General features: G+C 35.2%; 3 protein-coding genes and 1 long non-coding RNA gene across 9 annotated transcripts; 2 read left to right on the top strand and 2 right to left on the bottom strand.

Moving 5' to 3' along the window:
- The first annotated feature begins 37,633 nt into the window (after positions 1-37,633).
- On the top strand, positions 37,634-57,113 carry LOC123547575 (invasin IpaB-like). Of its 5 annotated transcripts, none has more exons than XM_045334776.2 (6): positions 37,634-37,787; positions 53,198-53,753; positions 54,071-54,274; positions 54,457-54,551; positions 55,036-55,161; positions 55,955-57,113. In XM_045334776.2, the coding sequence occupies exons 1-6, from the start codon at positions 37,779-37,781 to the stop codon at positions 56,015-56,017; spliced, it is 1,053 nt and encodes a 350-aa protein (XP_045190711.2). In that variant the 5' UTR covers positions 37,634-37,778; the 3' UTR covers positions 56,018-57,113. The 5 variants fall into 5 exon arrangements, with proteins under 5 accessions (XP_045190711.2, XP_045190710.2, XP_045190709.2 ...); XM_045334775.2 differs by lacking the exon at positions 37,634-37,787 and adding an exon at positions 39,695-39,819; XM_045334774.2 differs by lacking the exon at positions 37,634-37,787 and adding an exon at positions 46,019-46,172.
- Positions 40,955-44,458, bottom strand: LOC123547576 (ADP-ribosylation factor 1-like). The gene is made up of 3 exons (XM_045334778.2): positions 44,234-44,458; positions 42,781-43,016; positions 40,955-41,919 (listed from the first exon to the last, which is right to left on the bottom strand). Exons 1-3 carry the CDS (start codon positions 44,282-44,284, stop codon positions 41,526-41,528), a joined length of 681 nt encoding a protein of 226 aa, XP_045190713.1. The 5' UTR covers positions 44,285-44,458; the 3' UTR covers positions 40,955-41,525.
- Positions 57,114-57,509: 396 nt separating the features above from the next.
- On the bottom strand, positions 57,510-60,560 carry LOC128559607 (uncharacterized). Its single transcript, XR_008372496.1, has 3 exons — positions 60,442-60,560; positions 58,816-58,956; positions 57,510-58,033 (listed from the first exon to the last, which is right to left on the bottom strand). It is a non-coding gene; the product is annotated as an uncharacterized LOC128559607 (long non-coding RNA).
- A 2,828-nt stretch (positions 60,561-63,388) lies between these two features.
- Positions 63,389-70,216, top strand: LOC123547574 (uncharacterized). 2 transcript variants are annotated; one of them, XM_053551836.1, is made up of 7 exons: positions 63,389-63,525; positions 63,819-63,913; positions 65,813-66,380; positions 66,887-67,102; positions 68,420-68,514; positions 69,226-69,351; positions 69,917-70,216. In XM_053551836.1, exons 2-7 carry the CDS (start codon positions 63,854-63,856, stop codon positions 69,977-69,979), a joined length of 1,128 nt encoding a protein of 375 aa, XP_053407811.1. In that variant the 5' UTR covers positions 63,389-63,525; positions 63,819-63,853; the 3' UTR covers positions 69,980-70,216. The 2 variants fall into 2 exon arrangements, with proteins under 2 accessions (XP_053407811.1, XP_045190708.2); XM_045334773.2 differs by having other exon boundaries at positions 63,507-63,639.
- Positions 70,217-72,089: the final 1,873 nt, after the last annotated feature.

The raw sequence follows: 72,089 nt of genomic DNA, 5'->3' as shown, positions 1-72,089 counted from the left end.
GACCAAAATATGCGGCCCCAAAGGGGAACTACCTTTATTTTATTTCAATCAAATATATCTGTAACAATTTCAAAAAATGATAATTCATTACCTTAACCAATTATAACCATTGACATAAAATTTATTCAATATACATAACTCCGGAAAATAATATGAGGTCCTTAAAAAGGAAATTGTTAAAAATCACATTTTAAGGGCAAATTAATTTATTTCAATCGTTAAAATATCATATTACTGAACTAAACTTAAGTAAAGAAACAGATTTCATGGATATTATGTATAAAATGTGAGAAAAAGTAAATAATATTCACATGTTTAGGTCCACCTATATATCTATTATTTATTAGGGCAACAGATTTATATAAAAAAGAGGCCCTTCATTGGATCATTTTAGTATGTACATTATACAATTATTGACTTTTTCATAGGTTCATTTCAGGATTTATCAACCCAAAAAAAAGTTATATTCACCGAGCCGAAGGCGAGGAGAATATAACTTTTTGAGGGTTGATAAATCCTGATATCAACCTATGAAAAAGTCAATAATTGTTTTATTACATGAATAGATGTATAGTCAGTCTTGTTATTACAATTGTATTCTCATTTAATTGGACGATTGAAATTGGAAATATTGCCATCTATTTTTAGACTATATCAGATTGATATTGTTTTTCCAAGCACCTACTTCGATCTATTTTTATTATCGTACTATTTATAACCCAAGATAAGTTGATATGATATTTACTCATTACTTTTCGAACGGTTTCAGCCAGTCAGAGAAACAACAGTATACAGTCATGTAATAAAACAATATAATTATGACATAATCATGTTTTCAAATTTAATGACTCATCAAAAGACCCATAAAATAAAAAACTGATAATTACACCCATTCAATAGATATCTAAGAATTGTAACAAGTTTCCCAGTACTCCTCTAATACATTTGTTTGACAAATTTATATTTCTTATACATGAATGTGTTATTACACAGAAGTGCACATAGTAATGAAAGTCAAGTGTCTTTACCGGTCAATCCAGATTCAACATAATTAAGCAATGCAAGAGCCACAGTTAAGGTATACAGACACTAAATTGAAATCTGGCGTGGAAAAAAATCATGGTAGTCGCAAAATGGCGCATTCAAAGAGTCCTCCTTCTTTGCTCTGTCTTTGCTTTTTTCCTTCCTTTTTACATTTATTTTTTGCTGAAAATATCATAACTTGTAAGCTTGTGAACTTGCATAACAGATCAATCCATGATAGGAAGCATTTTTGCAATAATATGATGGCATGACAGATTTGTTATGGAAATGTAGGTCATACAATTTGGGGTATCATTTTAGTTGATATTGTAGTTGGTTTGTTTGACTGAAGTACATGACCCCTAATTTTCTTTTGATGTTTTTTTCAGCACTGACAATATTCTTTAAGAAAATGTAAAAATGTAAGCTACATACATTTAAAATGGGTCCTGCTCTGTGCTGAAGCTATTAGAAGTTGTCAATTCTATCTAGAATAAAGAAGGTCAGCTATTAAGTATGTTCATACCTTAATGTCTCTACCTAAATATGGCTTCATATATAAATATTAGAAATGTGAACATCAGGTAATTTACATGTTTTCATGCTGTCTATTTCCTTAAGGAACTAGAATTTTATCTGGCACCATTTACTGTCTTAAAGCTTGATACCTTTGTTTATAACATGACCATGTATTGTCCCAAAAGTTTGAAGTCACAACATGTGGTGCACTAACTGGTATGCTACATGGTACACATTTGTTTGCCGCAGATGCATAAAAACAAAACCTAGTTGTTAGCTGTAGCTTCATTTGGCCGTTCCAAACAGTTCTGGTACATGCTGACTAATTCCGTAGTAAGCAGTCTTTTTGCATAAAAACAAGGACAAAATTCTAACAGGAAAAGACACATCAAAGAACGTAGAAGTGAAGCTAACATTCTTTATAATGCATTATCTGGTTGTGATACTGTCTCAATACGTTTGCAAGGCAAAGGATATCTTTACTTATGGTTAGGCCGTGTTAAAAGATTCAAAAAGCGCACATGACAACTGGAAGGATAGGTTGTTCTATCATGCAAAGAAATATAAAAATGAAGCCAGATAATATATTTTCTTAAGCAATTAGACGTATTGAAAGCAACACCCTGAGAGATGTTCATGTATGTAGCAAAAAAACATTGTATCAAGCAGGTTGTAGACAGGAATTTATAGCATACACTGACATTGCTAATCCTGTCAACTGGAAATGGTCAAGAAAACTGGTACTTGGCTTTAATTATGTAATACACTTCATAATTTTTCCTTTCTTACATTGTATCTCTTATTAGATTAGCATGGACCCCATTGGAAATAAGCTTTTAGCTTAATGGGTTATCCATAGATCTTTAGCTTTCTCTAAAGTATAACACCTTGGCTTAGAATTTTCTGTTTTATTAAAAGTATGCATCTTACCCTAGTCTTAAATATAGATTTGTTTTTATAACTATGGAAAGAAATTGTTTTTTTATATGCTGTGATATTTATATTTATTGCCATGTGTTGTGTTTTATGCTACTGATCTCAAATGTCAATAAATAAATAAAATAAATAAAAATTAGCTGCTATAATTTGGAGGAAACTCATCAATGTAAGTACAAGAATACATACAAAGGCAGATATAAATGTATCAAGCCAATCCTGTATACTCAGACATTTTGAAGACATGTGTGCTAGAGAGTGAAATACTGGCAAATCTATTACAGTTTTAGTTAGATATAGAAAGGATTGTTAGGCCTAAAATTAAAAGTTGTTTGTTTAGGGTATCTTGTTTGTTACTTTTCTTTCAACTTTTGTAAGTTCACGAAAAAATGCTTGGGACATTATCCTAAACAGGTAGCTATTCTAGGACTTATAATTGCGCTACTGAGAGGTTTTCCTAACACAGTATTGGATAAAGAGCACATATCAGCTACGATTATAACTAGGACGGCCTGCAATAGCCATTGTACTCGTGCTGAATGAGCTCCATCAGCTATACCGGAATGAAGAGTATACTCAACTCTGACCCACAAGTACAATGTTCTGAATGATCATTTCTTTATCAGATACATGGTATCATTATATAGGCCGATTTGGAAACTAAGACAGAAAATACATTATTTCGTTATTTGTCAAAAGGCTTAATTAATATGCATGATAACTGTAGCTCAGTATATTTTAAGGAGACAAGTTGTTTATAAACTAATCGATTACTCTTTACCTTCAAAAATTTGCATCTAAATCTATTTGGTATGACTTTCTTTATTTCTGTATCATATTTTCATCTTAAACACTTTTTATATGTAACTATTTGTGTTCTTAGGGTGTCTGCAGTAAATCACTGCACTGTGGAAATGTTTATAGTTATAAGCTCTGTGGAGGGGTTCAGTGAGAGTGACTGTCTAGTGGCAAAGGTGTTGTCAGATCAATAGGAAGGTCGTTGGTTCAAACCGTACAAAGGTTAATCTATCATACAATACCAGTGCTATTTTCAAGAAAGCAGAATTTAGACTGATTCTAAAACTTAAAATCTTAATCTAATTCAAAATTTGTACCATTGAATATAGAATAAATTAGCAATAATAAATACAACAATACTTTAATTCACATTCCATTTTCTTTTGTCGTAAAGAAAGCATTAGGATGATCGTATGCTTTAGCTTGAAGTCATTATTTGTCTTGAAAAACATATATTAAATTATGTTTTGTATAATACGTTTTACACGAATTAAATTAGATATTGAATTTAAAAAAAAACAAAAACATAAATAACCCCTTCTTTAGCAGCTCTTTTGACTGCTTATAAGGAAATCGAACTAACGGTACCCCATGTACAGTAAGTACTGTAAAATCGATTATATGAATTACAGTATGTACATATATGTGAACTTGTTTTATAAAATACCCTTAATGAACCTAAGAATGTAAAAATGTTTAAATAATATTTTGATATAATTTAATACTAAAATTAGTTTTGTTTACCTGAGTGATATAATATTCACACTTAAAAATAAAGTCATCCTGAAAATGAATTTTTTAAACAATTTTCCCCCTTTTAGGGCCTCATCTATGTCATTTGTCATTGTCATATATATTAAATGTGTATAATATGTAACTAAATAAATATTATGTCAGTAGTAGTTACTTATTTAGGTTATAAATTAACCTTTTGGACATTGCTTTCAAAAATATATGATTAAAATAAATAAAATCTAGGTCCCTTTTTGGGGCCTCATTTTAAGCTTATTGAGGTTAGCGAACTGCGTGTCTCCTCCTTTTTTTTGGATTCAGCATACTTCAAAATAGTAACATACAAACTTTGGTGCTTTCTTCACAAAAGGAAATATCTTTTTCCTATAACCTACTCACTATATGGATTCAGCATACTTCAAAATAGTTACATACAAACTTTGGTGCTTTCTTCACAAAAGGAAACATCTTTTTCCTATAACCTACTCACTATATAAAAGAGCTTAAAGTTGTGAGAAATGCTGATATATGACATATGATATTTCCACTCATATTGTACATTTTTGCCCAGGAAATGACAATTTACAGAATGCCTTGTGGAGATTTATCATAGATATATTTGGAGCACAGACTTAAAATTTATTTATAAGAGAAAACCAGCAAATTCAATTGTTTCAATTACTGTCAGCAATGGGACATTACAAAATTGAGACATGTCAGTGTGATATGTTATATCATTGACATATTGTACAAAATGGTCTTACATGTTTAAAATAGGTGTATGGAATACACATGCAAAATTGTTCAAGGCTTACTAAACTCTTATTATATGGTTCCTTTCTATCAGGAATGTAGCCGCATTGTAGTATGGAATCCCTAGCTGTACACAGTGCCTTGACTAAAGCCCTGTATAAAATACTCTGTACTTCTGCCTTGAACTTTTAAGACAACACACCGTTACTGTGGTACAGAGACACGGCTAGATTTTGTTATTGTTATTTCTTACTTGGCAGGCACATATTTGGAAATTATTCTGGATCATCACAGTGATATGATAGACATAATTTTAATTCATGGCTGTTGTGTGTGTGTTTTTTGTTTTGTTTGCTTGTTCGCCTTTTTTTTGTAATCATTTACCACTGATCTATAAAGCTATATCAGTTAGCGCCTGCTTGTCTCGTCTGCCATTATATGAAACCTATCCCAAGTTGATCAAAGGCCTTGAACTGCATGTAAATGCCGTGGAAAAAAAAAAACAACAGATGTTCATGTGGACAGCACGAGGTCTGAAATTAAAAAAAAAGATCCACAAGTGCAGAAACTGGAACAGGCAGTAATTGATGGACGGCATGACATACGTTCCGATTGTGATTCGGTAATACTGGAGTTCTGGAACCATCGCGACGGATTATCAGTTGAGGACAACCTCATTTTTCGGAGTCAGACACTCTTTGTTAATAAATTATTGTAACCCTAGATGCTTACTGAGTTGAACAAAGGGTATCTAGGTGTTACAGAAACGATTGACTGCGCGAAACATAATTTGTTTTGGCCTTGAAATGATGTGTTCAAAACTGCGTCATGAAAACTTGTGTACCAGACCCGTGCTAAAGACGGATTTAAGTTTGATATAAACATTAAATAAAAAGCTCAGTTTTAATACGGGAAAACGGGAACATAATCAAAACTTCGGAGCATTAAATCCTGGATCTAATCCAAAGAGAATCACATATTTTAAACTATGCTTTTGTATTAAATATTGTAAAAAAATTCCTATGCACAACAATATTATCAGATTCGGTTTGATCGGGTATGTTCATAATAGGCAATAAAATGTAAAACGGTCTGTTGCTGGTATTCCGTAATTAACTTATAACATAGATTACTTATTATTGCCCAAATATTTACTTGGTAATAATTGAATGATAATTTAGACAACGTAAATCATTTGCAGCTAGTCATTCATTTTTTAGAAGGCCAACAAATGGAAGTTCAAAATGTACACTATAGTTCTGAAATAAAAAAAAGTCGGCGATCCCACTTTGAACTTGCACTTGCATTAAATGTCCTCTATAATCCTAAGTTAAACCTAACAATTATATTATACACCCAATGCGTGCATGCATCCAATTTGGCGGGCGCCTATCGTAGCCGGAGGAAATGATTTTTTGAGCCAGCAGAGTGTGTTACTTTCCAAACAGCCCTCGTATTAATTATCAGACCGGTATCCACGAACCATATAAAGTATCCACGAACCAATTCTATCATCGTATATAATTAATATATTTTGATATGATTAGTATTATATATCAACGTGATGTTAATGAGATCATTTATAAATAATAATTCAATTAGTATTAAAAGCATCAGTCCAATTTTCTTGTAAAGATATACGATGACATGCATATAAGAGTAGGTGCCAATTTACAATGTCAGGTCAAGCAAATTATATTTGATCATAAAGTAAACGGCAGCCATATGTCAACCTAAATAATTCAGAAATACATTAATTAAAACATTTTACTACTAAAATTGTTCTTCATCATTGGAGCCAATTATCAATCTGTGGGTTACTTAGTCAGTGAACCTTATTGGAATTAGTGGGGTCTGTATTATAAATGTTGGGAAGGTGTGTATGATAAATGCTGGGAAGGTGTGTGTGTGTGGCGGGGGGGGGGGGAATGATGCGATAGCCCCATATATATTATACTGACCCCATATATTCCCATAACAACTAACGAGCCCAATGATTGACTTATTTCATCTGCCACTTTCTGTTAGCCTAGAAAACTGAAACTTCATAAAATATCTCTTGACAAATGACAAGAGCAAGTACATAAAATGACATGACTATTTTATGATACCAATTTAATTTGTTCCAGCAAAAGATGTCAATGAACAAATGAATAAAATAAAGTAAAAAAAAATGTATCCCGTCGAAAGTAAATTACTGAAGATGGCTGTACAGGGAATTGCAGTAATATAGTAAATCAACATCCAATTTAGGAATCAAATTTGTCATCATTTTAATACCAACTCTTTTAACTTACCATACATTACATACACTTTAAAATTCTATGCACACGGAAACATCTTTCAGAAATGAAGGACTTTAAAGTAATAATTGCAATAAACTAGAGCTATCACTGAAGGTGATGAATGTACCCCCCGTACGCACTGAAACAGTATATTGCAATTTGACGCACACAAGACTGCATAATTATGTGGACTGTATATATATAGACTGTATGTATACAGTATAGTAACAAAAAACAAAGTCCCATAACTCCGCAGAATATTTATCTAAACAAATGTAACATGCCCCATGCACAACTACTGTTGTTACTGATCACTTGTAAGAGGTTTCATTAACTTACGTGCAAGGATTCGGAAGATAAGGCGCGCTTAAGATTGCATATGCAGACTGTATGTACATCATACGTTAACAAAAGTCAAAGTGCCGTAACTCTGCAATTGTTTTCTGAAAGAACCTAACATGTTGTTATTGATCACTTGTTTGAAGTTCAAGGGGATGAGGAGGGATGGTGTGCACAAGATTGTGTCTATGTATATAGTAAAGCAACAAAAAGCAAAGTCAGGTAACTCTGCATTTTTTTCTAAAAAAGACCCAAACAAACTAACATGCCCCATACACAACTACTTTTGTTACTGAGCACTTGTATGTAGTTTCATTAAATTGTGTCAAGGGGACGAGGAGAGATGGTGTGCGTAAGGTTGTGTCTATGTATATAGTATAGCAACAAAAAGCAAAGTCCCGTTACTCTGCATTTTTTTCTGAAAAGAAAATCTAACATACCCAATGCAGAGCTACTGTTGTTACTGATAACTTGGATGAAGTTTCATTAAATTGTGCCACAAGATTCTGTCTACGGACGGACAGACGGACAACTTGAAACCAGTATTGCCCCCGTTACAACATTGGTGTCGGGGGGTACAATAAATGCATCAAAATATATCGGTGGGAAGTGAGCAGTTAGCAGTTACAGAAGTTAACTGTTTCATTATTTATTTATTTCGTTGGGTTTAACGTCGCGCCGACACAATTATAGGTCAAATGGCGACTTTCCAGCTTTGATGGTGGAGGAAGACCCCAGGTACCCCTCCATGCATTATTTCGTCACGAGCGGGTACCTGTGCTGGATAGCTTCCTCGTTAACTGTTTCAATTGCTGGCAGTTAGAGCAATTAATTTTGAAAATACAACAATGACCATGGATGACGAAATGAACAAATAATCCCAATAGAATAGTGATAGTGATCATTTAATTTAGTATCAAGAAAGAAAACTTAGGCTATGAGTTTTCAAAAACAATCATGTAATTACCTCCCCTGATATAATTTCGAAGGAAATATAGGTATATTTCTGTTAGTGATAATGTGGGACATATATACATTTAAATAAATCACGAGCAATAACTACTAATAATTAAAAATATCTGTTATATTTCAAACAGGAAGCTATTCATGCGATTTTTCCACACACATTTGACCTTTGGCCTTTGATTTTAGCTTTAACCTACTTTTTATTACATACGTTTATACACGTATAAATGTAATGTAGATATTATGAATTTGCAAAATAGACTGAATAAGATTGACAATACTAAATTAGATAAAAGAAATAATTATATGTTATTACATTTGTATCGAGAAATATGCACGAGTTATGCAGCGGAAATATTGCGCGACTTTAGGAGTGCACTATCATTCCTCGAAAGAACGAAATCAAATAAAATATATGAATGCAAACCAGGCGGGGATTTCAGGTATTTATTTATATCGGTGCTGGCAAACTCCATCTTACAGCCAGGGCTGTAAGATGACTGTTGTGCTGTATATGACGTATTACGTACTAAATTTATGTAGACGATTCATGTAGTAATCTATTGTCAAGCCTGCTTGTGGAAGCAAAGGAAAAGTAGTCCAAATGGCTGTTCGGTGTATGTGCGTAATTACACGCGTGGGTCCGGAATTTTTGTCCGGACAATAATTTTGACATGCATGGCGCAATCTTGTTTATACTTGGCATGAATGTTTACCTCAATAAGACATAGTGTCAAGCGTAAACTTCAAGTTCCTATCTCAAAGGTCAGGATCACACTTGGAGGTCAAACGTCCGAGCCATACTTTTGACATGCATAAAGGAATCTTGTTTAAATTTGGTATGAATTTTATATGCAAACCCTAGGACTCTAAGGTCAAAGTCCCAATTAGGGGTCAAAGGTCATTTCAGAGCTTCTCCAGGCCATAACTTTGATAAGTATGGTGCTATCTTTATTTATTTGGCAATATATTCACCTCCATGAGACGGAGTGTGACGCGCAAACTCAAATGGGTCAAAGGTCATTTCAGAGCTTGCCCGAGCTGTAACTTTGTTTTCATTTGGCATAAATGTTTGCTTCTATGGGACGGAGTGTCAAAGGTCAAGGTAACACTTAGGAGTCAAAGGTCATGTAAAATCTTAGGCCATAACTTTGACATGCATTGATCAACCCTTTTTTATTTGGCAGATCCCTTTTTGTGGACTTACATTTGTTTTATAGAATCACTTTCCTTTGTTTTACTTTAAATACTAGTAGCTTGTTTTGTAACTTTTGTTTTACTATTGGCCAAAGTGAAATACCGAGACCATTTTTTGTGGTACAATAAGGATGATACCTCAAATATTAAGTTGTATTTTGACATATCTGCACTTTATAAAGATTTTTTGTGGACAAATTCTTTTGGACTTATTAACTATTGTAGAATTACTTCCCTTTGTTATTCCTATAAATAGCTTATTTTGCACCTTTTTGTATCATTGGCCATACAGAAAAACCAACACCATTTTTCTGTGGCAAAAGGCCGAAGCATATAAAATTTTGTCCCGTGCATATGTTAACCCCTTCAAATATATTTATCTGTTTCTGTAGAATATCCCAAGCATTGGACGATGTACAGAATCCATGTACCCTTTCAGCCGTCACATATGAAAGTCAAATTTTAAACCGCGGGTTTCATGTCTAGTCAATCTTCTTTTATTTGCTTTTATATTCAATTCTTTGTATCTTTTTTATTACAGGTTTCTTCTTAATGTTTGAACTATTACAGTACTCGTTTTTGCAAGAAACTATAGGTCACTAAATGGAATCAAATGTCTTATCAAGCAACTATTAACGGGGCCTCCGTGGCCGAGTAGTTAAAGCCGCTGACTTCGAATCACTTGCCACTCACCAATATGGTTAAACACCAGATGCAATATTTTCACGAGTGGCATAACGAAGAGGGAAAATTTAAGATATGGTGGTCATGAGTGAATGGTATTTTGATCTTATATGTAAAACAAACAAATTTTCTTTTTATTTCATGTTTTGACTAAATGTACCCATTTTATAGTTTCTTACCAGCGACAAATATATGTGATTTTTTCACTGTGAAAATGACAGATATATTTCTTTCTAATAGTTCGTTAATTCGCTGAAAAAAAACAACATATAATAAACTGTCATAAAACGTTAGACGTTATACCCACGTCCACAGCACACAACTACATTTTCGTAAAAACATTCATGAACTATACCTTCCCAAAGGATTTACGACACTCAGACCTGTTCCTTTTAAGTATTCGAAGGGAAAATTAGCGTATTATTTGTTAGGTAGTCTAGGAGAAATGTCAAACAGACATGTAATGTTTGTTAAAAGCCTCAGTAAAATCGGCGAGGGCTGATAAAAAGGTATTTTTAGACTTTATTACAGTTTCATGTGCAATTGTTATACAGTTACACCATCAATTCGTACTGTGAATTTTTGTATGGAAATTTAGTATAATTGCAACTTAAGCGAATTTCAAAAGGCTTACAGTTCCATAAAACTTTCAAACTAATGGGGAAAATAAGATGACACAGAATCTGAATACTGGCATCGTTAGAATAATGCTTCTTTCAATATTTCACACGTACTTGCAAATTAAAGTCTTGAAGGGAGGTAATAAAAAACAACGGATTCTGGAGCGTTTTCTATTGTCTTAAGTGGCTAAAAACCCTTTGACAAATATATGAGAAAACAAGAGATCAGCATGTTTTATCTTCATAACGAAAAATATGGCAGTCACATAATAAACAAAGGTATTATGATCCTTTGACAATACAAAACGTGATTCAGTTCTTTATTTATATGTTATTAAGTAAGTTTTGGGAGAGTTCCCGTTAAAAATAAAGAATGACAAAGGGTTTCATTTCTCATTCAGCATTAAGTAGTTTCTACAACGGTAATCTATCAAAAGATAATTTTGCATACTTAAAATTTAAATAGACATAGTTTAATTATCTCACGAGTAGGGAACAAACAAGTGGGAACGTGCATGAGAAAAAATTAGCAGAATTGTTCGTATGTTACCGTTACCTATTGAACATCCCTACTATTTAAGGTTTTCTTAAAATATATATGCTAACAGCTTATTAGTTGTTTATTTAGTGACAGTTCAGACAGAAACGTGTAAATTGAAAAAGGTTACATATCAAACAGACGTATTTTGCTCTAACTGCAATTTTATGTAATCATCAACGGTGATATAAGACTTCTTGTTCCGAAGCCTCATGATTCTCTAATAAAATGTTCAGGTAATTTTCAGTCATGTCGTCATATCGTGCTTTAAATTTGAGCAGACAATGACCCTTTGCATCATTCCACGGCTACTAAAACCAAGCTCCACAATAAAAAAAACTGGTGGTAAGGAAATAAGCTATTCACATTTCCGCGGAGAAGCAGTCACTTGATTGTATTTGTAAACACGTAAGTACAATTTATATCTTACAGCATAAATCCCCCCACGTTAACTAAAACGATAACATTTTTGATAATTATAATTTGTCTTCATTAAACGTTTCCATGCAGAAACGTTTTTGTATAACACTACAGTATGCACTTAACTTCTATCATTCACAACTTTTTTGAGTTAAAAGATGCATGAGAACCAAACAATCAAACAATAATATTAACATGCTGTCGTTTAAATTATCGTGCGAGAGTAGTATAGTTGGGCTCATCTGAACCAAGGGCTTAGCCCGGTTGTTAGTTTAGGTGGATAGTCCGTCGTCTGTAATTCATAATCTTACTTAAATAACTTGTAAGATTTAAAAAAGTGGTATAAAGCATCCTAGTATGGACTTTTCCCATGTTTGCTCAAATGGATCCCCGGGACTGTTAAAAGACCTACCACATAATAACTTTAATTTATTACGAATTCACAGTGACTTCCTTGAGACCAAGACTTGTGTCTTTACTGTCTTCAAGTTTTCTTCAGTTGATGCATTTAGTTATGTTTGAACTATAAGTTATTTCAGCAGCGTAAACTATTTCTTTAGCTGCTAAAATCAGTTCGCATATGAACACTGCAACTCCATTACACCTGTATTATCAGTTGATTTTCAGGAGGTTCATGCGGGGAAACAATTAACTATAAACAGATCAAACTGTTCGATTCTCTAAAATAAAAATGTGTTTACCCAACTTCTAGGAGTTGTTGAAAAGATAGAATACATTTTACCTAGACACTCTTTAAGGTTAAATGCACAAATAAATAAACGTGGAACAGAAACTGATACTGACGTAATTTATGACGTCACGTTCTTGTAATTTTACGGCGCCTCTTGAGCTCAAACTAAAGTCAGTGTGTAATGGTATTGTAAGTAACGCTGAACAGCCATACTGGGTAAATGCTGTATGGGCATATAAGATTCTTTCACTGGTTGTAGGTGCAGATGGGATTTTCCGGCCTCGAGGGTAACTGTTTAGGCGGTAACAAGGCTCCAGCCGAGTTACCGCCTAAACAGTTACCCGAGAGCCGGATATTCCCATCTGCACCTATAACCAGTGACAGAATCTTTTTCTTGCATACCGATTTCAAGAAATATAATAAAAATAAAATCAATCGAACGGCTTTCTTTTTAGAACTATTTCTTATAGCAGCCTATTTAAACAAAGCGCGGGAAATCAACATTCGTAACGTAAACAGGAAAGACGTCATGACAGTATATTTCTCGATTCAAATCACGCTATTTTATCAAAAATTCATAACGTTACACTGCAACTGATGAAACAAAACCGGAACTAAACATTGTTATTTGTCTTTGAAACGTCATGACGTCTTTCCTGTTTACGTTACGAATGTTGATTTCCCGCGCTTTGTTTAAATAGGCTGCTATAAGAAATAGTTCTAAAAAGAAAGCCGGATGGCTTTTTCCAGCACCGGTAAAAATACCGGAAATCCCCGTCTGGTATGCAAGAAACGTACGTATTTCACATCTGATTCACTATTTGACGTACGTAAGAAAACATGGGCGTTGTAACCTATCGATACTTCGCCTTGAATTTGTCGAAATGTGAATGCGATATCTGTCTATAGCTTTGGAAGATTTAACGCTATTTGACGGTAAATATTACACATGTATATTGCACAGGACCGATTATTATGTTGAAAACTGATTGATAAAATTTTTGTTTTCCTACCATTAATATTATTTACTTCTATAAAATGTCGTAAGTAACTAAAGAATGAAAAATACAAATGCGGGATGATATATTAACCGCACCATGAGAAAACCAACATAGTGCATTTGCGACCAGCACCCGCGCAGTCTGGTCAGGATCCATGCTGTTCGTTAACGGTTTCTCAAATTGCAATAGACTTTGAAAGCGAACAGAATGGATTCTGACTAGACTGCGCGGAGGCTAGTCTGGATCCATGCTGGCCGCAAATGCACTATGTTGGTTTTCTCAATTATGTTTATTGTGTTTATGTAATTTAACTGTTTTGCCTTTCAGTTCAGGATGATATTACCAATACTGTTCTTGACTACATGCTCACATGCAGCTGTACAACATCCTCACAAAAACCTCCCTGAGGAGGCAGCACGTAGGTTTCTGCACGAGTTGTGTCCTGAAATCAATACGTGTTACGGAAACCAAAACCAAACATCACACAAGACACCCGTGTTTGAAGCGGGAAAGACCTCGTGCTGTACTGGTATATTTAACCCAGTTATTACCCGTCGTTCGGTCAGTATTTATTGTATATCTAACCCCGTTATTACCCGTCGTTCGGTCAGTATTTTACTTCAGTCATAGACAAAGTCTTTAGAAGTTTTTAGTGCACAATATTAGATCATATCTTATTTTGACGCCCGACTGTCCTTAAAACTATTAAAGGTAGTTCTGCACGTTTGGATAAAAAATCAAAGCCTTGAAATGTCTGATGGTTGCGGGTTTTTGGTAGATTTATTTTCTGTTTAAATGCCAGTTTATGAATATACATGAATGAGAAACAAATACAAATTTAATGTGCCTCATATCTAAGATGAACTCTGCCTGACCTAGCTTGTGATGTAACCATGGGCTGGAATACCTTATCATTGATAGATCTTATATAATCTAAATGGTCAATGTGAGTGGACACAGGTTGAATAAGAACTACTTGTTCATTGATAATTCATCCGCATTGTTGATGAATGGGACTATTTTATGTAGCACATGAACATCATTTGGATGTGATTCGGAATAAAATAAAGATGCTATGATTGTCAGAAATACACTTTAACTTTGGTAGCGGGATAAACCCGCAACCAAAAATCACATTGTAGATTGTAGATTGTAAAGTTTGAAACTTCCGACTTGAACCAGAATGGATATAAATCAAGCTTAACTAATAGAAAATATCAAAAAGACGGTGGTGTTGCGATCACATGTAGAAACACGATCAATATGCAATGGGTAACTCATGGCACTGTTCGAAGCTTTGAATATGCTATTTGGAAGCTCGTTTTCAAAAATTTAACGATACACGTAGTGAGTGTGTATAGACCCCCGGCTCTATCGACTTGTAACCAGTTCGTTGCTGATATTTTTTATTTCATCGAAATTTTATACCACATTATGACAATTTACTTATAATGGGAGATTTCAACTTGCATATAGACGATGGCAACAGTTCTATTACAAACTTCAAGGACTCTCTAGTAGCAATGGACCAGGAACAACATGTTGATTTCAGTACTCATACAGGAGGACATAGCTTGGATCTAGTCATAACTGAGTCACTTAATGGTGTTCATATAGAGAAATGCGAGCCTGGATAATTTTTTATCTGATCACTGTGTTGTTAAGGTTCTCTTAGATGTTAAAAAGAGACTATTACTAGTAGGAGCGTGACATTTAGAAACTTAAAAAATTTGAACGAAACAGAATTTTCTAACGACCTAAGTGCAAAAAACGTTGATTCACAGAATATAGACAAGTTTGTGAAAGAGTTTGAAATCGGAAATAAGAGGATGTCCTGAATAAGCACGCTCACCTAAAAGAAAAACTATAATTCAGAGAGCACCCAAACCTTGGTTCAATAAAAATTGCAACATCTAAAGCAACTATAGTTAGAAAGTCTGAGCGTACATGGAGGCGTTATGGTAAAACAGATCAGTTTGAGTCGTATAAACAAGTAAGAAATGAATACAATTTTGAAATCAAACGTCAAAAGAGAAACACACTCAGAGAAAAGATAGAGAACGTTAAAGGTAATTCCAAGACTCTGTATGGATTGGTATCTGAGCTAACTGGTACCAAATCTGAAAACCCACTGCCTTAAGGAGAGTCTAATAATTCATTGGCCGAAAAATTTGCTGATTTTTTCATGGCAAAAACCTTCAAAAATACATCAATCCCTAAGTGAATACCAAAACTTTGAAACTCAAGAAAAGGATATACAAAATTTAAACAAATTTACTGAATTGACTCAAGATGAAGTGAAAAACCTCATCAATGAATTGAATACTACGTCTTCATAGTTAGATATTTTGCCAAAACGTATTCTAAAATCACATGTAGATAAACTTCTCTCTAGTATCACTAAATTGGTGAATCTCTCATTACAACAAGGTGTTTTTCCCTGTGAAGTACAAACAAGCAGTAGTTAGACCTCTGCTAAAACAAACCAGTCTTGAACTAGAGCTTTCCAATCACCGTCCTATGAGTAATTTATCATTTTTATCAAAACTTATTGAGAAAGATGTTCTTTACAGATTAAACAAACATGTAAATGAAAACAGTCTTTTGCCTAAAAACCAGCCTGCATACAGGAAATACCATTCTTGTGAATCTGCGCTACTTCGGTTAGTCAACGATCTTGTAAGTGGTATGGAGAAAAAGGAAGTCACGGCCCTTATTGCGATTGACTTAAGTGCGGTATTTGACACTGTCGACCACGACATTCTTCTAGATGTCCTAAAAGCACAATATGGCGTATGTGATACAGCTCTTCAATGGGTAGACTCCTATTTAAGGCCTCGTACTTGTAAGATTAATCATTCAACAATGTATATTCATCAGACCGCCATCTTGAATGCAGTGTGCCCCAGGGCAGTTGCCTTGGTACTTGGCTGTATCCACCTATGCTGGGAAATCTTTTTGATGTCATTCTAAAATCCCATATCAGTCTAACGGTTTGCAGATGATCAAATAGCAAATAAAAGCATTCGTCCTACATCTGTTTCCGTAGAATCACAAGCGATCAGAGACCTTGAAAGGTGCGGCAGTTATAATCAATGACGGATGAATAGAAACAAACTGAAAATGAACACATCCAAAAATGAAATTTTTTAATGTTTGGTAGCAGACCTCAATTGAACAAATGTTTTTTAAAAAATTCCATTAACATTGCTGGTGATGATTCAAATGTGAAAGCAAAATTAGATATCTCGGTGTAATTCTTGACGAAACCTTGAACATTAAAGATCATGTAAATCGCAAATGTCGTACAGCCATGTTGATTTACCAACGAATTAAGAACATCCGAAAAACATCCGAAAATACTTAACAAAAGCAGCCACTGAAATTTTAGTTTTGTCTCTAGTTATTTCACATCTAGATTATTGCAATGTCATACTGTATGGTGTAGCTAACTGTGAGGTGCGTAAGATGCAACATATTCAAAACATGTGCGCAAAACTTGTTCTTAACAGGAGGAAATTTGACAGTTCTAAACAAGCATTGTACCACTTACATTGGTTGCCGGGGAAAGCAGAATTGGGGGTTTCAAGAAAACTTTCTTTCATTTATAGCTGTCACACTGGCAGAGCACCTCGGTAATTAACAGAATTGCTTACAGAGTATATTTCTAGTAGAAAAGGTTTGAGATCGTCTGAAAATTCTGAATGTCGTTATGTTGTTCCATACAACAAGTGCAAAACATTCAATGATAGAAGTTTCTTTACTATTGGTCCAAAACTTTGGTATGAACTGCCGTTAAAACTACGCAAAAGTAAATCATTTGACACATTCAAAAAATCTAAAGACACTGTATTTCAGAGATTTTACGGCATTGTTTTAAATTTTTGATAACTGTTTATCATGCGAAAACAGCAGGTGATAGTTCTTAAATTTTTGTAAAAGGTTTTACATTTCAACATTTATGTCTCCAAGGTTTGTTTAATAAACGTACTTGTTGGTAAGGCTCTATGGGTAGGGTAGTATGCAGAATTTCTTTCTTAAATAGCATAGATGGTACCATTAACCGCGGGGTTTGAACCTCTATATGCAGCCCTTCTGGGCGTACCAGATGCTTTAAGCTCTGGTATTGGCAATAGGGGTAAAAATGACCTCAAGGGGAGGGGTGCCTTCATGACTGTTTATTACAATACGGCTGCTATTATCATTATTGTCATTATTAATATTGTTATAATAACTTTTAATAAATTGTTCCTTCTTAAGGGAAGGAACACTTATGGTGAACATGTCACACTTGACTGAACAGGTAATGGATACAAGGGTATTATCAAAGGCATCCGAATTCCAGTAGGGCGCCGCCATCTTGGACTCATGCATATTCATTACAAATAGCCTCTTTGTCAATGTGTGTTTACGCATCTTTAAGTCAATCTTTAGTGAAATACAACTACGTAATAACAGACATACAAGAAACAACAATATAGTTTAAATAATATAACTCCTAAATCTAACATGTCGTAATGTAGAATCGAGATTAATTAAATGAATATGCATCATCTAAAAATAGACTCCCGCCCCAAAATATCGTCTGCTATTATTCATCTTGGTTATATTCTTTGCTTCCAAAGGATCTTTTTACAGATTTTATTTTATATCAACTATATTATTTTGACGTTAATTATTACCATCAATACCCATTAGATTGTTGGTGCCGACTTATATATAAGCCCCTTTTCTGTTGGCTTAACTTTTATGCGGTCTATACTCTACGTGTCATTTTTATGCCTCATTGTGTTCGAAAGGGCGGATGGACCGTTATTAAACTTAAACACTGACTGCTTAACTTTTATGGGGTCTATACTCTACATAGCTAAAATGCTATACTATGCCCGAAAGGGCGGATGGACCCTTATAAAACTTAAATAGAAGAAGAAGCTTAACTTGCTTAGCGCAGATCATTTAGGTAGAATCATTTATCTAAAGGTGTTTGATTATTATTATAAGTTAAATAAATGTTTGAGTGAAATAACTTCAAATATTTTTAAAAGATAAGAATGCACGTAAACAAAACACATTTTTCATAATTGTTTTTTTTATTAAACATCTGTAACAGGATGCTAAAAACAGATCCTTTAAGATGAATATTTAATATGCGCTAGAAGGAACATTTTGGTAAGCTAAATCTTGTTATTATTACATGAGTACCTGTAATAGTAACAAATTTATGCTGAAAAATCTCCCATTATCGCATTGCGTCATGCATTGTCACATTATCATAATAAGCCACGGGGCCATTATCGGTAATGGCCCTGGCGTTAAGCGCTGTAATTAACGTCCGTACACAGAATGACGTCATGGCGTTTTCATGGAGGGTAAAACACCGAAAATTTGTCCGTGTTTAATTTTACATCTTGAGCGTACCTCGTGTATTCTCCGTGACAATAACGGGTCTTTAAGTCCCTAAATTATGCAATAAGCCCAGAAGTACAACTATCCAGGTATTTGATTTTATACAGTAAATAGACTATACAAATAGAATCTAATATATAAACTAAAAAACTGAAATTCATTGTGCCAGAAGTTGCAAGTACATGTACCTATAAAAATGACACAAAAACCATTTCTTACTATATTAGAGGTAAACATGTTGTGACAGGAAAGGCCGTACCGGCGACAGTAACCATCAAAAACAAATCAACACCACTTTACAATATTACATTGATTTTAATAAGATGATTATTAACAATGAATAGATAGAAAAGAAAAAAAACGGATTATACGAAAGAAAAAAAAGAAAGTTCAGTGCTCTAGATACAAAAGTTTTATAGTCCATTCTAATCTTACGTGGACACAGGTCTTTAATGTTAATTGTGACTTAAGTAGCACAAACAAAACGATTTCTAGAAATTCAGTCCCTTTAAACGGAATACAGTTGATTCCGTATTGGCTCCGTATTGTGGTATGTTGATTGCCATCCCTGGAGAACTGACTTCAGAGGATACAAAAATCATCGTCGTTGTGTGCGGTTTACGGCACAACCTGGGACGAAGCTCTGCGCTGGGAATATCAACATCCCAGGCGAGTGAAGACAATGAACCTCGGCATTGTACTTCCGTTATTACATCACCAGGGTAAAATCGTCTGGCGGAAGAATCTAAAAGATATAACATATGGTAGCACCATAGCAAACAAATAAGTCAGGCATCAACTGCTCCTTTGGGTACACCATACCTCCTTAGACCTCCCATAAATAATACGTGCTACTTATACAAAATAGTGCTAGCTAAGTTCAGACGTCACGGTGATTAAAGACGTCACTAATTACTGTCCATTATTACAAAGATTACTTTACCGTAAAAGACAAAGTTAAAGTATGAAAAAGATATGAAAAGTATTGATGAAACATATAGATACGACATGATACCTGCAGTCCATTATTTACAACTACAAATTAACAAAATTCATATAATCAAACGTTACTGATAGTTGGCATCCATATAATTATCAAAGCCATACACTAAACCGGACATTGTATGTGTCTGCAATAGACGGTCACACATTCATATTACAAATAATATATAACTGTCCTAGACTTGCCATATAAATTTATACATAACAATACAATGCAGTAATGGCGGTTTCCCTCATAACGAAATGTTTGACCCTACGTTTTTGAAACAATGTGCTTTATAAATATCATGTTACAAATTTCAGTACAAATTTACATCTTATATAATAAACATTTTAATCCTCTTTCCAATATTTACAAAATCTGAAAATTTAATAAATATCCTGACCATACTTAAACTAGCCAAAATCACATGCCGAAAGTAAATGTTCAGAATTCTGTAGATGAACAAAATTTACCAAATAAAAATCGTAATGCAAAAATCAACAAAATCTAACAAATAAATTCTAGCCTCGACGAGCATAAATTTCTAGCAGAAAATAATTCAGACATAATTCGTCTATAAAGTCGTAAGGTGTGGTGCGCAAAGTGCATAGCTAGTCCAGTCTATTTAAAGGATAATGTCCCCTCTAAAAAAACAAATACTAACTCCATGGGATTCACGGCTAAGCAATGGACTCCGACTATTTGTGGTTTCCCACGGGGATTCACGATTAGCCGGGGAATCTAACTACTTTTGGCGCGGATTTTAAATTCATTTGAGGCCCATGAGAGTGGTTTTGGGGATAACACATAATGCACTGAAGTTTATAAAAAATGCAACTTCTTATTACGACACAGAATTTAATGAAAATTTCCCATAGGACATTTAGTTTATGAAATACAAAAAACATGAGAGGTATTTCATTGGCGTGAATCTGAACATTTACCTCAATAAACTCAAAAATTTACAAAAAGAATGATGCAATAACCTGCATTTACACTACAGATAAAATAAGGCCCGTAATGTCGATTTGTGACACACGTCCCCCTTAAAAGAAATTTATAATTTTCCCTAAATAAAACAAATGACATCCCTGAAAATAGCAAACACAACAAAAAAAAATACCACTGTCCTATCTGTACACCATATAATAATAACCACCTGTCTACACTCTACTCAAATACTCACCTACATTTTCTCTACCAGGATGCTCTAATACTGATCCTAATCTGCAATGCCAATGCCCCTCTCATCAGCCTGGGTTGCTAAGTTTCGCTTTATTCAAATAGTGAGCGGCTGATGAATCTGTCCTCTAATACAAAGTCTTTACCGAACAAATACCGGGGAAATTAGCGACTGCCCATACTATCGCTAAAAACACTCCCTTCTCTCTCTATCACTGATTACTTTTGCTCCCTAGTAGCACTTTTCTACTAGCATAACGCTACAGTAATTTCTCTCCATCACTTTCCTGAAGCATACTGAGCTAAAACCTAATCTGAAGCATCTACTCTCAATTAGAAAGCCTGATCTAAAAGCTGTCAACTTCAAAAATAGCGGACCCATTAGCAGCCTCAAAGTCGAAAGCCTTTTCTTGACTTCACCCCACTCTACAAGATTTGGCTGACCCTTTCGTCAATCTGTGAGTGTAACTGCAATGGCTGCAAATTTGTGATAAACTTTCTGTAAGAATCACACTACACCTAAGAATGAAACTATTGCTTCTTGGTTTTCGGTCTTTTCGGCATCCTGTATAGCCTGTACCTACCTTTTTGGGACGGGTTCAGGGTCTGAACATCTCCCTCTCATGTGCCCTAAACATTTCTAACTTCTAAAACTATAAAACACTTAGTCGGTTTTGCTGTGACTTAGGCCTCTCGTAGAGTCTGGTTAACACTCAGTAAGGCTACTACATGTTCTGGCCATGTGATTGTATACACCAGTATCTCATCTATAAGCTATCTGAGTGCCCTAGGTCCGTCAAAACCTTCCGCATCAGATCTACAAAAAGTGGCTGGTGCGTTAACTAATCCAAGGCAGCTTACGGAACTGGAACAAACCTTTCGGGGTTTCAAAAGCAGTCTTGGTTTTGCCTTTTTCAGACAAAGGAACCTGCCAGTAACCTCTTGCTCAAGTCTAGTTTAGAAAAATAATCTATACTTAGATAGCTTTGAAACATGTTCCCCATTTTTGGCATGGTTCAGCATCGCAAACCTCAGTTTGTTGACCTTACGAAATCTTACAGAACCTTACTACTGGTATCTTTTTTGCTTATTAGGACTCTCGGAGGAAAATGGAGCATTGGATGGTTCGATTACTACTCCCAACTCCAACATTTTATCTACTTCCTCTTTCACTACTGGCTCGATTAAAAGAATAGGATAACCCTTTACCTCTATCGGATCTGTATTGACACTGAATATCATGTGCAACTAATTTGTAATTTCAGGAATATCTTTCAGTCACATCTGAGAAATTTTTCTAACAAGTCTACTACTCTCTCTACATGCTACTTGTAACTCTGGATTTTACCATCTACAATCTTGTACGTGCTGTACCCGGCTTATAGGACACAAAACTATATCCTTTTTCTACTCTACTCGAAAACTCGTCACTACTTCATTCGGGATCCATTTGTCATAATCTCTCTGAATCCTCCTCCACAATAGCTGCATCCAACCTTACTTAAAATACCCTTATCGTTAGACTTACTATCATCCGTCCGCATCCCTTCCTTTCACATACTGTTCAGCATGTTTGCATGAAAACGTTTTCAACTTTCCGTCTACTCTATCCTGTAATCTTCTATTTACTACCTCTACTACTACGTAAGACCCTTCCAATGTAACAACATTATTATGTTTCGTATCACATACAAGTACCTTACTACCTGCCTTAACCTTCCTATCCACCTTCCTATTTTAATACTTCTTGTTCAACACTACTTTTGCTAACTCGTTGCTGAGGCTATCTTACACGTATCCTCCAACTTTTCTTGCAAATCCATACCACACTGGTAAGTGGTTTTAACCTCATCTTCTCCGTCTTACCAGCCCCATAACCTCTCTTAGCACAGTGATCTGGTCCACGGATTGTTTTCTCCGTAAAGTAACTCAAAGGGAGAAAATCCCAAACTTTCTCTTTCATTGCGGAACGTCACGGTAATCAAACAACATAGCATTCAAATACTATCCCAATCTCTAGGTCTCTCACTAACATACGCTTCCAACATCTGCTTTAACTAAAACTACCGTTCACTTCTCTACTAAACCGTACACATAGGGTGATCCTGTGTTGTAGTTTACTGCCTTAATGAACAATAACCTACGATAAAACTTCTTAACTTCTGCATAAGTTCTGACGTAAACTGCATCCAACATCGGTAACATCCCTCTGGCATCCTAATCTACTTACATATCTACTAATGCCTCTGCTACTCTCTCGTTTCAATACTAGGTAGGTGCTATGGCTGTGGATTCTAGTAAGCATAATCTCCATCGTCAAAATGTAATCCTGTTTTTCCTATCAGTCATAGGTTCGATCGTACCAACGATATCGACGCAACTCTCTTAACGGAGTATCAATCAAGGCATTTTTCCGAACGGAACTTTACTTACGTCTACCCTTAGCTATAGTACGTTGACAATACTACATTACTGACATTACCACCGTCCTAACCACTGCCATTACTCCTGGCCGAAAATTCGCCTAATACCCAATCACCTATCCTAGTTTTCCTTATAACCTACATGGCCGACAGTAAGAATCATGTGCAACTTTCACATCACATTTCTTAAGACATTAGGTACAATCAACTGTCTACTTTTGTCTAAATTCTGGGCGGTATACTCTCTATCTACAATCTATTAATCTATTTCTTATCTCAAACCTAACGAACTTTACCTCTACAACTGCTTATCGTACCTTCCTCAGCCGTCTTCTATCTACACAAATCTAAAGTGCTATCTTTCTGTTTGCTTTTCTAAGAACTCTCCTCTCTAGATTACATCTAAAATCGGAGACTGAACTTAAGCTTGTACTTCTTCTTAACTTTGTGGCTGCGCCCTAGTCTCCTACTGCTGACGCTAAGCTACTAACTGAGTCTACAGCTCCCTCTACATACCAATTATAACATCATTGGTAGGATTATCTACAACCACGCCTCTACTAGTACCCTTGAAAAAATCACGGACAATCAATATCTATTCTAGCTACATCTCGCCTATGTTCACTCCCATCTATTTACTTACATCTACGGGTTTTCTCTAAAACTGACTTGCGTCTCTAAGTTTTTTGTTTCCCGTTTCATCATCTTCACACATGTACACCTTATCCCGCAGAGCGATTACATCCCTACCATTACAAGTACCCGGTTTTGTAGGACATGTATTACACAAGCAATCCCTAACCCTCTACTTCACTTAGCTCCTAGAAACTATTTCACTCTCTGACCTACTTACCTACTTGACTCCTCTATCTCTATCTCTATTTCTTCCTCTACCTCTACCCTAGATCGGTCACGCTGCCTCTACGCTCTATTCACTTTCCTTACTATTTCTAATTCTCCCCTTTACTCCTTTTCTGTTCTGCTCTACCTCTAACTCTGCTGCTGCTGAGGCACTATGACCCTACCGCCGTACTTTCCACTCTACGTAATATGAGCTAGCCCTATTCGACCACACTTATAACACTTCAGTACACCAAAGGGTTGATAACCTCTCCCTCTATTAGCCAACATTGTACTACCTCAGTATAGTGCCTACATGACGACTACTCGGATAAGTGTCTCTGAGTTTTTTTCAGATGTTATTAGCTCCGGTCCTTATTGGTTCGAGTTCCCGACACTACTTGGGACCTTCCACAGTCTTTGCCACAATCTGCCATCTTCTTGCTACACCTTAGCTTAAAAACTAACTTCTTACTACCAAATTCTGGTATGTTTTCTATGCATACATCGAAAAATTGTCCCTAAGTATAAAATCTATAATCCTTCATAGCGTTTTCTCTACTCTTACTCAGTTCTAAGCAACCATCAATATCTTACTTATTCTGGCTAGAAACACACAAGGTCTCATTATCCCTAGGGCATCTCAGTTGCTAAACTTTTCTTATAGCCCTCTTCAGTGAGTTTTTCGAACTGACTAGCAAAGGCTGCTTTCAAGTTTAATCATAATCCCTTCCTATCTTCCACGGGGGGGGGGGAAAAAAAAGTCTATCAAAAATCCTCTCCTTGCCGTAGTACCCCCTTTAAACGGAACGGTAAATGTAAGTGACCATATCTCTTTATCCCAATCCTGCGCAACAGCGTACTTTTCGTACACATTCAAGTGACGCAGCCTGGAATCAATTTCTCATCAAAGGGAGACATCTAAACCTTTACCTTTTTCTTACTCATCTTGTTCTAAGTCTGTCTTAAACTTATGCTCGGTTTCTAATTTCCTACTCTGCTCTTCCCCTTCTCTTTTTCTAACTTCCTAGCTAACATAACTCTCCTTTTCCATTCAACTTATCCGGTTCTAACTTTCGTCCGTATTCAACTATCTAATCTAACTTACGTTCATACTCTATCTTTTTCCTTCTGCAACTGCCTCTACGCTAATCTTTCCTTCGCAGCTTCTAACTACTCGCGTTCATAATTCTAATTCTATCTTTTTCTTTCTGCCACTACTTCTGCCTTCTAACTCTAATCTATCTTTCTCTGCCTCTCTCTTAATTTCTCTGTCTCTAATCTATCTTCTCGGCCTCTAATCTCCTATTCTTTCCTCATCAACGCTTCCCTAGCCTGCCCTCTCCTACAAATTACGTAACTCCTCTCCTTCATCACCTAACTCTGTCCTAACCTTCGTTAACTCTACTACCACTAGTCCATGTTTGATTTACACTACGTTAACACTATATACCACTACGCACTTACAGCACTATCACAACCGGAGACACTAAATAAACAAAACGTGAGGGAATACTATACTACACTAGTTACACTAAGGCCTCTACATTACCACTGAGCCAAAACAAAATACTATAACTCTACGTATATACTACACAAACGAAACGTCCTCACTAATAATACACTAGTTTGCGCAACAGACTATGTGTAATCAGGTTGCATAGGCACAATCAACAAAGTACAGTGCAGTAGGCCTGTAACAATACCTTAGCCTTATCAATCATCAATCAACTGTCACTGGTGTTAACACTTGAGTGTAACAAATAAACAAAATAATCAACGTGCTTTGATCCAAGATAAGTATATTTTAGAACACAACATTGTCGCATTACAACCTAAGATTAGGTTAAAAGTATATGCAAGAAACAAGCTTTGCTAAACACACAAATAAAATCTGTATCTATTATTGTATACATAACTAATACAAAATGGATCACTGGATACGTAGGGCGACGCACAATTAAGAAGTACGTAGATAACTCCTCCTTGTCAAGGGCGATCACTCTCAGCACAGATATATGGTGGCTTATCCTAGAGTGACACAAAATAAACCCAAAAATAAAATAAAAGGACTAACTCACCCACACTCACCCCAAATCCAAGTGGTCTATACAACTGTCATTAGTCTGTACCTAAAGCTGGTTAAGCTTAATTACTGATCTGTGCCTTTTCTTGTCTGAGGTAAACGTCACGTCTGAAAAATGAATCAAACTATTATATGTGTACCAATAACAAAACAAGAGGAATCTTTACAAATTTTCTGCCGGTTAAATGGGTGTAAATAATGTTCGAATAGCGACATCTGTGTCTGGTCGACCAATCCCACTTCTGACAACCATTGTGACAGGAAAGCCGTACCGCGACAGTAACCATCAAAACAAATCAAACACCCTTTACATATTAAAAATTTATTTACAAAGATGATTATTACATGAATAGAATATGAAAGAAAAAAAAACTGCGATTATAAGAATAAAAAAAGAAAGTTCAGTCTCTCTAGATACAAAAGTTCTTATAGTCCATTCTATCTGACGTGACCAGGTCTTAATGTAATTGTGAACTTGTAAGTCGCACAAACAAACATATTTCTAAATTCAGTCCTTAAACGGATACGTGATTCCGTATTGGCGTCCCTATGGTGGTAGTTGATTGCATCCCAGCTGACTTCAGAGGATAACAAAAATCCTCGTCTTTGCGGTTTACGGCACAACCATGGGACAAAGCCTCTGCGCTGGGAATATCACATCCAGGCGAGTGAAGACAATTAACCTCGGGCATTGTACTTCCGGTTATGACACTCACCAGGTACAATCGCGTCCTGGCGGAAGAAGCTAAATATATAACATATGGTAAGCACCATAGAAAAACAAAACGTCAGCGGCATAAACTGCTCCTTGGGTACAACATACCTCCGGAGACTCCCCCATAAATAATACGTTACTTCTACAAATCTATATGTGCTACTACGTTCAGACGTCACGGTGATTAAATACGTCACTATTACTTCATTATTACAAAGATTATACTTACTTAAAAGACAAAAGGTAAAGTATGAAACAGCTTATTAAAGTTATATGAATAAACATATAGATACGACATGCTAAACTGCAGCATATTTACAACAACTACAAATTCACAAAAGCATATAAATCAAACGTACTGATAGTTGGCATCCATATAATATCAAATTCCATACACAAAACGGACATTGTATGGTGTTGCCATAGACTGTCCACAATTTCATATTAACACTCATATATACATGGTACTAGACTTGCATAACATTTATACATAACAAGACAATGCCGTAAATGGCGTTCCATAATAACGAACTGTTGACATAAGTTTTTGAAACAATGCTTTATAATATCATTTACAAATTTCAGTACAAAATTTTACATCTTATCTAAATGAAACCTTTGTAGATTCCTCTTTCCAAATAATTACAAAAGTCTGAAAAATTTAATAATTATCCGACATACTGAAACTAGCCAAATCACATTCGAAAAAGTAAATGTTACAGAATTCCGGGGGGGGTAAATGAACAACAATTTACCAAAGAAAATGCGTAACGCAAAAATCATACAAAAATCTAACCAATAAATTTCTTACCTCGATCGAGCATAATTTCTAGCAAGAAATAATTCAGACAAGATTCGTCTATAAGTCGTAAGGTGGTGTGCGCAAGGCATATCTAGTCCAGTCTATTTTAAAGGATAATGTCCCGCCAAATACTAAATTTCATGGGATTCACGGCTAAGCCATGGACTCCGATCTATTTGTGTTTCCACGGGATTCACGATATAGCCGGGAATCTAACTACTTTGGCGCGGATTTAAATTGACAATTTGAGGCCCATTATAGTGGTTTTGGGGATAAAACATAAATCACTGAAGTTTATAAAATATCAACTTTCTTATTACTGAACAGAATTTAATGAAATTTACATGGACATTTAAGTTATGAAATACAGAAAAACATGAGAGGTATTTCATGCGTGAAATCTGACATTTACCTCAATAACTCAAAAATTTACAAAAAGATGATGCAATACCTGCATTTACACTACAGATAAAATAAGGCCCGTATGTCAATTTGTGACACATGTAATAAACAGGTAAATACATGGGAGAGCGGTGCCTTTGAGTGATAATGGCACCGCTCTCCCATTTATTAACCTATACTTATTATTATTATGTACAACGCCATTGAATATATCATTGTATAAAAATAGGCGTTTAACCAAATTATTCAGTTTCAGTTTCCCGATTAAACAAAATTTCAGAAAGAGACAATTCAAGAAATAAAAAGTATAGGGTCATGTGGTTGACTTTTTAGTGGACTGATTTGAAAACATGAACCTCACACAAAATGGAATCTTAGTGAAAATCACAGTTTTGATAATATTGTTACAGTAGTGAAAACGCACTTTCCGGTATTAAGGTATACTTGCGTTAGATCCTCTTTGTGTTAAATTCTGTAGTTGTCTGCAGAAATTCCAAAACTGTCAAATATTTAAAAGGAAAGTAAAAGTAAGTTGTAATTTTGTTCTGTTAACTTTATAAACTATTTCTAGTTAAGAAATCAATTGCATTTTTAGGTCTAAAAGAGTCTGGTATAGGAAAACGAGTGTGTAAAACATGTAAGATATTAGGACCAACGGAAAAGTCCGTGGGATCCGCATGAGATCTGGCATATAAATAGAAGCTAGCAGGTGCGCTTTGGCAGAACGTCGGCGGCCTTTTGAAGAGAGCAGATCGAAGAAAAATTAATTAAATAAATTACAAGAATTTATATACGATATTTGGAAATTCCTAGGATTTTGGACCAACTACTAGTAGCTTATAAAGGATACCTCAGAGTAGCGGCGTATGCCCTGAGTTGCAGGTTCCTTTAATACCCCAGAGTAGCGGCGTATGCCCTGAGTTGCAAGTTCCTTGAATACCCCAGAGTAGCAACGTATGCTCTGAGTTGCGGGTTAAGACAAACTTGGTCAAATTGTCAGGGGAGGGCCCCCGATAATGTTGTTATAACTTCTGGCCCAACCCTTTTGTATATTTACATTGATGTATTCATGTATGCTTGTTGTATGTGTGTGTATTAAATATGTATATATATACAATAAAATATGATTAAACTAAAACAAACTGGGTCCGGGTCGTAGGTTTCATACATGCATATATAAGAGTTATAGGCAAGTTTGAAACTAAAGGTACATAGAGTACAGAAGTCAAGGTCTGAGGCAGGGTTAAGACCTATGTCGTAGCATATACTGCATACAAGATATATGGAAGCTATATAGTCTCAGACCAAGTTTAAAGCTTATTTAGAAAGTTCCGAACATAAATATTTTAGTGATTATTAAGGGAAAAGGAAGTTTGTTTGAAACCAGTTAAAACATTGAAATCAGTTGCAAGCTCAGATTAACATCATAACTGTATTTTAATTTGTTCCAACATTTTACAATCATTTTACAATCATTTGTGAACAATCATTCAGCAAGGTAGCTTGAGAAAAATTATATATATACACATTTTAATAAGCTAGATGGCTGGAAATTTATATTGATACCTTGTTGTATTATATCTAGTCTGTTTGAGACGATAATTTAGTACCAGGCTCGGGCGAAACGTTACAATATTTTCGTGCAAAAACGTTCTACAATTTAGTCTCACAGTCGTTAATTAACACTATAATAAAATATTTATGTCCGGATGTTTGTTTTTTGAGATATTTGCCCATGATTAAAGTTATCTGCGTAGTTCAAGTTGACTAATATGTCAAATGTTTTAACAGAGTCTACTTCATCTTTAAAAATAGATATTCTAACTTGGCTGGATTTGACTAAGGCCCAGCAAGATTTTTATAAAAAATATTTCAATGCCCATGTAAGAATGAAAAGAATCAATGTCTTCTTGTGGTTTGTCGTCTTATATACCACGGTTCATCATTCGGATGCCTAGATATTCAACCACTAGGCTATATGCTCTCGCGCTTCAACTCCGGGGCATATGAACTCTACAAACCATTCGAAGGCCTTGATTATTTGTTTAAAACGTTGTCGTTGTAATAAATTTACTCACTGTCATTAATTTATAAAATGACTTTTATTTCTGTATGCCGAGTCTAGACATTATTCTTCGTTATCTAGATAAATGACTTTTACGTCATTACTTTCGGTTATCAGACGTGCAAAACTACTTTAATGCGACACAGCAGTGTTTGGAGTATGGACATTGGGTACAGAAACAACACAAACGGTGCTAAAGTAGTAAATATTCACATTGTCAGAGACCATCAGTTCTTTGAAAGTACAGGGATTTGATAAGCTTGCAACGTTTAAAGTGGTCTGTATCCATGCTGTCCGCTAACGGTTTCTCTAATTGCAATAGGCTTTGAAAGCGAACAGCATGGATCCAGACCAGACTGTGGGGATGCGCAGGCTGGTCTGGATCCATGCTGGTCTCAAATGCTCTATGTTGTTTTTTTCAGTGTGCGGCTGAGATAGTTCTTAAAACGTATGCTAAGAAATATATGTTTCGATTTACGGACGGCAATGTCGTAATGATATTATAATGAAGTGTTCGGAAAATAATTGGTTGCTTGTTACCTGTATTAGAGCTGAAAGAGGACCTCTGTTAGAGGATAACACAGCTAGTGTTAACGGTCACAAATCTGTTGCAAATCATGTAAAAAGACGTGTCCAACCAAAAATGAACGTGAATTTTGTATACACAGGCATTTCGTTGTCACTTTTAGCTTAATGTTTTGACTGGTGTGTCTATTTTAGCCAAAGTGTTTGAAAAAAAATCTCATTTTCATCCGTGTTATATCCAAAAATTAATTAGAGAAACAACCGGAACTGCTGTTTTCCAAGTGACCTTTCATCAAAACCGGATGATATTCATTCGGAGAGTGTTTGCCTGTTCCCGCTTCTTCTAGAACCGAAGGGCGAATATCGCCGTTTTTATCAATCTTACTGGATGATTTCTGATGTTCCAAGGGATGATAATGGTGACAGGCATGATGCAACAACAGCAAAATGCGGGGATGAAAAGGTTGCGCCCTTTGGTACCCTTTTACCAGTGTTTTCAAAAAAGACACAAAAGATATACAAGAACTCGGTGTGCGCTAATGCAGCCAATGTTACAGACGGTAAACCGTGGAATGTTTTGCTTACGTGTAAATACAGGGGTGCTTCTCTACTAAAGAAAGATATTGCCACTTTCATTTCAAACTTGTATGTAACTTCCTTACATGAGCATTGCCAATTACAATTTACATATCCTGGAGATAACGCGGACCTTAAATCAGAAAAAATGCTTTACAGATTTGATAAACACATGTTCTGAAAGAGAGTTCAGTATACCAGAACAACTGCCGCTATCCAGATATCTGATCAGGCAGCTGTGTACCACAAGCGGACTTCTGTCTCCGTACAGAAGGTTTGACATGTATGCGAATGTATTCTGTCATATTTGTAATGACATGACCTTTTCTAAAACATCCTTATGTGATAACTATCACGTAGAAAACCGTGGATCAACTGCTGGCAACCTTGGTCTTCTTCTTGACGGAAGTTTCATGTCAGACGGTTACAAAATGGCACCCAAGCAACAAAGAAGTCCAAAGGCGTGCCTGCAAAAAGACAAGGTAACTTCTATGAAGTTTATTGTTTTTTAATGTTTACAGTTTTAGTTTTCACAACATACTTGCATCTTGTCCATGAATAAAACACCTTATTTTGAAAACAGTGTGCATTATCTCGGGTCTGTATGTTTAGACCACACTGCCTGGGATAGGCTTGCGGATGAGTTCCAGATAGTATCCGTAGAACTCCTAACCGATTTGTAAGTCATTCGGTGTATCCATTCAGAAATCGGGGGCATCCGGTGGCATGGGAGCGACGTTTTGAATATGCTCAAAATTTTGCTTTTGTATCCGTAAAGAATCGGTTATAAATACAGTTCTGAAAAAATATAACAGATCTTAAAAGATCGTAACAGTCCGGAAGACAATCACTGTGGTCAAGCAATACGAGCTATTACGGTTTCTAATAAGGTTAATTACTTAAGGTTCTGTTTCGACTGTATTATTCGTAAAACCTTTTTATTTTCTTACACACCCGGATCGATCCGGGGATGAGAATCCGGAACTCTTCAGCAAGCCAACCCGAGACAATGTGATTCTAGCTTAAAGTATGCAGATTTTCATTTAATAATCAGTTTCTAAAACACAGAATGCACTTTAAACTTCTGCAAGAAAACAAATTGCTCGAATATTAGTTATGACTTATTTGTAATATCTGACTTCTACAAATTACAAGAAAATGGATCACAGCGTGTATTGAAAAATTCTACTTTACCGATTTTATAACAGCCCACCCGCTTAGCTCAATAGGGAGGGCGCAGATCTGTGGACAGCCGGGTTGTGTATTTGATCCCCGGGCGACGTGATGATTGTGTCTGAAATATTTCTTCCTTCGTACCTGATTTTGTGGGTAATTTAGCAAATACTTACGGACGACAGGTTTTTACTGGTAGAGAATCCAGGAACGATGGTTATATTAAATACCGGCCGTTTCATAAATGAGGTACTTTTGAAAAACGGCAATAAACCCCAAACAAACAAAACAATCATTTTAATAATAATTCACCGAATTGATTTTTCATATTTTCTATCATGCTCATCAATAAAAATATGTGATTAACATTAAGCCTGCTGGCGACAAGAGTTTCTGCCTTTGCGACCAGTGTAGACCCAAAACCAGCCGTGCAAGCTGATCATAGTCTCCAATGTTCGCTATTCAGTCAGTAAATTTTCAGTGAACACCCCTCTGAATAATAAATGGTATTTCCCATATTAAATGATGGACCTGTCCATTTTAGAAATTTAGCAGGCTAAGGGTTAAAGGAGTACCTAAATGTCCATGCTGATTTTCAAAACATTATTTTTGACAATCTTTTCGTGATTATTATAGGTCTATCCTTGCAAAACAGCGAGGTTGCCAGTGTTATAAACTGACATTTGCACTGCTTTCGTCGCAGAATTTAGTTTTTCGTTTACGGGAGCAAGGCTTTAATCTAATTAACCAGATAAATAACGTTAAGTCAAGACTTCCGGCTTCCCGAACAAGTAGAACAAAGTTTGGAAATATGTCTGGCTAAATTGCAATATTTAAGTACAAAAAAGTATCATTAAATGAAAAGTGTGTATTTAGTCTAATTGATATTTCATTATCTTCTCCAGGAGCCAGGTCTTTGCCGAAAAGTATACTGTCCATCCGGCCAACTCCGGGACAAAAAGGGCGAATGTGTATTTGCCGCAAAGAAGTGGTATTTGACAAGATTTGAGATGTACATTAAACTGAGCGCCGACACATCATTTGATGTAGATGAAACGTTTAAGAACTCCAAACCTGGTACGGAAGATATTTCTCAACTTATTCATAAATGGCCAAACAACTGGTACATTGAAGCCGTGTCTAAAGAACGCATGCAGGAAAAGATGCACAATGTTTTGTTTGTTAGAATGATACAGTCGTCACCAATAAGAGACACAAAGAAGCAATTAAAAACTATTCAGAAGTTGCTGAAATTTCCATGGACCTTGAAAGCAAGCAACGGGGCTAACATATCCATGTCCGCAGAGTTGTGGTACGTAACAAGAGCTTTGCACAGTAAATCTTTGTCAGCTACAAACATAACTGTACCTTTGTACGATTTCCTTTACCATAACATTTCATTTACTGCCAAGACATTTTTTGCGGTAACAAAGCTTTACTTCTGTGAACAGGTCGAGCTGAATGCGTCGGAATATGAACTGTATGACATTCACGTTCTTCGCAATGAAATTACAGCCCAAGTTTTGTTTATTACAACTATTCTGTCGGCTGACCAGGGTGAAGATGTACCAGCAGAACATGCAAGAGTGTGTTTGAACGATTCTGGATATATGAAAGCAGAAACTCTTTTTGACACTTTCAGTTTGTAATGTTTTTGGCAAATTTCTTCTACATTGTTATGTAATTGTATTGTGGATTTGGGAAAAGAATTCAGGTATCATTGCATTTTTATTAATGAACTAAGTGATATTTACCACAGTTCTATTTTAATTGCCGAGGTCATACGAAGAAAAAATCGGCAATACTCTATTTCATCTATTTCCCGAGGCAGTATTATCTTCATTTACTTTGGCTTTTTAATAAACTCGGCTCAAAGCGATATCACTTTTCAACAGTTCAGTAAACTAGGCCAATATCACAGTTTGTTTGTAGGCGAAAAGACGCCATTGTGATTTTTTTCAGATTATTTTTTCAGCTGTTTACGGTCCACTAGTTGTTGAAAACAGTTTTGGGGGCTATAGGACTGCGCATTTTCCGTCCGTCCATCCGTCATTCTGTGCGTCTATTCGGAAACAATTTCGTGTCGAGTCCATTACTGTCTTTCATCAAGGGATGTTCGTATTACTTAGCATGAATGTTCCTCATAATAAGACGACGTGTCATGTGCAAAACCCGGACTTCATCTCGAAGGCTAACACTTGGAGGTCAAAGTTAGCATGGCATTTAAAGGGTCTGTTTTCAGCACATTCCAGAAATCTGTCATCCATTAAGGGATTACAGCAGGACACTTTTCTTGTCCGGTTCTGGATTCGAATGTCCAATGTCGCTCTGGGTTCGAATGTCCAATGTCGCTCTGGTTTCGAATGTCCAATGTCGTTCTGGTTTCGAATGTCCAATGTCGCTCTGTGTTCGAATGTCCAATGTCGTTCTGGTTTCGAATGTCCAATGTCGCTCTGGATTCGAATGTCCAGTGTCGTTCTGGTTTCGAATGTCCAATTTGCTCTGGGTTCGAATGTCCAATGTCGTTCTGGTTTCGAATGTCCAATGTCGCTCTGGTTTCGAATGTCTAATGTCGCTCTGGTTTCGAATGTCCAATGTCGCTCTGGTTTCGAATGTGCAATGTCGTTTTGGTTTCGAATGTGCAATGTCCCTCTGGGTCCGAATGTCCAATGTCGTTCTGGTTTCGAATGTCCAATGTCGTTCTGGGTTTGAATATCCAAAGTCGTTCCGGATTCGAATGTCCAATGTTGTTTTTGGTTTAAATGTCCAATGTCGTTTCAGGTATTGAATGTTTAATGTCGTTCTGGGTTGGAACGTTCATTGTCGTTTTTGTTTCGAATGTCTATAGTCGAATGTTTATCTTCTCACCAATTTCACGTTATAAATGTCATATGAGCCGCGCCATGTGAAAACCAACATAGTGCGTTTGCGACCAGCATGGATCCAGGCCAGCCTGCGCATCCGCACAGTCTGGTCAGGATCCATAATGTTCGCTTTCAATATCTATTGCAACTAGAGAAACCATTAGCGAACAGCATGGATCCTGACCAGACTGCGCGGATGCGCACGCTGGTCTGGATCCATTCTGGTCGCAAAACGCACTATGTTGGTTTTTACACGGTGCGGCTCAAATGTCGTTCTCTATTCCAATGTCCAATGTCGAATATCGAACTTCTCGCCAACTTCACACATTTTACATTTTCGATTTTAAGCCAAAATAAGTGTGTCATTATATATGTTATATATCGCACAATATTTCAAATACATAATTGACAGACAGAAAAGGTAAAGTTTCTTGTTGAACGTCGGTAGTCGACGAAAGTCCCCTTCTGGAATGGATGGAACAACTAGAAGCAGTATTAATTTAAGTAAATCACCCAGCACTGAACACTAGTAGGAATATCAGCCCGCGACCGGGAATCGGACCCGGACCGCTGGCGCTGTAGTTCAACTTGCTGACCATCACGCCACTTATTCCCTAAGATACCAGATCATTCCAACACATCCTTCAGTTGTTAAATTACGAATACAGACCATGATAAAATCATTTCATGCGATTTACCCTACCGTAACTTGTGACAATCACAATATATTAGAATTCACCGAAGACGGAAGTGCAAATCGACGCCTGTCGAATGCTGCTTTTAAGTATACAGACTCTAACAGGAAATGGCGCGAAAAAATCGAATCATATAATGGCGGATTTAAAAAATTCTCAGCTTGCTTTTTTTGGGCTTTTTAGAGCTATTTTCATTGTAATATTTTCATTGCAATCCCTAACAGATCTATGACTGACATCTAGGTAGCATTTTCATAATGAATAAAAGCATCTTAAAGATTGTCTTGGAAACTGAAGTCATGCATCACCACTACAATTTGGGGTCTCATTTTTAGCTGATTGAATCTTAACATGAAAGGCATTGACTTCTCACCATGTACATGACGCGATAATTCCATAGCTAATAAACCGGCAGAGGCGTTCGGTAATTTCTGAGCAGCTGTCTGTTATTTCGCCATTCTTCCACTGTAAATATAGTTCATACGAGCAATGGTAACGATGAGAGCCGGAAAATGCCGAAATCATACGGAGATTACGTAGTCTAACGGAAAGTTCCTATGGTCCTTGCAGGTCCGCTAACTTAAAATAAAGATATTGTACTATCATTTTGAAGGTTTAAAATTATACTACTGAAAAGACCATACGAGGGGTGTTCGAAATGTATCCGGAAAAGTTTCATAGCTTATTTTATTCATATGGGTATTAGAATGAACATTCTAAAAGTGATACTTTGATATATAATGTTGAGGATGTTAAAAACGCGTTCGTTGTGTTTGAACACGTGTATGGACCAGAACTGTACCAGTAAAACCCATTAAGATAGTGGACTAGTAATGACACTGGGTGATTTCCTTGTGATGACGTATTCTCGTGACGTAGTCCGATATTTTTTGGAATTAAAGTAGCAAATTGCGCACATGACTTTCTGTAAAAGCTAAAGGATGCCGACATTACGATACGAAATGCTATAGTGCCATATTATGAACAACAATGCAAAGAAACAATATCTGTAATGAACTTTCGCATAGTGTAGAATTTTCGTATTGTAGTGTCATTTTATTTCGTGCTAGCACACGCAAGATCAACAAAATATTCGTGTTGGTGCGTCTAGTATACATGTGTTGACGTAATGAATGGAAATGGAAATGTTTTATTGTGTCGCGTTTGCGTATGTTCCATGACGATACAACGAAATTTGCTACAGAGTCGCGTAAATGACAAAGCGACTTATTGAAACATGTGTTGTTTTTTTCTGTCTTGGAGCACGCAGAGAAATGTCCTAATCAGCCACCATACATACAAAATGTACAAGAAGCAGTAACCATATGCTCGGAAGTCCAACCCGGATGTTTTCCTTTGGTAAACGGGATTACTTATTTTTAAAATTAGATACCGAAATTCAACTTTCGATTTAATAAATTAAATTCACATTCCCCAAAAATCATACATTTTCGCATAGATGTGCAACGATCTAAGTCGAGCAATTTAATACACCATTACTTCTGATTACTTATCATATATAAAACTATTGACGAGTATGACTCAGGTAAGTTATCATTTTGAGTTTGTTGTCACAGTATCAAATTTCCAAACTTACCATTTTTTAGAATTTCAGATGCTTTTTTTTGTTGATAAATCTAGTAATTGCGAGAATTCTTGCAAGGACCCTGGCAATGCTACCATGAATGTAGCAGTTTCGTATTGGTGAATTTCTACGGTAATTTCCCGGGCTCTGACAGGGTTAATTGTGTTTTGGTTTAGTTTAAAAAGTATTTGTACTAAAACTGCCAATGTGTAAAGCTACCAAAATGTTTTGTATATATACAAGTTGTTTGGTCAGAATAAAATATTTGTCTCAGTCATATTCGCACACAGGCAGAAGTCAATATCGTAATAGTAAAGGAACATAAAAAGTATTTACAAATCAACAGAGGGCTTTCATTTTTTCTGCTCTTTGATTAGATATTCATTTTCTTTCGTTTTCTTTTTTATACTTGAAATGAAAGTAAATTTTCTTACATCGAGCGTGCATTCTACTTTCGTTTCGGTGATCGACATTGACCTCATTTATTACTAGAGCAGTTTGATATATGAATACAGCTAAAAACAAGAGCTGTCCGTAAGACAGCACGTTCAACTTTTCTTAGTGCTTGACTCTGAATTAGAGCTTTGCCATAAAAAAACTGTTTAAATCTTCAACCAAAAATGTCTAAGTTAATAAAGGGAACACCTCTGTCAAAATTCAAATCCGAGTTATGGGATTGTTTCTACTGGTGTAAACATTGATAGTAATTAACTATTTTAAATTTCAAGTCAATAGCTGTGATAGTAACAGAGATATTTGACTTGATCAAAAACTTTAACCATTATGCATTTTCAAAATAAATAAAAGCATTTTAAGATTTGTCAGGGAAACTCAGGTCATGTAACACCACTACAATTTGGGGTCTCATTTTTAGCTGATTGTATCTGAACATGAAAGGCATTGACTTCTCACCATGTACATGACGCGATAATTCCACAGCTAATGAACCGGCAAAGGCGTTCGGTATATTCTGAGCAGCTGTCTGCTATTTCGGCATTCCTCGACCGTAAATATAGTTCATACGAGCAATGGTTTATAGATTATTAATCTAACGGAAAGTTCCTATGGTAATGGCAGATCCACTTCCTTAAAACAAAGATATTTTGCTGCAATTTTGAAGGTTCAAAATCTTAATACTAAAAAGACTATACGAGGGGTGTTCGAAAAGTATCCGGAAGACTTTCATTACTTATTTATTTATATAGTTATTAGAATGTAAATTCTGAAAGTGATACTTTGATATGTAAGGATGTTACAAAAACGCATTCGTTGTGTTTGAACGCATGTATTGACCAGAAAACTGTACCAGTGAAACAAATTAGGGCAGTGGACCGTTTATGATACTGAGTAATTTCCTTGTGATCACGTATTCTCGTGATGTAGTTCGACATTTTTCAGATTTAAAGTACCAAATCGCGCACATAACTTTTTGTAAAAGCTTTTGGATGCCGACCATACGATACGAAATGCTATAGTGTCATAATATAAACCACAATGCAAAGAAACATAATCTATAACGAACTTTCGCATTGTGTAGAATTTTCGTATTGTGGTGTCATTTTATTTCGTGCTAGTGCACATGTGTTGACGTAATAAAATATTTTATTGTGTCACGTATTCGCACGTTCCATGACGATACAACGAAATTTGCTACATAGGCGCGTAAATGAGTAAATGACAAAACGACATAATAAAAGACGTGTTTCTTCGTCTTAGAGCACGCAGTAAAATGTCCTAAGTCAGCCACCATACATGAAAGAAGTAGTAACAACATGCTCAAAAGTCCAAAATTTTAAATAGAATCAAGTTTTCCGTGGGTAAACGGGGTTATTTATTTCTAAAATTAGATATCGAAATTCAACTTTCGTTTTGATATATTAAATTCAAACTACATTTTCGCATATAGATGTGCAACGATCTAAGTCGAGCAATTTAATACATCAGTACTTTTGTTTACTTATTATTTTTAAAACTACTGGCGAGTATGACTCAGGTAAGTTATCATTTTGAGTTTGTTGTCACAGTATCAAATTTCCAAAATTACCATTTTTTAGAATTTCAGATATTTTTTGTTTTTGATAAATCAAGTAATTGCGAGAATCTTGAAGCCAGAATCTCCATGACTTGAAAGTGTATGGAACTGACAATGGCTGACGGTCATGAAGTGGTTAGGTCAGATATTTGTACAATGATGAAGCGTACAAATGTTTGTTATACAGTGGTCAATGGAATTTCGCCACGGAGCATCAAACGATGTTCTAATTAGTTAAATCTGAGGTTTATTTAAGAAAGTATTTGTACCTAAACCTGGCCGAGTGTGTAAGGTCACGACTTAAATTTTGTAATATCGATACCGGTTGTTTGAGGTCCAGACTAAAGTCGTTGGTTTCACACAGTGCGCACGAATGAAAGAGAGGTCCAGATCTCTAATTAAAGCTGAAAAATATTGACTAATCAAGTCGTGCGGGTTTCATATCAACTAGCGATAAACACCTTCCTAACATTCATATAACTATTTCGTTTTCTTTTTATACTAAAAGCGAAAGTAAAATTTCTTACATCGAGCGTGCATTCTACTTTCGTTTTGGTGATCGAAATTTTACTTCATTTATTAATAATATTAGAGCAGTTTGATATATGAAAACAGCTAAAACAAGAGCTGTACGTAAGACAGCGCGTTCATATTGTTTGCAAATGATTTACATAAAGCGGATCTACAAACATAAAAGAATTTTCCATAAGTTTTCGAGATCAAACTAATTTCTATGTTGAACATGCATGGTAGCTTATTCATAACATTTTCGTGTCTTGATGTCTCCCCACCCCCTCCCCAACTAAACGAAAGGTCAGTATTAAGCTGGTGCTTTATGGTGTACGTAACATTTTGGGCAAAATGAGGAATCTTACAGGTGAACTTCCTACCGAAAGACATTGTTTACCATGTATTCGCCCCTAAAATGCGATCATAGACACACAATAAATCAGCGATCTGTCAGTCATTTGTTTTTTTTGTCTCCACCCCGAACACACAGACGCACGATGAATCAGCATATTTGTCCCTCCGAAAAAAAAAAAGACACGAAAAATGTACGATCTATATTCCAAAAAGGTAGAAATATACAACGAACTTGCACTTCGAAATGTTTATTTTCATATGTGCAAAGATAAACAACTTTTGACTATAAGCAACAACAATTTACAAAAAAAAAAAATATAAATAAATAAATAAGTAGAAAAATAGAAAATAACAACGTATATAGTTTAAACAGAAACATTTTTCGTGAAAATATGGAATGATTCAAATACAACAATTCAGCCCCATTGCATTTTAGGTAATTACACAACATTGGCTTAATCGATCATTAATTTCTTTCAACTTTTTAAAAACATTTATGAGCACAATCATGCCCAAAGGATATGTAAAACTGCTACCGTCCGTCATCATGTCTGCAGCGTATTGATGGTTAGTCAAATAGTTTTAAAATCTTGGACTGACTGACCTGTTCTTTTTTGTTTATTATCACTAGAAGTATCGTCCCTTTGTTACTTATACCATTTTTATATATCTATGCATAAGTCTGCCTTAGGGCGTGAACAGACTGTTCCATATCGCTTATTACTGTGTCATTTTTAACTTCAAATTTACACACGTTAGTTCAGCTGCAGTATGTGATAATAGTACAACTGATCTAAAGTTGTTTACATTATCATCTTTTTAAGCGATTCAACAAAACCTGTATAGAACGGTTTCGAATCTTTCGCAGACTTTTCACCCGCTTTTTCATTCTTCTTGTCAGTGTCCGCTCCATACAATAGACCGGATGCTACCCTGTTTTTCTCCTTTGTCACCATTTCATTTGATAACCAATCAAGTGCTTCGTAAAGACCATTATCCTTTTTGTCAATGGCGCAAACGCCGAAAACCTTCCATTGTCTATCATGCATGCATTTTTCATCTTGTAGCTTATGTATAATCTCCTCCGGTTTCAGGGCACTCGGCAGGTCTTGTTTGTTAGCCAGAACAAGTACAGGGATTTCTCTCAATTCGTCTTCTTTAAGTACGGTGAATAACTCTTCTAGAGCATCATTCAGTCTAAAATTAGAATATAAACAACCGCGTTATTATTTTCAGCTTACAAAAATTATATATCGAGCAAACCCAAAGACATATTGTAAAATCATATGATTTCGTAACCAAGAAATTTCGTAGATTTGTGCAAAACTGGCCATTCCGTGGCTTATCGAATCCACAAGCTTAGTCTTGTTAGATCCAGAAATCTACTATCAGTCCATAATAGATGATTAAACACTAATTTGGTCATTTAGAGAATTGGTACACAAATTGTGTCTATAGTCAGATTTTATTTTCACTGCCTTTTCAAGTATAATAACGAGTTACCGACTGATGCTAGCATCGCATAAATATAATATTATTAATGCAATTATATATTTTATTTTCCTTATTGATGATCATAAAGTAATTAAAAGGATTTTCCATATCATTAATGGTTCTATATGTATGTTTCATCAAGAAATATAGTCATTGTGTAGTCATTTTTCTTGAGTTAATATATACACTTCTACTAAGTTTAAATAAAGTGAATCATACATGCTGATCATCATACATACATGTATATATTTGTTACTAGTACTTTATCTACGACTCTGTCTCAAATATATCATTAATACTTTTAACTTGCTCTTAACCTATAATATATATCATACTAAATCCTAGACTATACACTGTAAATTGTATTTAACCTGGTTTAAAGTATAATAATGAAACTTTTATTGCAGAAATAAAGAAACAGAAAGGTTATATTTAGTACCATATTTCTAACTTTAAATATTCATAACATGCATAACATCAAATGTCAATGAAAGCGTATTTACAAATGGAAATCATCTGAAAAGATCCATGTATGTAATGAAAGGTTATATATATATGACGTACCTCTCTGTGTCGTTGCTGTCAAGTACATACACAAGTCCCTGTGTGTTTTGATAATAATGTCTGTAAAGAGGACGAATTTTATCCCTTCCACCGACGTCCCAAGCTGTAATATCCACATTTTTAAAGTGTAATGTCTCAACATTAAATCCAATGGTAGGAATTGTTGTTACGACTTCACCAAGTTTTAATGTATAAAGTGTAGTTGTTTTTCCTGCCGCGTCAAGACCCATGAAGAGATACGTTGACGTCGTTTAAACAAACGTATAACAGTCGGACCCTATCCGACGTGCCTAATAAACTTATGAAATTGATGATAATAGAACTTTAGACGTCAGATTTCTGAACTATTTGACATCGCAAACACTCACCATTCAACCTGCGATTAAAACCCATTTTCTATAAAAACTTTTCGACCATTTTGTGAACTAACATAAATTGCAATCAAACAAGTAATCCAACACTGTTAATTTATCGACAATGTATTCTTAATAATATATGGCCGCGCTAAGCTAATACAATAAGTCCAACAAGGATAGACCATGCCATGCCATTGCAACCGTTGTTCCAACAGTTTCGTAATTAAAATGATGAATCTTCAACTCCGCAACATTTCCACCTGAAATGTATTAAAATTTGACAGTTTCATTATTTAACTATACAAATATACTAGTTATACTAAGAGCATAATTAATAAGTGCCAAACAAATATGTAATATTTTAAATTCTATGAAAAAAATATTCTATAACTTCGTAAAATGTAATTAAATGAAATTGCTTTTTAAAGTAACAAACAAAAATAAGTATTTTTTTTTAAAAAAAAATACGGAATATAAATCAATATAACTTTTAAAATAAGAATAATTTTTTAAAATCTGTTACTCACGTTGCGGATCCTTCCCTTTGTGTAAAGTATTCATAAACTTGCTCTATCTTATCCCAGTAAATATCAAATTACAGGAAGACTGTGTAAACCGATGCAGGCTTATCTCGCGAATGTGTGACTAATAGACAGCATGTGTAGAAGAGAAGATCTATGTGAATTTAGAATAATTTATACATGTGTATAGAATGCATTTTTATCTTGAACAGTTTAAAGTTCGTGAAAAAATCCGTCTCCGATAATAGACAATCTCATGCGATATTGTAACATAATTAATATAATGTTTGTTGTGAGAATGAACTATTATTAATAAGCGCACGTCCAGGCCTTTATGAAAACAAGTAAATATCTTTAAACTATACTAGCAAAATTATACCAGTTAGTTTTATAACTAAAAACATTTATCAGACTTTCTGTCCAACCTAATTCCAACGTCTTCTAGACGTCTAAGTCTGACGTCTATTAGACGTCGTGGATATGACGTTGGTTAGACGTTGGATTCAGGTCGCCGACGTCGCGACCAAAATCCAACGTCTAACCAACGTCGGTACGACGTCAGGTGTTTACTGGGAGTATTCGTACTTCCTTCTTCCCAAACAAACGTTTAAACAGCGAGTTACCCATTATCACACTAGCCTAAATCAAAAACTCTATGAAAATCTAATGAAATCAAGATACTTTATACAGTAACATATTTCATAGCATATCATATTTGACAAATCTTTGTAAACACATCACCACTTCAACGCTGGCGATAAAAACGTCCAGTTTCTATAAATAACTTTTCTTTGTACTGTTTTGTGAACTACATCATAAAATCTGCACGCAGTGTAAATCAGTAAACCAACGCGGTTAATTTAAAATCGACAAATGATATTTCTTAAAATGAATATCAAATGAGCCGCGCCATGAGAAAACCAACCTAGTGGCTTTGCGACCAGCATGGATCTAGACCAGCCTCAGGATTCATGCTGTTCGCTAACAGTTTCTCTAATTGCAATAGGCGCTGATGCGCAGGCTGGTCTGGATTCATGCTGGTCGCAAAGCCACTATGTTGGTTTTCTCATAGTGTGGCTCATATATGTTTGATATGATGGCTGATTTCTGTCATTTCTTGTTGGCGGGTCGTAAACCACTGAGATAAGTTTCTTTTTGAAAGTAATTGAGCTCCTTTATTTTCTAAAAATATCAAGGAAAACTTTTGCGAAACCAGGAGAAATATCATAGAGCTCTTGTATATATTCATAAAGCTTCACAACTTTATTTTTGTCACTGGATAACATTTCATCAGTGCAAAACGGTCACCTTATTATTTGATGATCAATTAAATCTTTAAAAAATGTATAAATTGGAATTTATAGCGTACTTAAGATAATATTTTATCAATTTGGTGAAAAGGGGAGAAAATGATTAGACGGCGTGACTGTTTTAATAGTGTGTGTGTGTGCGTGTGTGCGCGTGTGCGTGTGCGTGTGCGTGTGCGTGAGCGCGCGCGCATGTGTGTGTGTGTGTGTGTGTGTTCGGGTTTAACGTCTTTTTCAACATTTTTTCAGTCATATAAACGACGGTGTCTACTTGTAGCAGTGAGCACAATGCCCAACTTTATAGTGCTGCCTCACTGGAATATCACGCCGTAGACACGTGACATGATACCCCACCCAGTCACATTATACTGACACCGGGCTGACCAGTCCTAGCACTATCCCCTTAATAATAGGTTTCAAAGCAATGAAGGTATTCTGTAAAAAGAAGTATTAAGTCTGAATTGAAAGCATAATCTTTCAGCATATAAAATATATTTGCACACGTATAAACAAAATAAAATCTCCCCACATGAGAAGTCCATCTAACTGGGTCTAAGTATGGTGGCTGTTTTGTGCCATTTCGTTATTTCGTTCAGTCGCAGTCGTTATGTCGTCACGCCGAACGTCGCCCCTTCGAAATGGCATAAATCAGCCACCATATATCGCGCGCTGTAATGTGTCATATTACAAATTTTAAACATCATGGCGTTAACATGTTAACATATGTATACAGTCATACATGTACATATTTAATTTAGTTAAACGTCGCATCGGCACATTTATTGATGCTATTATGTATAAAAACGTTCTGTTTGATGTATTCTTTATATTCTTTTCATATGCAAGGAATATTTTGCAATTCTCTACAGCTTCGCTTTTGTCTGTATTTTGTACAATTTTGACTTTGCTTCCCCCGGATTGAATTTTCCTATTGCATGTTTTAACAGTTTTCCGATACATTTTGAAGTAATGTGAAGTGTATTTCTGTGTCATTTGGAATATTGGAATAATGATGTATAACTACAATATATCATTCAGCAGCTTCATTTCGAAAGAAAAAGTAAATTTCCTTGGTTATTTCCCCGAGTTTAATCAAGATATTCGACTTTCGTTTTAGTTGAGCTAATGCGCATTTACAAAATATATGTGGCAGAGTACGAGTATATATGCAAAAAATGGAATATAACGAATACGAGGGTATGAGTCTTGTAAGTTTGTTTTTTGCATGTTCTGGTGTAAACAGTAAATATGATTCTAAACATTTGTAAAAAATGCTGTTGAAATGTTAAAATGTCCAAGACGTTTAAGATTCATGTAAAGTTTTTTGAAACCAACCCTCGGGTGAAATTTTGTTTTATTTTTTACGCCACATAAGCCCTGGTCTATCATAAAGAATACACCAAATCGTTCATAATGAGTAGGAGAAACTTTTAAGACAGGTTATTCCCTTTTGGATAACACGTTTTGTCTTATATCACATGTGCTCTGACTATTCATGTTCTATTTTGTAAAAGATATCAAACTTCTTTTTCAAAAGTATTTTGTCATTACTTTTATAATCATTGTCTGTCTAACATATTTGTTCAGGTACTTCGGGAGTTGAAAGTGTTACAAACCATGTACATTTCAAAAAATGCAAACATCGCAAAATGAAAGTGAAAGTAGAGCTGTCAAATTGACAAAAAACTGCAAAATTTCAACAAATTAAAAGTAAACTATATTTCATTTCCCTGAGTACCTAGATAAGTATATAAGACACACAACAAAAATAAACTTAGAGAAAAAATATGTTTGAAAAAGAAGTTTGATATCTTGTACAAAATATAATGTGGACAGTTGAAGTACACGTTTTGTAAGACAAAATACATATTACCAAACTATAGAAGTATTTTCTATTTCTTCTGAACAAGTCCGTATGTATATGTTATGAATATTATGGTTCTGTTGGGTATAATTTCAAAAATAGAAATTTACCCAAGGGGTGGTCTCAAACGCTTTACATGAACCTTAATTCGTTATTCATTATTAAAATTGTTTTGTACAGAAACATGGCGCATGCCTTCATAATTTCACACGTTCATACCGGTTAACAACAGCAAATTAACAAAATAAAACAGTCATGTTATATACTATCACGAATCTCGAATCATTCTCACAAAGGCAATGTAGTTTTATTTAATAGGGTTAATGTATACGTATCTATTATGACAAGGTCTATATCAACAATCGAACTACCTATGTCTCGAATAAATTTCCATTGGCCGAGCAAGAATTTTCGCTGAACAATTATTAAATTATATATGAATATTTACTGGTACATCTCAGTATCAAAACTTTCAAAACAGCAACATCTTAATTAAAGATACATGTTTTTCTTCAAAATAATGTAAACTGCGTAAGCGATGTGAATCATAAGGATATTTCATTCTTAATTTTAACAGAATTCGCGCATCTGACTTTGATTGTTTGACCATAATTATATATGTCACGTTAAATCATGAATGGTTACATCTGTTTTAAGTATAAACTAGTGGCCCGTAAAAGGGACCTAGAGTCACCATTTGGACCAATTTGGGAGAAGACTACTAGTAATTTTACAATAATGCAACAGACCAAGTCTGATGAAGTTCCTTGCAGTGGTTCACGAGGAGAATTGGTTTCAAGATATTTCTAATTTTAACCCTTGTTGCCGCTGAAAGAGGCCAAAATCCCTATTTTGAACACACTTCAGAGAAGACCTTATTATCGGACGCTACAGAGCAAGTTTGATGAAGATCGCTCGAGCAGTTCAAGCGATAAGTGAGTTTAAAGATAATACTATTTCAAGCTCTAGCAGCCCCTAAAATGGGGCGAGTGCCACAATTGGAAGTATTTTTGCATAAGACCTTATAATAATGCTTCAAACCAAGCTTGATGAAAATCCATCAGGCGATTTTTGAGAAGAATTTCTATTTTTAGTTTTGCGTACAAGGGGCTGAGCTCCCAAATTTGTACAAGTTTCAGAGTTTGATGAAGATCAATGAAGAGATTGATGAGAAGAAGTTGTAAAAAAGGGACTTGCAAGAGTGCTGTAGACCAAGTTTAGTATATTTCTGGTCAAGTTTCAAAGGAGATGTTTATGAAACTTCTGAATGATAGACTACAGACCATGAATGCGAGGCTTATACAAATAATCCACAAGACCCTTCGGGTTCTGATGAGTTAAGAAATGATTTTAAAGGCACTGACCTCCAAATCATACGGCACAAAAATTTATAAGAGTTTTTTTTGATGGTGTACTTGTATATTTCTTCAGAAGGCTTTGAAGCTTAGTTATTTTCAGATCATAAATAATTGAAATACATAAGAATGTGTTGTTTTTACTGATTTTTCCATTCGAAATTGAAAAGCGAAATGGGGCATTGGATGTAAACTGCCTTAATTATAAAACTTTATATATAACGACCATTAGGTATCTATTCCTGTCAGTGGTGTATTAATTTGGACAAAACTGCAAGAAAATATTTATTGCCCAAGTTTGAATCCCAACTCGGGTTTGTTTGTTTGTTTTTTTTTTTTTGTTTTTTTTTGTTTGTTTTTCTTGACTGACATTTTGAATTAATTTAGAAACCAAAACTCATGTTCTAATGTTTCTAACATCAACAAACTTTAATTTTAAATATTGATAATTTTAGCCAAATTCTGATGGTTGGTGCCGTTAATACTTTTTCAATAAATGAACCTGAAACACTGTTAAAACTAGATTGCTTTCTCAAAGGGACTGGACTTTTTGGCCAAATATGATTTTCCTTTTAAAACTGAAGGTTTTGTTATATTATGACTTTTATACCATGAATGTTTATTTCTACTTTTTTAAAAATCCACATGATTCTCTGTGCATTTGATCTTGGCCATGCAGTTTAATTAGGAAATAGAATATGGAAATTCATGTAATAGAATTCTTTATATTTTCAGATCATGATATAAAATATCAAACTCAATGCTTAATTTGAAAATACAAAATGCATAAGATCTATAATTATTTACTTAAAGTTTTCATCTGCCACAATTTTTAACTAAAAACAACCACATCTTTTTGAAATAAATTTCACAATATTGATTATAAATAACACAGACTTCTTCTTGTAATACATTCAAGCTGTAACAATACATGTACAGATCAAAATGATCCAGAAACAAATACACCTCAATAAATCACTATTGTGATGACCTGTGGTCCCATTATTCTACAGGGGCCAGGACTTTTACTGCTATGGTGATCAGGTTAATTGCTTCACAAGTAAACAGGGGCCCTAGTAGTTTCTACAAGGAAAACTGGGCAAAAAGAACATACTATATATTTTAAGGTCAGTGATCAAACGTTAAGGTCTCGGTGACAAAACGTACAAAAGCTGTTTCTGCTCCATATCTTGAGAATGCCTTCACCCACACACCTTAAACTTAGAATGCTGATATGGAAGCGATTTGATCAGAGCTAAGGGTCAAAACAATTGTAACTACAAAAACTGATGTTTCTGATCAATACCTTGGGCATACCTTGACCTATATACGACCTTCGAACTGAGCGCGTACATTTTTCATGGGAAGTAAATGATCGCCTATTAATTCTGAGATCAATGGGTTAAAGGTCATAATACATAGACTGGTTATTATTTCAAATTCCTTAAAGAGGCACCACAAAATAACTACTGTATTCTTTTGTGTTTCCATGATGGTGATTATACATGCTTTGCATGAAGAAGATGAGAAATAACAAGTATCTAGTTACAAATTGACAGTGACATATATTAGGCCGAGACAATGTGTGTAATGTCTTAACATTTTATTGAATAACTGTAGCAATATGTACAGAAATCAGTGTATTTAGTGAAATTTCAATCACATTTTGTTTCTACAGTGTTAGATAGTTATTCATCTATGTTTTTTGAAACTATGCTGAAAAGAGATTGACTGAACAAGTTTGCAGATGAAGTTGTTAAAACACATTTATTCAGGAATGACCTAAATTGTCCACCTGAAAACTTGTAGTATAACTGTATATTAAAACTACCTGTATTTCAAGAATGATTTTCATGAAGTGTTTGTGAGTGAAAAAAGTAGGTCACTAGGTCGTGGCGGGTCTTTGGGCCATATTCATAGTCATCACTCAAACTCACACTTGACTCAAACTTGGGTAAGTATCACTCAAGTGCGCATCGAGTAGAGTAGTGTGAGTGGAGGTCGAATGTCATATTCATAAATCTCACTCAATCTTAACTTTCGGAAGTGCAACTCAAGTATTGGTTTCAATGTACCCAATATATTTATAGGATTATAACGGCATATATGACAATAACATCAAAGGTATGCAAAAGTGCTGATCGTTAATTTTGCAGATCTATTTGCCAAGTCGGAAGTTGTCGTTTTATTGCCTGTCTGAATGTTTGTCCGTCCGTCTATTTGTTTTATATACCGTCCATCCGTCTACTCATCTGTATTATTATTACATACTCGTTTCTATTCCCCGTTAAGTTACACTGGTACCGGAAACGTCAATATTTTTGCATACACTGACGCCTGAATTTCATATCGGGTGCGTGACTTAATTCAGTGTGTTGTTGCACTATTCTTTTCTATTTAGTTTTGTATTGTCAATCCTATTCAGGCTATTGAACATATTTATGATATTTACTTAATATTTTTATGTGTAGATGCGTATGTAATGAAAAGGTTATTATCTTTGCATCGAGGAATATGCACTCGTTCTTCAGCGGAAAAATATTGCGCTCCTAAAGTCGCGCAATATTTTAGCTGAAGAACTCGTGCATATTTCCCGATACAAAGCTAATAACCTATAATTATTGTTATTTTTATTATTAATATAAGTGTTATTAGTAGAATAAAATTTATACTTAAAAATGCAGGTGTTTTTTTTTCGCTGAAATTGAAATTTTATTACAACTGAATAATACTCGTGCCTTTAATTGTTGTTGTTTTCCGAAAGCCAGTCCGCGTAAATTCCAATTATTTCAAATATATCATTTGCGAAATAAATGTTTTCGAATGAGATTTGGTGAATATTGTTTATTTTTGGACGCTCGCTACAGTTTCGTTTTTTTTCTCAATAATAGATTTTGATGAAATGTTTTGTATTAAAAGATCATGTTAAGATGTATTGAAAAATGAAATAAAAATACTAGGTCACCAGCTTTGTTTCAACTTAATTTGCCCCTAGATATGGTGCTATTTTAAACATTTTTCAAAATTTCTGTAATCCTAAAATATCTTTCAGTAAAGTACAATAATCAGCATAAATTTGATTATCTAAGCATTTTTATAACGGAAAACAATATATCTATTTGAAACATGCTCAGAGAAATCAAAAGAACATAATTTTGTAAAGAAAGGAATACTTTTTCAGCAGACCGAAGGGCTATTTTTGCATACTATTTTTGTCAGTTTTAAGTTGGTACTTCTGCTATTTTATCGAGTTTCACATAATAGAATTTAATCAAACTCTGCACATACCTTTTGTTATGTCTACCTAATCTAAAACAAAAAGAAAATTGATAGGTCACCATATTAGATTTCGCTTAAATCAAATTACAACGGGCTGGGGTGTGGCGGGCATTTATACAACGCAGGTTGGTACGAAATACTTTTTCAGTGTTTGAGCAAATGACTTAGAAATATATATATATAATTATCAAATAGCAGATTTCTTAATAAGCGGATTTAAAGGTGTTTCTGAAGCATTTTGATGGCATAGAACGATGAAAGTTTCCGCCCTTTTTTATCAAAACCTGTAGTTTACGAATGTACGGTACGGGTACGGTACGGGAGTAGAAACAGCTGTGACTCAATGCAGAGTTTGAGCGCTGGTATAAATAACAGACTCCAGTATAATTATGTCGGATTGAAGCAATTTGAACTAAAAGTACTTTAAATGTATATATGTTGTAACCATGGTGATACTTACCCTAACCTTTAGTCAGTATATTATACATTTTGTACATTAAATGCATGCGAACATACAATAATTTGCCGTTGACATTAGATAATCACTTCCGGGCATGCGCAGAAGACCGCACCAAGTCTGCAGTGAGCTGGCCTAAGACCACAGTTATTTTTTCTATATGTTCTATATAGGCACTGGACACTATAGCAATTTTGCATGCATTCCAACCCCTATAAAAATACCTGAACTCAACAGAACTATCCAAGAGAAAAAAATCCAGCCACAGTAAACATTGGGTTGACCGGCTCTTTTTTCCACCATTTTGACAAAATCACATGCGTATGAAGAATACTCTCTAGATGGCCGCAAACAGGCAAAACAGGCCCTATCAAAAAGTCATGTTATGCATATTCTGACATTTTCATTCTGTCAAATTGTACATGTACCTACTACTTCATATCTCCTCTATTAAATCATGCCATTTATTGCAGGTCTTTCACTCAAAAATTCACCAATATTCACCATCAAACAGAGGAACTATTTTCCGCGTAACCACTTCCGTATTGTGGTCAACCAAGGGCAAATAACTGTGGTCTTGTGCCAGCTACATCGAAGCCAAATTGGCACGGTGTTGGGGTAAATATCGACCCGTCCGGAAAAACTGTAGCGAGTGCCTTTAAATTGGAGGGAATGTTTATATTTTTCAGTATGAATTTTCCGATATCTAGGCTTGTTAAATGTAAACATTTGTTACTAGGACGTGTGTTTCTTGGATTGACTGATGGGCCCCATTAGCCTATGTTTCGTAGATCTATAATTAATTTGCCTGTATCTATTTTTAAATAGTTTGCATTAATTAATGTCTATTAATTTTTTTTTATTGCATTTTCATCGTCCTCTACAAAATGTATTAAAAAGAACATTTAAAAAAAAACTTTCACAAATATGTACCTTCGCCTTAAATACATACACGACACTATTATCATACCATCAAATGAATTAAAGATTGTAAATTCATCATCTAATTTGAGAATCACTCAAGTGTCCCCAGGACCTCCCTCAGCAATCACTCACTCTCGGGAGTTTACTCGACTGTCACTCATCTTTATGAATACAAATCGAATCTTTCCTGAGTAAAGGCGTGACCGTTAGACAATTTATTTGAGTGTACTCAATGAGTGGAGTTGGAGAAAGATCTATGAATATAGCCCTTTAATACGCTCTAAACTGTAAACTCTCTTTTTTTCTGATTAATAATGAAATATTTCATCTTTGTGCTAATATTTCTTTGTACAGCAACTACTGGCAGTTCCGGCAAAACTAAATGCCCTATCATTGAAATTGGGCTACGATGCAGATATTCAGAAAAATATCAACGGGATTTCGGCAAAAACTACTGCTGCTGCAAACTCCTTTATAGCAACCATGACTAACGAAGGAAGTCAGGTTTTAGTCAATAAATCGTTGTTGATGACGTCATTGTCTCCAAGTGACGTCAAAATCGCAAATATGAAGAGTTCTTTGAACGCTGCAACACTAGCGCTGCAAGCAAATAAGCAGCAGGTCATCAGTCTTCAGACAGATATTCATAGCAACGTCGAATCATTTAGAGGACGGAAGACAGCGCACGAATCAGAACTGTCCACCAAGCGCTCAAGAATATCAACCATTCGCTCTGAAATAGAAAGTCTAGAATCCAGCATACAGGCTCATGACAAAGAGGCTTCTGAGGTAGAAAATGGAGCAGCAGAATTAGACAAAAGGGCTTGTGATATCAGGCATGCTGCCAGGAGGAAACGAAAGAGAGCTGGAATTGGGGGAATTGTTGGCGTGGTGTTAGCGCCATTTACAGGTAGAAGAATTATTCCAAAAGTTAAAAGTGTCAATCTTCTTATTAATTTAGCAGTTAAAATATTCGTTTGTATAAGGGCAACATTTTAGTAGATTATTAATACGATAAATAAATGATGATAATAATAATATATAAGATTTTTCTTAATCATAACCTAATAAGATTATATACAGAACCGTTTTGTATATGTCTTAAAAGACGAATAGACCTTATTAACCATCTAAAATCTATCTTTAAATATCTTTCGTTTTTGAAAGGTTCATGCCTAAATAGATGATATAAAACAAATAAAACAAAGCTAGAAATGTTCTTATTAGGTGGAGCCAGCCTAGCACTAGCTGGCATTCACGCAGGGATCAACATCAATGATGCTGATGATTGCGATAGAAATGCTAGACGTCTCCGGGATGAAGCAGCAACTAAGAGAAACCAGGTCCAAACACTACGGTCGAAGAAAGCCACTCTTGATGGCCAAAAAGCATCACTAGAATCTGAAATCGCAACATTGCAGAACAGCACAGGTAATATTATAAATAAGTACTTTAAAATATTTTTTCCAATTCCATTTTCAAAACTATATTTCCAAATAACGAATAAAACTGCTTTTTTTCTTGTAGATGATCACATGACAAAAGGAAAATGTAATTTTATGTTTCACTTGAATGCTTAATTGTTTTGTTTTTTTTGTTGTTTTTTTTTTCAGATAACCTAAATGAAGCATCACATGTTCTGAAGGAAGTGACTGATTTCCTCCGTGGGTCAATAGATGATATTGATAATGTCCTGACCGTTTTCCAGGTAAAAAATATAGAAAATTGCACATTTTTCATTCCGTGAACAATATTTATTTGATTACATAAGTTCTTTACTTTTTATAGGTTCATAATAGCTTTGTTTAATATCATACGTAATAAAACGTATTATCGGCTGATTTCACGCTTCCGTACAATCAGCATTTATTTAACCAAATTCATTTTCACTTTCGTTTTCGAGATTAGCAGTGTACTTTCATTTTTCTTTACTTCCGTGAAAAGCTGAAGGTCGTCTGTTATCATTTAACATACGTATGATTGCATAAAAACGTGCCGACCGTGCAGGGGATATGTATCTGCCACATGTTTAATTACGAATATAAGATATATAAATTTTATGTCATTTTCTATTTTCGGTAATTATTCCTAAGATATTTGTCATGAATTTGAATATCAGATAAAAATCTGGTTTATTACCTAGTTTATGGCTCTGACCATTTTCCCTCTTTCATTTACTGTTTTCTTTTCAGAGCATGGACACTGCAATGGCTGAAGCTTCACTACAGACCGATTCATTTAAGATTATCCAGAACGCATTTGCGCAACAACCAGATAAACTTGGCTCTCGTGCACAAGTTTACCTGGATAAACTTAAGGTTATATGCTTTGCCCATATAAAGATGAAATAGGAACGGCCTTCTGAAGTTTCAGTTGAATCTTTTCAACCCTTTAACAACCTGCTAAATTACTGAAATGGACTGGTCCATCATTCAATTTGCACGAAATTGCAGGCTGGTTTTGGTCTGCACATGTCGCAAAGACAAAAGCTTGCCGCCAGCAGGTTAAAGGAAGCAGTTCGCACAACATTCTTTAATGCACCAACAAATCATAGTTTGCATGTTGCCGAGTCTGAAGATCTTTGAGAAGAAGATCTTTTGGAAACATAGAGCGTACTCATGCCAAATAAAGCTCGGTTTGATTATGTTCATTTGAGGTAATGAATTTTGTAACATCGCTCAGGTCTCCTAGCACCGGTTTTAGCTAAATTCTGTTATACTGATTCATATAATTGACTTCATGGTCCTTAAAGACGACAAAAGACATATTTTGTTATTCGTACATTTATCGTATAAAGATCGCAGTTATTTGAGGCACCTACTCTACCTGACCATGGTTCCTGGACTCTTGAACACGACATCAGGTACTACTTTCCCAAAGCTGAGGATAAAACCCTTACATGTATCATAAGAATTCTTAGGTTTTTTCTAAAAACAGCTGGATGGGTTCTGCCCGCTTCATTAAAAATAGCGGAAGGAGTTTTGTCCCTGACGGACCTCGACCTACATCAAGTTCTTACATCACGGTCGAAATATTTTTCTTTTTATTTAAGGCATAGTGAAAAACGAAAAATATATAGTCATTGTTTTAGATGTTTTGTTTCAATTTCAGGGAAAATGGACACAACTTGAGACTGTTCTTTTGCAACATGGCGCCCTAAGCATTTCATATTAGACTTGCAAAAAGTTGGAGGATATTTTGTTAAACTACGAGATCATGTCTTCAAACCTTTGAAGCGTTATGCTATCTTATAAGATAACGTGAAAGTTTTTTTTTTCATGCTAATTAAACTGCAAGATCATATGGTGAAATTTTTTATGTATGTCATGTTAGACTACAAGATCATGTGATGAAAAATTCGAAGCATAGCATATTAGACTACAAGATCATATGATGACAAAGACCATGTGATGACAATTTTGAAAAGCATATAATGTTAGACTACAAGATCTTGAGATAACAACTTTGAAAAACATATAATGTTAGAAAACAAGATCTTGAGATGACAATTTTGAAAAACATATTATGTTAGACTACAAGATCATGTGATGCCAATTTTGAAAAAAAAACATATAATAAATGAATTAAACACTTACCGCGAACAGTCAACGTGTTATATTGTTGGGGCTATTATTACAAATACACAAACTTTGATTGACAACAAGTGTCAAGTTCTTCAGTCTTTCAGATCTGCAGTGAATGAATAACCTTTATGAATGATAAACTGTATTTACTTCATACAGTTTTGCATCTAATGGATTTTGTGACGCTGACAACCTAAGACGAATATTAGCAGCATGAAGCCATTTTGTCTTGTTTGCATATAAAGTATCCACAAACCGTTTCTATCATCGTGAATTCATATAATTAATATATTTTGATATGATTAGTGTCACAGGCTGTGGTGCTTTTTTCGCTCCTTGGTCTAAAGGTGCAACTGACTATGTTTGCCCTTAACTCTTGCAACGATAAAGTGAAAAGGAAATCAAGCACTAGTACAAGTACAAAGACCATCAAATCGTCCCATAAAAACATTCAAATTATAAAGACAATATTTTAAGAATCGCATGTTCTAGTTCTTTGTAAAGCTAATACCATGTTTTTCATCTTTTATTTTCAAAATAATACGTGTTTTCGTCTTTAGGTAGAAATTTATAATTCAATTGGTAAGAGTGCCAAGTGGATAGAGAGCACGTAGAAGTATAAGGAGGAATAATAATCACCTTATTTACATTTGGTATTATATATTTGATAACTGAAGTACCACCTGGCCAAGTGTTGTTCGTTTCCGAAGTTCCATACCCACAAATGTCCTGAGTCTTGATCTTGCGAATAAGAATAAAACCATAGGTGTTTTCGTTTCCAAAACCCTGTACAGATAAATGAATAGTAGTTCTACACGTTTTATAAACACGTAGTAATGGCGTAACGTCATTAATTGTATCGGAACAACGTAGAATAAAGCCTGGATTCGGGTTATGGAAATGAAAATCATTTTATGAATTAATGGCAACCCGTGAGTAAATTTATTAAACTGGAACGTTCATACCTTTATAACAAATGAATAAATAATTATATGATATTAAAACGTTTGGCACATTAAATAATTCAGAAAATTGACCATTTTATAGTGACATGTATGTTGGTTCGACCTGTCCATTTTTTTAATTTGCATTACATACTTTGTGTAAGCTTGTTTATTCATTGTTTGTTCATATGTTCGTATAAAACTATCAGTATCTCCAGAACGACCAAAATACGAAACGGAGTACATTATCGCTGGGCCAAAAAGGAACTTGTATTTGTATGCTAGAAATAATCTTAGGTTCTTTTTGTTTGTTGATATAATACTGAGCGATACTACTCTCGCACGGTATTTGTACCAATAACATGTTAAATGTTACTATTGGTGTCGGCACGGTACAATTTCTCCTTCTTTGCTGTATAGTAAAACAAGCACTTTTGGACATGGATTGTGAATTTCACAACAAAATTGCAGCATTGACAGCTCTGTATTTCTGAAGAGTAATACTATCCCAGTCAATATATCACAGAAAAACACCACCATCAACGATGAACCTTTTTGCTACACATCAAAGAATCTAGTCCATGTTTAAATTTCCCACTGACATCTGTCATGGCCACCAGTCTGGTGTAGTTTTTTTAATCCTTCCGCACAGAAATGTAATCCTGAAAAACACACATAAAACAACTGTTAAAGACATCAGAAATGAAAAAAATGTACACAGTATCAATAAATACATTTGGAATATAACATGTCAAAGTAGGGATAGCGTTAAATTGGGAACTTCAAAATTTCAAAGAACTACTTTCTAGGATACAACGACCCGGAAGTACTTCTGTACCGGGGTGACACCTAAATCTTATCAAATTTTTAATTTAGCCTAATTTTTCCCACAAAATCTTGTAACTTAGGGTTTTGCGAGAAAAGTTACACAAGACATTGTCATCGCAAAGAAAATTTTGTACCGCAGAAACATTTCAAACATTAAACCTACTTTGCGGAGAAATTGGCTCGGAAACCGGAATTTTGAAGAAAAAAGGCACATTACAAAATTTGCCTTCCTTCTGAAAATTTCAATCAAATTTTCATGAAATCAACTGTGATATCACTTGTTAATGCTTATAGTATGTTTTACCCACAAGCAAAGACCAATATGTGATTATATTTATGACAATTACTTGAAGTAAAACAGATCAATACATCACAGACTATCTTAAAATGAATTATTTCTTCGACTAAGCCGGGCAATGCCTGAAACGTCAAATGCAAAGCCGATCCGCACCATCTTGGAAGCTGGCAAGTGCGGAAGGTCAAGAACTCCAACTGGAGCCAGACACAGCTGTGGGTACTCCTGAAACTGTCAAGCAGTTACTGACAAGACTACAGTTCTGACTAAAGACATTAGGACCAGAGGGAAATGCACCGATGGAACATGTAAATCGCTTACCGAAAACTAGTCGTCATTCTGCGGTGTTACACTGGGAATCACAGCTTCTGCCCGCTCGACTTAATAGGTTGGTCTGGTTTATGGGTAGCTGCTGAGTGGTTGTACGATTCTAAATTCCTGCTAACGTATGGAATTCATCGCCTGCAAATGACAAAAAAAAAAAAAAGATCGTGAACCGGTGTCGGCCTTTCTTGAGAAACAACTGAGTGTGTGTGTATAGTTCTAAGTGTGATCAGGAACACCTATAGAAAAAAGTGACATAATATTCACAGATTGGTACCATCTATCATTTCTTTATCATTCTGATATCAACTGGTTCAGGAATTTTACAGGAAGTCTGTCATTAAAACACTGCAGCTGAATAATTTTCTACATATATGTTAACTGCAATAGTGAAAAGAGTATTAAAATAAGTATTACCAGACAACCTCTTTCAGCACAGACAACAAAGTATCTGAAATGCACATTTAAAAGAACTGAAACACATAAATGCTATAAAAAACAACATACAGAAAAACATGAATAAAAGTCCCAACAGGAAAAGTCCCATCTAAAGAATGAAGTAGAATGAATCGAGCAAAACTGAACTACAAATACCGTCAAAATGTGTTTCCAGTCGGTACCAGGACAAATACATATTAAAGAAACTGCACGAGACCGACCCAGGAAATCAGCCCGGTTAAATAGTTTCTTAGTAACACAGACCTGCGTTGTAAACCTGAAAAGCAAATCAGAATAGAAGCATTCCATTCAAGGCAGAATGTATCTGACGATAGCCTGATGCGGGCTGAAGCTGAAAGCTCGGAATATGTTCTAAACTGAAAAAAAATATGAATAAATAAAATAATACACAAACAACAACAACAACAACTATTTTATCACACTGAAGCAACCTCCATGTAATTCCCTGTGTAATACAACCAATGTCCTGTCAGTGTAAAGAAAATTTGTTATACATTAATAATGCCGACAAATGCACTCGGCACACCGGTAAGCAATGTCCTTCAATGCCAAAATGCCGGTAGCACATTGAATTTGATTGAAATGAGAAAAATAATTATTTCGTGTAATATTAGTTATGCGTCTCATACGCAAGGGAACGAACATTCACGCAATTTCTTTATAGCATATATGAGACGCCTGCTGACTGGCTTTAACATCAGTGTAATAACACCGTGACCGGTTCGAGATCCAAGCCCGACAAGCAATCAGTCTCTCCGACTCTTGTTATGAAACCGACTATAGTCTCATTTATAAACCCATCCGGTCCAAAATGTACAGCTTCCATACATACGACACTGTTCATCCACGGTCTATTGTGGCACTATGTAACATGTTCACATATATATACTTATAAATTCTTCGGAAAAGGGACGCTATGCGAAATAGAATTTTTTTTTTTTTTAAATTTAAGAAATTTAAATTTATTTTTTTTTTTCTTTAAATTAAAGTGAAAAACTATGTGTCTTCTTTTTATATAGCCTTTTTAAAGCTTCCTGCTTGTTCAGTGTCTTTGCACTATAGTAGAAGACTGACAAATCAAGAGGAGACAACTATTACTCAAATTTCAAAGAAAATTCAACTACCGAATTTTTAAAATTTGAATAGAATTAAAATTTCACAAACCTTGGAAATATCCTTTTAGCCACTGATTTGTATTGTTATCAGCTACTAGTGTGTGAAGTTTCATGACTGTAAACCCTATGATTGCTGAGATATTCTACTTTCTGAATTTGCCATAAATCTTATCAAATTTTTAATTTAGCCTAATTTTCCCCACAAAATCTTGTAACTTAGGGTTTTGCGAGAAAAGTTACACAAGACATTGTCATCGCAAAGAAAATTTTGTACCGCAGAAACATTTCAAACATTAAACCTACTTTGCGGAGAAATTGGCTCGGAAACCGGAATTTTGAAGAAAAAAGGCACATTACAAAATTTGCCTTCCTTCTGAAAATTTCAATCAGATTTTCATGAAATCAACTTATAATATGTTTTATGTAACTTTAAGCTTATTTATTTTGTAAAATGATGTATCAAAATGAGTATTTACTTTAAAAATATGCAATTTTTAGTCAAAAATGCATAATTTACCCACTACAATTGCAGAAAAATGAACCTTTTAATGATTGAAAGACCAGAACCCACAAGCAAAGACCAATATGTGATTATATTTATGACAATTACTGGAAGTAAAACAGATCAATACATCACAGACTATCTTAAAATGAATTATTTCTTCGACTAAGCCGGGCAATGCCTGAAACGTCAAATGCAAAGCCGATCCGCACCATCTTGGAAGCTGGCAAGTGCGGAAGGTCAAGAACTCCAACTGGAGCCAGACACAGCTGTGGGTACTCCTGAAACTGTCAAGCAGTTACTGACAAGACTACAGCTCTGACTAAAGACATTAGGACCAGAGGGAAATGCACCGATGGAACATGTAAATCGCTTACCGAAAACTAGTCGTCATTCTGCGGTGTTACACTGGGAATCACAGCTTCTGCCCGCTCGACTTAATAGGTTGGTCTGGTTAATGGGTAGCTGCTGACTGGTTGTACGATTCTAAATTCCTGCTAACGTATGGAATTCATCGCCTGCAAATGGCAAAAGAAAGATCGTGAACCGGTGTCGGCCTTTCTTGAGAAACAACTGAGTGTGTGTGTATAGTTCTAAGTGTGATCAGGAACACCTATAAAAAAAGTGACATAATATTCACAGATATCATTCTGATATCAACTGGTTCAGGAATTTTACAGGAAGTCTGTCATTAAAACACTGCAGCTGAATAATTTTCTACATATATGTTAACTGCAATAGTGAAAAGAGTATTAAAATAAGTATTACCAGACAACCTCTTTCAGCACAGACAACAAAGTATCTGAAATGCACATTTAAAAGAACTGAAACACATAAATGCTACAAAAAACAACATACAGAAAAACATGAATAAAAGTCCCAACAGGAAAAGTCCCATCTAAAGAATGAAGTAGAATGAATCGAGCAAAACTGAAATACAAATACCGTCAAAATGTGTTTCCAGTCGGTACCAGGACAAATACATATTAAAGAAACTGCACGAGGCCGACCCAGGAAATCAGCCCGGTTAAATAGTTTCTTAGTAACACAGACCTGCGTTGTAAACCTGAAAAGCAAATCAGAATAGAAGCATTCCATTCAAGGCAGAATGTATCTGACGATAGCCTGATGCGGGCTGAAGCTGAAAGCTCGGAATATGTTCTAAACTGAAAAAAAATATGAATAAATAAAATAATACACAAACAACAACAACAACAACAACTATTTTATCACACTGAAGCAACCTCCATGTAATTCCCTGTGTAATACAACCAATGTCCTGTCAGTGTAAAGAAAACTTGTTATACATTAATAATGCCGACAAATGCACTCGGCACACCGGTAAGCAATGTCCTTCAATGCCAAAATGCCGGTAGCACATTGAATTTGATTGAAATGAGAAAAATAATTATTTCATTTAATATTAGTTATGCGTCTCATACGCAAGGGAACGAACATTCACGCAATTTCTTTATAGCATATATGAGACGCCTGCTGACTGGTTTTAACATCAGTGTAATAACACCGTGACCGGTTCGAGATCCAAGTCCGACAAGCAATCAGTCTCTCCGACTCTTGTTATGAAACCGACTATAGCCTCATTTATAAACCCATCCGGTCCAAAATGTACAGCTTCCATACATACGACACTGTTCATCCACGGTCTATTGTGGCACTATGTAACATGTTCACATATATATACTTATAAATTCTTCGGAAAAGGGACGCTATGCGAAATAGAATTTTTTTTTTTTTTTAAATTTAAGAAATTTAAATTGATATTTTTTTCTTAAAATTAAAGTGAAAAACTATGTGTCTTCTTTTTATATAGCCTTTTTAAAGCTTCCTGCTTGTTCAGTGTCTTTGCACTATAGTAGAAGACTGACAAATCAAGAGGAGACAACTATTACTCAAATTTCAAAGAAAATTCAACTACTGAATTTTTAAAATTTGAATAGAATTAAAATTTCACAAACCTTGGAAATATCCTTTTAGCCACTGATTTGTATTGTTATCAGCTTCTAGTGTGTGAAGTTTCATGACTGTTAACCCTATGGTATCAATAAATACATTTGGAATATAACATGTCAAAGTAGGGATAGCGTTAAATTGGGAACTTCAAAATTTCAAAGAACTACTTTCTAGCATACAACGACCCGGAAGTACTTCTATACCGGGGTGACACCTATTGAGAAAAGGGGAATCGGGTAGTGAAACCATTATCCTTGGCAAAATAGTTGTACTGCTTTTGAATCGTATTGACTATAAAGAAAACCCAGATTTACCATGAAGTAAACCCTGAATTAGCAATAAAGCTATAATCGACTTTTCCGATAATGTTTTCGTTATCGTTCTCTTCTTATACTTATACATTATCATCGCCGGTCTGTACGTTTTATCGAATTGCTGTATATTTCAGCTGATTAATCGATCGCGGAAACCCGATACAAACCATTAATATGGTAGCTTGACTAAATCGATCGCGATTTATTCCAGTTCAATGCGTTTGTTAAAATATACTGACCTTGAATGTATGACATATGTATAGTTTGATTTTGACGTTTGAGAGTTTCATTTATAGACTCGTCCGCCGAATAGGAAAATCAGCATGATTTACCTTGCCTTATTTAGGTAAGGATCACTATCGTACTGAATATTAACTACCTAACAACGGATCATTCCATTATTAAAAAGTACAAAAACATCGCTGATCTCGAAATAGAACTATAATAGGACACATCGCTTGTTAGTAACTATGATATTTGTTGTTTAATTTTGATGTGAAAGAGTCTTCGTAAAATATAACTGTGAATTTAAGTGGGTTTCGTTTTAATGATAAATAAAATGATTTATATATAGGTAACTGAATGTTTGATTTCAAACAGTAAATTCTACTTTCGTTTTCATGTTTACTTCGTTTTCAGATGACTATTGCAGGCAAACACCCTTGAGTTTGAAAATGACAACGAGTTTTTACATTTGTTTTCTTGGTGTTGGATTACAGCTTATTAATGCCCAGGTATGTTCAATTGTATTTTACTGTAAACGGGTATGTCGAAGTTTGTTTGTATGTGGAGTGTTATCACTTTACGTTTTTGGACAACAATCGTTTGTTTCGTTTGTTTTTTAAACCGTGTACGAGCGCGGCCGGCTAGCCAATATACGTTCGAAACCCAATCAAGGCGCCGAATGATAGATAAAGTCACGCGGTCCTGGGCCATAAAAAAGAATCTGATAGGTTATAATTGATTTAGTTTTTTTTTTTACAAATAAGTTAATTTAATATACTACAAAAAAAATCATTATAGTTTATAAATACATACTTCAAATTCTGTAAGAGGCAGTGCTTTTATCTTTAGTGATGTGTTCAAATGCTTCTAACTTATAGTAATGAAATAATGACCGGAAAATTGTTACTTTCAATCTGACATAAAGCAGGAACAGGTTACTTTCGATTTTAAGTGTCAATATGTACTGATAAGCAATCAAATTTCAAGTTGGCACACAACCCTACTCGGAAATTTTAAATGGAACAACCTGTATCGTCTAACTTGGAACATTTAGCGAATTTTTGACCGGCCTTTTTGTTAAATGAAATGGTTATTTAACTGTTTATGTGATATTTGAAATGGAATAATGGCAGACTCGGTTTGATTAAGTCAGTTCATGAGAGGTAATGAAATGTGCAACACCTCTCACGCCCCCTAGCACCGGCTTAAGCGGAATTCTATTAAACATATGTTGAATGGACTCCATGAACCCAAAATATTCAGGCAGTAATAGAAACTACTTTGTATTCATGTAGTTATATTAATGAAGTTGTAGGAACTAAATTGTTTTCACGTAGTTGTAGGAAGTACTTTGTCTTCATATAGTTATAGGAACTACGTTGTATTCTTGCAGGAACTATGTTGTATTCATAAAGTTATAGGAACTTAATTATATTTGTGTAGTTATAGAAGCTTGAAGATGTAGCAAATCGAACACGTGAGGTGTATAACCTTAATCTACTTCACGATGGATGAGACCAGGATAAGTGAAACTATATCTCCGTGATGCTTTATGCGATTTTCTGTTTATTTACGCCCCTGCCATAAGATGGGGGGGGGGGGGGGGGGAGGGTATAAAGTGTTATCCCTGTCCGTGTGTGGCTGTGTGTGTGTGTGTGTGTGTGTGTTTATTTGCGAATGTTCGTGTCCGGGCCATAACTTTTGACATGCATGGTCCGATTTAAAAATTATTTGACACAAATGATAAGCATGGATTGACAATGTTTCACAACCATTTCATTAGCTCAAAGGTCAAGGTCACAGTCCTTAATTGAACTTAGCCAATTTTCACTACATATCATATACAGAATACTAAAAACCAAGGGTCCTTCGTTTAGTTTCTATAATGCAGAATCTTAATTACTGATTTTTTCCCAATAGTCTTTATACAGTATTTTAAAAGTCATCCTATAAACTAGACATGCTCTTGTGTAAAACCTTCCACAATGTAGATTTTATTATAAAATGTCTGCTAATAATAAGCTGATTCTGTGACATTATTTGGAAATTCTTCACATATTAACATTTTTGGTATGAATTTTATCTTAAGAAAGACAGCAAAAACTGATTTTATTTATTTTAAGTAAAACGTTTTAGTCAGTTTACAAACTAAATTCCTTTCCGGGTTAGTGATGGACGTTGAGTGGGTTTGTAACAGATTTTTGTTATGTGTTGGCGATATTCCACAAATTTTGCATTATTCCCGAGTTACAAAGATTACAAAAATAAAAAACACATTTATCGGTTTCGTATACCTCCTTATCCTCAATGAAATTTCGTTTATAATTATTTATGTATTTGTATTGAAACGTTATTATTATTTCATATTTTATCATGTTCATATCTTTATATCTGTTCTAACCTTGCAGCAACTGCTGAATGTTCCAAGTAAACTGTCAGAACTAGCTGCCAAACTACATCACGATAAAGACATCCAGAATGATATTAACATACTTGCACGTGATGGTCAGCAGGTTGCAAATTCGTTCAAACGAATGCTAGAAGCTGATGGTAGTAAAATACTCACGGAGAAAAATCGCCTTGTAAAGACAAGTAATCCAACAGACGTGGAAGTAGACACCTTAAGAAAAACATTAAAAGCCGCAAGAGACTCTCTGACATCCAAACATAAAGATATAATTACACTGGAAAAAGACATTCACATTAGCATAGCAACTTGCAACGGTAGAAAGAAACAACATGACACAGAAAGGCAGACTACAAATCTAAAACTTGAAACAATCCCAAAGGAAATTGCTAGCTTAAATGAAAAGATAAAAGCACATGATGACAGCATAGGCACTTATGATAAAAGTGCCCAAGACCTAGATAATCAAGCAGAAAATCTAAGAAGGGCAGCGAGGAAGAAGAAAAGGAAGGGTTTGTTTGGTGGCTTAGTTGGTGGTATTGTTGGCGTTGCTCTTGCACCGTTTACAGGTAACTTGAGTTTGATTCAGATATTCATTCAAAAGTGTGTACTGTACGGATGAATTACCCAACAACCTTAACGGGGTCAAATCGCAGAAGTACATGCCGCTATGATCAGCTTGCGTGTCAATCGTCAAAAACGAATCAAATGTTATAGATATCTCAAACTTACCGTAGCATGAAAACGTGAGCGAGTTACCTAAATAAATGCAGTATATTTATTTATTCGTATTTTGCGAATTATGATACCATTTTGCTGTAACTTTGACAAAATCAATTACAATCGATCTTTTAAAATATGTGTAAAAATTCAAAATTGTTGACTAAGTGTTTAAAAAAATATTGGCAAAAAGTCAAGTGTAGTGTAAGGAAATTTGTTAAAAGTAAGATGCCACAGTGCAGACTTTGGATCGTCGATTTATACATGTATTTGGATTCTTATTACAATCATCTCTGTAAATACTTTCTAATGATGACTGACGTTCACTTTTAAAGTGATCTGTACATAATTTCAGGCGGGGCAAGTTTAAAAATTGCTGCAGCTGCAGCTGGAATTCATGCTGGTGTAAATCTGAATGACGCTGATGATTGTAATAGAAATGCCCGACGTCTCAGAGATGAAGCAACGTCGAAGCGGCAACAAGTACAAACCTTAAGATCAAAACGAGATACGCTGGAGGTAGAGAAACGGACTTTAGAATCTCAAATCAGAACCCTCCAGACAAGTTCAGGTATTCACTTGGTTTAATACAAGAGTACAAAAACTTCACGTTATACTCTATTTGATAGTCTCGTGTTCTATGTGTTCATTATAATAATGCATTTGGAACACACAGAAAACGCATATACCTACGAAGTTAAAATCGAAGCGTCGATCAGACGTTTCATTTTGTGTAATCTGTCTTCCTTCTGGTCCAAAACAAAAAAAAGATGAGGACGGAAACAATAAAGAAGATAATATAACTAAAATAATTAAACTTACAATGCTGAAACTTAATGATGAAACTATTGATCCTTACGCTTCTATTCAGTTAACTGATAAACAGTATAAACAGTAAACCAAAAGTGAGGTTTGCGTAATTCTAGTTTGCAACATTAAACGAAATCTTGGACTTTTTATTGATGCCATTTTCGAAAAAATAATTTCAAAATGCTATAACTTCGTGGTACTTTTAAGGGATTTCTTTATTTATTGGGGTTTAACGTCAAACAGATACAAATATTAGCCAAAACTTGACTTTCCAGCTTTTGATTTTGGATGAAGAGCTAAAGTGCACCTCCAGGCATTATTTCAGGAACGAGCATGTACCTAAGTAAAACCTCCAACCTTCCATAAGTCAGTTGGATCCTTCCACACATGAAAAAAGAATTCTATAACCCAAACGAGGTTTCGAATCTACGGCGGTGAGGTTAAAGCAGCATGCCTCCAGATTTGGCTAAAAAGTAATCTTTCTTTCAAATTGAAGTTTGGTCATATTATGAACATTAGAATATGAATTTTTGTTTCTAAAATATTTTAAAGGTTCCAAATCAAGAAAAAAAGATGACCGCGTCGGAATTCGAACCCGGACCGCCGCGGCAATAAAGACATTTTCCCGTCGTCACAACCAATAGCGCCATAGCTGAAGTAGTGAATAATGACCTCAAAATATAGATTTTTATAATCGAGACAGTTTACCTGGAGTAAAAGTGTGACAAACGCCTTTCGACTTTCATCGTAAAAAGTAGTAAAAACAGCAAATTCTAATGTGTGTCCGTAACATAAAATTTGTCAGTAATAAAAGTTTTAAAGCCTTCTTAAGAAATATAGCTTTTATTTCAAGATATGTAAAAAAATAAATTTTTTTTGTTATTGAACGCTCTTGAGGCATGCCGCTTTAAGTGAAGTGTAGTCAGCGTTCTTAACCAATCGGCCACGGATGTCCCCTCATTGCACTTAGACATTCTAAAAGTTGCATATTTTAATATCGTATACAGTGCGTGCCAATGATTTTACACATGTCGATTGAAAATACTAAAATGGAGTATGTTCCTTTAAATATTTTAAGATGAATTACAAGATGCGGCTGGTGGATTACAAGAGGTAAGCGATTACCTTCGTTCGTCAGTCAACGTCATCAATGATTTACTGCGAGCAATTGAGGTTTGTTGAACTGGTTATTTTCCATTTGATCTCAGTGTTTCCACTGTTGGTTTCTTATTACAATGATTTGATAAGTTGATTATAGATTACCTTGTGCCGTATTGCAGCCCTACAAATTTGCAAATGCATATGTTCAAGAAGGAACTTTCACAGTAGCAGTATAAGGTTACTTTTCAGTAGTAAGTCATTGTCTCACGATAGAGCTCAATGTTGCCATACGCTCTGGCTCTTTGTGATGTCTTAGGTTTGTAACATAAGTTAGATGTTTAGACATATATCATAAATTAACCTATAAGAAATTCAACAACCCTTTTTAAGTTAATTAACCGCCGTATATAACTAACATAATTAAACCAAACAGAACAAACCATCAAAAGAAAGTACAATGTAGCTGATTCAGTTTGATATATGTTGAGTGTATGTGTGTGCGTGTGAATATGTGTGTGGCTTATCCTCATGGAAGGATTCTACAGTCCAAGCATGGTTGCGAACCCACACTGGTCAGGAGCAAACAACTCTACCACAGAGTCTATTCTCTTGCATGTTATCCTGAGGAAATGTTCTTTTCAGTTTGAAAATAATATATGAATTATATCACCCAAAATATTGTTTCAGAAATGAAATGAAAATGTACCACATATGTATGACGAGACTGTGTTTGTAAAATGTACTTTGTCTACAATAATCTCTTAATTAATATCTCATGCTCAGAACATGGATACAGCGATGAAAGATGCAGAACTGCAGAGTAACTCCTTTGTGATAATTCAGAATGCGTTTGCTCGTTATCCGGAAACTTTAGGGGCCAAGTCACAGCCTTATCTTGATAAACTTAAGGTAACAAAACAGATATTTTTGTAAAACGTTGATGACAATTTTCAGAAGACCTTAACAATTCATATTCTGAGTCAACAATAAATTACATATAAAAAAGTATGTTGAAATAGTTGTCAGTTTGTTTCATACATGATCAGCGCATTTGAAAAATGAAAGGTAAGGAAACATTTGTTTTTCAGAAACTCGTGTTGTTAGATAATAATATTTAGAGGAAAGCCCCGCTCTAAGAACTCAGCTTCCCAAACCGCAACACGTGGTAGAGACCACATGAGCGTGCAAACGACCAACAAAACGTCTCTAAGTTAGTAAGCGATACGCTTGACAAGCTAAGGGTGCAAGTTTAAGAGAACACCATTTGGCCGTGACACTATAATGGCTCACCTGAAATCAGTGAAAGAGTTGCAGAACATTAAAAGAGCTATTGGCTTTTTAGATTATAATAAACAAATATCCATCTATGTGTTTTGAAATTCAGTGTAGGTTGGTATCAGTTTTAAGATATTGCAATATTGATTTTGATGTGTGTCCCTTTATAAAATTCAATTTGGATTAATTTGAATTGCAGGAGAAATGGACACGTCTTGAGAACATACTTGTGCAACATGGGGCGAAAGAAAGTCTGACCTAGGTGAACGTTTTGTCAAATGTCGAAATTGTAAAATATTTGAAACATTTCATCGTATAAATGCTCTTTGTGAAATAAAAAAGACCTCGTGCAATTAACAATACAAAAATACGTTAAATTTCTTTTCTTTTATTTGATCTTGTGGGCGATTGTGAGAAATGTGTGTTCAGATGACAAACTACAAAAACATTTGTGAATATATTTACCTTCTGATATTAAAGATTAACTAATCGAACAAAACTTTGTTCATAGTTATATTCACCTACACTTTTTATAATATTTTAAACTGTGTAAATACAAACAAATTCGATGAATTAGTATCCCCCGCCGACTCTGGGTTTGTGTTGAGGAATGGCAAAGTAAAATATCCGACAAAAAACAGAAGTTGTTAAGAGAGCACAATCAAGTAAGAAATCAGGAACGTGGGTGATGGCGGGGTTGGAGTTTACCACTTTACATTTTAATGAATAATATTCATGGAAGGTGTAGGGAGAGGGAGGGCATTATGGTGGCCGGGTGAGGGTACAAAACTTCACATGTAGATAATTAATATTGAAATGATATTTTTTCTTTTTTGGGGGAGGGGAGGGGGTGGTGGGGGTGACTGAGTAGGGTAGCGAGTTGGTGGAGGAGGGTACAACTCTGCACGTTGATTAATATTCATGGAAGGTTTAAGTTTAGTAAAAAATGGGGGGGGGGGGATGGAATGGGGCAAGGCGTGAGGAGATGGGGTGGGGGCGGGTTGTGACCAGGACGATTGGCGTGCCCGGGTGTGTGTACACAACTTCACATGTGGATGATAAATAATCACGGAAAAAATAAAAGAAGTGCAATGAAATACCGACTGGTTAGTTTGTTATGCACAAATATGTGGATTTTTAAACAACTAAAGGGCAATTACAGTAGAGATCCTAACGAAATTGAGCGTGCACTACCACATTATGGTGATCTAGATTTAATTTAAGTTTCATAGTTCTATGACAAATATGTCACTAGATATGAAGCAGAAATTGCCGTATTTATAGTACCCTATATAGTTAACACCTATTGCCGTATTTATAGTACCCTATATAGTTAACACTTAACTATAACAAGAAACTACTAAGGACCATAACTCTGGTGTTACCCGGGCAATCTGACTTAAACTTCACAGGTCGCATTTCCCCATAGTGGTGAACATTTTTTTATGAATTTTCATTTGAATATTTCAAACCATTTTCTAGATATGGGCCTGGACAGACGGACGGACGAACGATGCAAAACACGGTGACATGAAGTACCCTATAATCAAACTTTTGACTGAGGCCGTCGTTAATGAAAATCGTATTATTGAAAGTTTGCACAAATTTTATTCGTAGGTAATAGTCATAATTAGTTCACAATTTGTTTCGTTGTGCTGAAACCTAGCATTTATCACTTGTTCCTATATCTATTCAACTTTTAGACGACGTTATTTTCAGTATACTACTTATTTCACTATGCGTATGTATACAGGAATAAGGTCAGTAATTCGGTCGAAAATGTGCTTTCATGGTTCGAAAGAAGTCCATAATAAATAGATCCTAATTTGAAAGAAGTCCATAATAAATAGATCCTAATTTTCACATTTTGTGCGCAAATTCGTGTATAACGCTTGCTTTAATCACCATTTTTCACTACTAAAATACATTCTGTATAAAATGAGATGGTTTTCCTGTTCATACACCCCACATGGCAAGTTTTGCAGATCGAAACCGGAAGTAGGTGTTTATTGTTTATTGCGCGGACGAGAGCAAATATGCGCCATTTTTAGGGTAGCAGACCACAACTGACTGGCATTTCACTAGGAACTACATAACCCCCTAGTTTCTTTTCATTGTTTCGTTAATTTGTGATTGAACTTTCATGAAAAATAGGTGTAGGAAAAAGTGATGTTCTCTAAAGATACGTAAAGACGACCTGACGTTGTCGTTGTTTATATGAAACAAAGAAGGATTTGAATTACTGACCTCTAACCTGTATGCAAGAATTACAATGTTGGGGTGTGTGTGTGTGTGGGGGGGGGGGGGGGGGGGGGGGGGAATCTGTAGACTCTGAGTTGGAGTGGTTTAATTACGTGGTGTTTAATGCCCAT

Source organism: Mercenaria mercenaria, chromosome 9 (genome assembly GCF_021730395.1).
Source record: "Mercenaria mercenaria strain notata chromosome 9, MADL_Memer_1, whole genome shotgun sequence".
NCBI classification, from domain to species: Eukaryota; Metazoa; Mollusca; class Bivalvia; order Venerida; family Veneridae; genus Mercenaria; species Mercenaria mercenaria.
The sequence above is the reverse complement of the archived record's forward strand: the minus strand, read 5'-3'. Positions and strand labels throughout refer to the sequence as shown.

Excerpts from the sequence above, each read along its gene's own strand:
- LOC123547576 (XM_045334778.2), bottom strand. The coding sequence starts at position 44,284 with ATGGGTAACTCGCTGTTTAAACGTTTGTTTGGGAAGAAGGAAGTACGA. Across the intron at positions 43,017-44,233 it reads GGAAGAAGGAAGTACGAATA|CTCTTCATGGGTCTTGACGC; the intron begins CTCCCAGTAAAC and ends ACGTCAACGTAT. Across the intron at positions 41,920-42,780 it reads GACAGCAACGACACAGAGAG|ACTGAATGATGCTCTAGAAG; the intron begins GTACGTCATATA and ends TTCTAATTTTAG.
- LOC123547575 (XM_045334777.2), top strand. The coding sequence starts at position 46,090 with ATGCGCATTTACAAAATATATGTGGCAGAGTACGAGTATATATGCAAA. Across the intron at positions 46,162-53,197 it reads GGAATATAACGAATACGAGG|CAACTACTGGCAGTTCCGGC; the intron begins GTATGAGTCTTG and ends TTCTTTGTACAG. Across the intron at positions 54,552-55,035 it reads ATGTCCTGACCGTTTTCCAG|AGCATGGACACTGCAATGGC; the intron begins GTAAAAAATATA and ends TTTTCTTTTCAG.
- LOC123547574 (XM_053551836.1), top strand. The coding sequence starts at position 63,854 with ATGACAACGAGTTTTTACATTTGTTTTCTTGGTGTTGGATTACAGCTT. Across the intron at positions 68,515-69,225 it reads ATTTACTGCGAGCAATTGAG|AACATGGATACAGCGATGAA; the intron begins GTTTGTTGAACT and ends TCTCATGCTCAG. Across the intron at positions 69,352-69,916 it reads CTTATCTTGATAAACTTAAG|GAGAAATGGACACGTCTTGA; the intron begins GTAACAAAACAG and ends TTTGAATTGCAG.